Source organism: Aythya fuligula, chromosome 2 (genome assembly GCF_009819795.1).
Source record: "Aythya fuligula isolate bAytFul2 chromosome 2, bAytFul2.pri, whole genome shotgun sequence".
In the NCBI taxonomy this organism is placed as follows: Eukaryota; Metazoa; Chordata; class Aves; order Anseriformes; family Anatidae; genus Aythya; species Aythya fuligula.
In genome coordinates this window covers 126,387,018-126,459,106 of record NC_045560.1, presented here as the reverse complement: position 1 = coordinate 126,459,106, position 72,089 = coordinate 126,387,018, and the positions used below count along the sequence as shown (strand labels likewise).

General features: G+C 39.3%; 2 protein-coding genes across 2 annotated transcripts; one reads left to right on the top strand and one right to left on the bottom strand.

Moving 5' to 3' along the window:
* Positions 1–44,217: 44,217 nt before the first annotated feature.
* Positions 44,218–71,223, bottom strand: TERF1 (telomeric repeat binding factor 1). The gene is made up of 11 exons (XM_032181141.1): positions 71,058–71,223; positions 67,897–67,992; positions 66,266–66,396; positions 64,948–65,034; positions 62,696–62,845; positions 59,870–59,976; positions 58,157–58,216; positions 58,024–58,067; positions 56,855–56,919; positions 49,763–49,911; positions 44,218–47,118 (listed from the first exon to the last, which is right to left on the bottom strand). The coding sequence occupies exons 1-11, from the start codon at positions 71,221–71,223 to the stop codon at positions 47,070–47,072; spliced, it is 1,104 nt and encodes a 367-aa protein (XP_032037032.1). The 3' UTR covers positions 44,218–47,069.
* Positions 44,382–46,294, top strand: SBSPON (somatomedin B and thrombospondin type 1 domain containing). Its single transcript, XM_032180866.1, has 3 exons — positions 44,382–44,640; positions 45,178–45,268; positions 46,104–46,294. The coding sequence occupies exons 1-3, from the start codon at positions 44,397–44,399 to the stop codon at positions 46,282–46,284; spliced, it is 516 nt and encodes a 171-aa protein (XP_032036757.1). The 5' UTR covers positions 44,382–44,396; the 3' UTR covers positions 46,285–46,294.
* Positions 71,224–72,089: the final 866 nt, after the last annotated feature.

Sequence of the window (72,089 nt, the reverse complement as noted above, 5' to 3'; positions counted from 1 at the left end):
GTAAATAATTCAGCTGATAGGGTCCCACAATGCTTAATTGTGCTTTTCTGATCAGTTTAGCACCCTTATATTTTTGGCCCATGCCTATATGCTAGTGAATCCTTTCAGAAGGGTTGCTAGTGAACCTTATATGCCAGTGAACCTGTAAGAACTTTTCATTGTTCTGTTTCCTTAATGTATATTTTCAGTTCAATATTATGGGAGCAGTCCCATACTTTGGAAGAAAATTAGACAGGAGTATAATATCTGTGATCTAGTATTCTGTGCAGATCAGACATCTGTAATAAAAGCATTTATGACAGAACAACTGGTCGTTACTCAATGTGGCAGGAAAAGACACAAAGGACCAAACACCTCCTAACTCCACTGTGGTTGTCACAGTGGACTAGCACTGTTTGTGTTTGCTTAGCAAAAAGGCTCTTGACTATAAAATGCTCAGCTTACACCAAACTTTCATTTCCTCCATGACAGCAAAAACTTTGGCTGTGCATGACAGAGAGGAGCTAACATGCAGTATACCCCATCTGAGATGGAGCATTCATGTATCTTCTTTTACAGGAATTAAGATTGTTATCTCATCATTACTATTTTTATTATCACTTGGTAAATTTTAATTGTTTTGATGTGCTCCACCTTGGTTATCACTTTTTTTCTTTTCTTTAATTGGAGAGTTCTGGAAGAGTCCTGCAGGAAGCCAGAGTACCAGAAAGCACAGAGAGAGAAGAAAGACCCTCCTGGAACAGGAGGACTTACTTTTTCTACAGGTTTTCTCTGCATCCCCTGCACATGTTCCCTGGCATGTCTACTCTCTTGGTATTTTCAAGCCCCAAGGGTTCTTGGGTGGCAGGGGAGTGTGTTCTGGGGGCAGTGCAAGGTGATGGATGCACAGCACTCACAGGTTGGCCTGATTAAAGCATGGTTATGGTGAAACAGACTCTGTAGAAGAGTTTCTGAATGTAGAGAACAAGATGGGAAATGAGATCAAGAAGCAGGAAAATGGAAAACAAAGGTAGTATATATAGGGGATGAAATAAATGCATTAAATCCATAATAAGTTTTAAGCTTTCCCCTCCTCCAGCACCTACTTATCAGATGGGTTTACAACCACAATTAATCATCTCAGTTAAACTGCTGTATAAGCAGGAAATCCTACTGAAGTGGTACCATTCCCTACCAGATTTTTACAGAAACATTTCCTTGTGATTTTCTGCTTTATTAGGATGATACCACAGTCTTGTGGTGCACCCCCTGAAACCTAAATCCAGTAAGAAGCATAAGTGTTGCTAGAAATTTCCACAACAGTGACACTTGAAAAAATGTCTGAAATTCAGATGGAGCTGGACAGCAAATTTATTGAAAAGTATGCAAAAGGGGTTCTAGAGTACTGAACAACTGCAGGGTTTAAATTATGGCCTGTAAAGCATGGTCCCTATGTGTTGCCTCACTGTGGCAAGCAGGTAATGCTTTATTTGGAAATTATTAGGAAGGCATGCCTTCCCACTAAATGATCCTTACAAGCTCCTTTTGAACAATAATACATTTAGCATAAGAATTTGGACTCTGGAGTTACTGAACTTTATGAGGTTGGCTTTGTTTCACTGTGGAACTCTTAGCTTAGAGCGTTTCAGAGTTCTGGCTTTGTAAACACATATGTGAACAAACTTGCCAAAAATAGAAGTGAGATGCCACTCCATTTTTTTTTTCTTAAATTATTTTCTATCATTAAGTGTTTCAAGAATCTTTCTGCCATAGCAACAAAAAGAAAAAAGCTTGCTTATTAGATTTTATATGTCACAGAGGGGAAATAAAACCAAACAAATATTACGCTGCACATCAAACCATGCACATACCCAGCATATTAAATAGGGAAAAAAAATCTAATAAAGCTGGATTCTCTCTCATGAAACAGGGAAACAAAATTGTTAGAGATACTGCCCAGATATTCAGATTCAGCCATCCAAGGTTATCCCTGGGAGGCCTAAGCATTCAGGCAGGACGGTTATCCAGAACAGGAGTGTAGAAGATGAATGCTGAATGCATGACAGAAATAGGTGTTGTATGAAAGCCTCAAATAAAGACATTTTCATTCTCATTAAGAGAAGTGTTCTGAAAGTTCTGTTCAGTAAATAAGTGCTTTCGGTGGCACTGATGCCATTCTTCCTCGTAATTGCAGTCTCACTGTACAAACAGTCCTATATATGCAATATCAGTTACATTACATGCTTTAAAAATGTGGATAGACCCCCATGGTTTTGTCAGTCAGGCTTTTTGAGCAGGTTGCATAAGAATTGCAAGAAAATAATTTATTTCCAAAGGTATCCTAAAAAAAAAACACCACCACCACCACCAACAAAACACTTAGTAAATGTATTTAAAGTCAAGGAAATAACAGGCTTAGAAGATGTTAATGTTAGTTTATAGTTTGCAATGTGCCTTAACCCTGCAAGACTTTTAGATTTAGTTCTACCACTGTAATTGTCAAGATTAGTTTTCTCTAATTGCTAGGTTCTCTAGTCAGTCCAGTAGTCTTTCCACCAACATCACTGCAATCTTCTCCCTACAGCTCTTCATCTAGCAACTAATTTCAGTTAGAAAGAACTGAACCTTATACAGTCATCAGTAGGAAGCAGGAGATTACATGGAAAGGTTTATAAGAAGGAGGAACCTTTTCCCATTTGCCCACGGGTCACAAGATTTCTTTTATTAAAACTGGGGATAATAATACCTATCATCTACCTTTCAGGTGAATAGCTAATAAATAGTAGCTGACTGCTGGAATAAAGAATGTACTCAAAAGCTGTATGCTATTAGCATCCAGCTGAAAGAAAAAGAGTCTTCAGTGTAAGACATTAAAGGGTATAGAAACCTCATAGAAAAAAAACACAGGTCTATATTACCAGAGAATCAAATAGGGGACTAATGAACAAGGGCCTGATGTACTGAGAACTCAGAGTTCCCAATGAAGTCAGCATGAGCCTTAGTTGCTTAATATATTTTTAAAGCAAGTCCAATAGTTGTTATTTGTAGGAAACAGCAGCAATAGCATGTGGGAGGCAAAGAACAACATTTCCATTAGTAAAGAAAGATGTCTTTGTTACCAAAACTGTAAAAAAAAAAACAACATAGTTAAACCTTCGTTCATCTGAAATATACTGACAACCTGCTATCTCTCTCAATGACTTAAAGGAGGAGGTAGTATGTTTTTTCTCAACATTTAGAAAAGTGTTAAACAGCTTTCCACAAAAGACAAATGTTCAATACTTGGCAGAATTTCTAGATGCTTGAAAAATTTGAAATTTCTGGTGAACATGGAAGCATTACATACGATCAAGGTTCTAATATCAATGTCACATGAAGAATAGAATTCCTGTTTTATGTCCTGTGATAGTCCATCATCCATTTAAATGCTAATAAGACATATGTGTCTGGGTTTACAACTTGTTCATGTTAATCTTTTAACATCCAGCGGCTGAAATTAACATTTCAGTATCTGCTTATTACTGAAATCAGTGGGCAAAAACAGGGCAATGATTATATAAACAAGGATTGTTATATGCATGAGAAAATCAAGCACTAAGTTCTAGACATCACAAGAATTTTGCAGGCTGAAGCGGGTTGACAATTTGACCACAAGGCTGCCCTGGTTATTCTGTTCCACTGTACTTTTTTTTTTTTTCTTTTTTTTTTTCCCCAAAGGCAAGTATCATATTCAAGGCCCAACTGAGTCAGAGCCAATGCCAGAGTTTTCTTACAGTGTTATGGGTTTCCAGAGCAGAACTGGGAGCTGGTATGGTTGTGGGGAGTCAGTTATGGGTGAAGCCATTCACACCTATGGACAATACAAGGTACTACCAAAGTCAGTGTAGTATAGAAAATATGTAAGAAAAGGGTGAAAATAGAGCAATGGAATAGGTCAGCCTCTCTTCTGCTTCTCATTGCCTTGTTGCCTAGAGAAGCTGTGGTTCCCCCATCCCTGAGGGTGCTCAAGGCCAGGCTGGATGGGGCTTTGGGCAACCTGGTCTGGTGGGAGGTGTCCCTGACCATGGCAGGGGTTGGAACTGGGTGATCTTTAAGGTCCCTTCCAACCCAAACCATTCTGTGATTCTGTGGTCTACCAAGAGGGAGGGCACCCACAGTGTCTCCACTGCTGTTGCTTACAGAAGGAGATATTCACGTGTTCCTTTTCAGTTTTCTTTTATTTTTCAGTAGATCCGTTAATGCAAATTATCAACTAAAGAGCCAGATATACGAAATGAAACAAGCTGACTGTGGAAGAAATTCAACTTCTTATGCTAACTAAGGATGTAGCCAACATTATTCAGTGTCAGGATATGTAGGTTGTAACACATTAGGTCAGATTTCTGGCACAATTTTTATGCATGGGTGGTTTCAGACATCAAAGGGAATTGCAGTAGATTTATTTCCACAGAAAGCAGGGCAGTTTCTCTTGCCAGTTCCACATTGGCTTGAGTTATTGACATGTGCTACCCAATTGTTAGTCACATATGCTGTAGACATGCTGGAGCTACCCAACACCTGAGGAAAAAGTTGCGTATTCTTCCTAAAAAAAAACTAAAAAGGTAGTGTCTTGAATAAATGGCAGCAAGATTTGACATAAGAATCTGTAGTGTACACAAAGTATTGAAGAATCACAGACTCATTTTCATGTTTGTCAGCAGTTACACACCTTTCTTTGACTGCACTGAAAATGCTTTGATAAGTAGCAGCCTGGCAGTGGGAGTAAAGTGTTTGCAGTGTTGTGTACGTTAATTATTAATTGCAAATAAAGACTGAGCTAGCACTTTTTTGTTAACTCCTCTATAGTTGTCTGTCATGATGATATATTCCCAGGCTTAATTTGTTTAGATCTACATAGATCTTGATAAACAGTAGATAGATGCTGTCACATGAAAAAGATAAGACGCCCATGAGCAGCAAGCACTTAATAAACTTCAGGTGTTTTACAAACAATGTCTACAGATCAGAGTTCACGAATCAGAAGGAGCATAAATCCTGATGTACTTGAACTTCTCCTTCGAAGACTGCAGTGGAATTATCCACATGAACATTTAACTGAGAATGAAATAAGTGTAGCAGTCATGCTCCAGAGAGCATAAAGCATCAGTAATAACCCCACCAGTTTCAACACACCAGTCTGTCAATCTAATGGTAGTTTTTAAACTCTGGTGTATCTTTCAAGGGAAGGACAAACCTCGAAGGAAACTAAAATGTGTCACTTTGGAATGACATAGAGAAAAATTTGGTCTTAATTTTTGTTTTTGTTTACTATGATACAAAAAACATATCTCAAGTTACTTAGTGATCTCTGATGAACACTGAAAAAAATGTTACAGATCTCAGTCCAAGCCCTAGTTGCTTTAATGATTCCTGTAACCACACTGAACACAAAAAAGATGAGATTCCTTGCTTAGTATTTACATTTGGTTTGGATCAACCCTCTAGAATTCTTCAGAAAACTTATCAGTCTGATAACGTGCCCATCTTTCAACATGCTAGCAGAAAACAATGAGAAAAAACAGTAATTCTGCTTCTTTCTTGGGGAATAGTGGCAAGGAAAAAAAAAAAAAAAGCTACTTATTCCCTCCCAACCAAATCTTTTTTTTGCAAAGGCCAAGAAAGTATAAATAGAATGGTACAAAGATGCCAAATTTCCATTTAACAGTGCAGAAAGTATACATGTTGGTTGTTGGCTTCCCTATGATGAAGTTCCCCTGCTATTGCCATTATGTGGCCTGAAATTTCTGTAGGTATCCCATTTGCTTTGGTTCCTGCAAGAATTATCTCTGTGTCTTATTTATATTCTGAGCCTTTCTCACACTGGAGAGGCATAGTCTCTATGTTCATGCTGTGAGGTCTATTTAACTCTCAGTTTATTCACTGCACAGATGATGTGATACTGCTGCAGCTCCCTCATGTTTTTGGCACTTGCCTGGACTGATGCAGTGAATTCAGCTGCATTTTAAGGGTGAAATCGCACTTCATCAATACCCATTTTAAAGTTTGCTCATTTTACACACCATATGCAAAACCAGTGTGGTCCGACTGCCAGTGCACAAGTCAGGTCTGGGTAGCTGGATCTTTCCCTCTGGTGCACTGCCTCTTCCTCAGAGCACACAGAGAAGGGTTTTAAGTTCTCTGACACTAACAAGAAGATGCTTCTTGCCATGCTTGTGAGAAACCTGGTGCATACATGCCCAGCCACTTGTGCTGCATGAGTGAAGAAGGGGATTGGCTCCAAACTGCTCTTCCCGATGTATGTCTGCATGCGGAAATGGTTCTGGTTTCAGAGCCAGGAGCTACCAAGGTTGCACCAGAGGGGCTCAAAGAAGTGTCCTTGTCCCAGGATGTTCCCTACTTGACAGCAACACTGCTCTGTGTTCAGAGCTCTTAAGCCTAGAAACAATCTGCCACTTCAGGCACTGATTCAGGAAATTTTCTTTTATTTCTCCAAGACAAATGCTCTCCAGTCACTGATACAGAGACAAACAATCCCCTAAAATTTGACAAATCTGGATGATACTTGCTGTTATAATTGCAGTTTTCTGACAAAGGAGAATTTCATAACCTTTAGTCTCCATTTCAGTCAATCAATCAATCAATCAATCAGTTATTTTCTATCAACTGTACTGTTAACAGTTATGAATTGTATCTACCTCATAATAGAAATTGCTTAACTTCTGATCATACCGAGTTTCTACTGATCAAATTCTAGATAATGCCTAAAGAGCCAGATATTTTAAACCTTATTTTATCAAAATACATATTTTATCCAGTCATAGATTTTATTTTCCCACTTTTTTGTTTTTCTTTTTAATTCCATTTTTACTCAGCCTATTTCACAATTTGGAAGTTGATAGGTTCATAATTTCCCAAATTTAATATGTTATTTATGCTTTTATTTCCTCATACTTCCTAATAAATAAATAAACAGGGTATGAATTTGTGAATGTGATTTTACTTATTAAACACAATCCTAATCTTTTTTCCTCAGGGACAATTTCCTCTTTAGTCTATTTTACTAATTGTTGTTTCTTTTCCCCTTCCTAATTTCCTTCCAGGAGATCCTTCCTGCCAGTCTCCTAATTTGACTAAACGCTAGCTTTTGAAGTCCAAGGTCCTTAATGAATTTCACTGTTTGTGACCGTTTTCAGCAGTTGACCTTCCATCTTTAATTCTTTCACTTACTCAAAATCTGGTCCCCATTTAACATCTTCCATTTTACCAAAAAGGGTTTTCTCACCTGTCAGTCTGCCTGTAACCTACTCTATTTCCTTCTCCAAATGCATTTCCTTTCCTGGGTAGGACTAGATCCAGTGAACCTGATGTGAAGATCCCACACTTCCCATTGGGTGAGCTGAACACCACTGCTGCCTGCTCTGTCTGTTCAAAGACAGAAAGCCAAAGGATTTTCCGATTTTCCCCATCTTGCTCACAACCCTTTGTTATTACTACTGTTTCTTTTTTTTTTTTTTTTTTTTTTTTTCTTTCTTTTGCCTCTCAGCAAAGACAGTCGGTCAAATCTGACTCTTCCTTCTCCTTGAACATAAGTGTATGGAAAGTTCCAAAATTTAGTATGTGCATTCTGTCCATATAACAGATAACTTACTACCTTTTTTATCCCTTTCTTCTCCATCCTTCCATACTGGTATCCTAACCTTGTGCCTGGTGCTGGTATTTGTCAGAGACAGCTGAGCAGACTAGATTAATCATGGCTGATCCCTGGCTGAAGCAATTCCACCTTTCTTTTGAACTTTTTTTTTTTTTTTAATTTATGGGAGCCTATTTATTTATTTATTTATTCTATTTTTTCCTAGTGGAGGTGCTCCTATATAGTGAATTTGGATTTACTGAAAATAACTTTTCTATTCATAGCTATAGACAGCTTAGAAGAAGCTCCAGAATGAAAAAAGTTTGCAGAAAAGTTGAAAACAAAAAGCACAAAGAGTTTATTTGTTTCTGGGGTCCAATCCTAGAGAAAATTCCCATTAAACTCACCTGCACAAGGAATGGAAGATTATCCCCCATCAAGTTTTGTAGGAAATCTAACCCCACCCAGAAAAAGAAAGTGTTTCCAGTCTTTGTTTCATATAATTATTTCTATCTGTCCTCTAGAACATGTGTGTTTCTTATGACCACAGTATATTCAGTCTTAGTTTAAACAGTGATAAGTATATTTATAGATCTGTGTAAAACAAAATATTACTAGCATGTCAGCATTTGGTTGATCTTCACATTCTTGGCTTAAAAATGGTTTAAAATAAAACACACATACAAAGCAGGGTTGTTTTTTTGGCTCCAGTTTCCTCATTTTTGCCCACAACAGACCTGGCAGATGTGGGATAGTTGGAATGTGCATATCTAACAATTCTCTTCTGTGCCATCATTTGAAGCTGTAGGAGTGCAGCTATTTGGCTGTAGCACGGAACAGAGTGATGAATGTGATGAAATACAGATTTCATTTATGACCAGGGGATAAACGCTATTCAGGTCACGAAAACAGATTAGTGCATGGGGACAAAAAGTTCATGAAGAATTCATTTTTGGAGGTAGAGAGAAGGGTACTAAAGAACTGCAGCGATTAAACTGAAATGACTTGGTAGTTACTAGGAGTATATAAAAATAAATACGAACCAGGAACCACAAAAGGATGCAGGCTTCTTAATTGCTGTGGCCTTGGGATGGCCTTGCTGGAGAGTCACAGTCTGATTAATCATGATAACAGAGAAATTGGATTGCTTCATGGAAGATTTTACATTCATAGTGTTGTGGAAAAGTTTAAAATTGTTTCAGGGGCCTCATACCCAAGATAAACCCAAAACAAATGAAAAGAAATCAGATAGCTGTAAAAATGAGTTATGAACCAAGACCTTCTCAGATGACTATTAAGCCTTGATCAGTTTATAACAGATCAAAGAAAGTCCTTTCCAGCTTAGGCAAGACTGTTACAGCAGAAATTGTGTTCTTATCAGAGCCAAACCCTTATCCTGAATTCAGATGCAGATGCAAGCTTGATAAATGAATCTGTTTTTAAAGTTGTCCGCTCACAAACCTAAATGTGAGCAAAGGTGTTTTAAAGATGGATTCATGGCATATAATGCCCTGCATCTGTGTGCTGGATCAACTTAAAAATAAGGCTAAAAAGATATGGGTCTTTATAATGTTCAGAAAAAGAAAAGAAAAAAAAATCAAACTGGAAAAACAGTTGTTGCTATTTTAGGAATAGTGGTCCATTCTAAATTTTTCATGAGAGTTTGGGGAGAGTTTTTCTTAGGTAAGAATTTCAGTACTAAGTAGAGAGATATTGGGTATATCAGATAAAAACACTGCTAAGATCTTAATTTAAAATCAAACCTGTTTTCCAGTGTATGTATCAACTTTTTCACCAGCTTAAATGTTTCTTCCAGCAGGCTGTTTTCCATACAGCATTTTCCACAGACCAGGGCTCAGTGGCTGGCAAGGCAAAGAAATTACAACTTTCCAAGTCAGAAGCAGAGAAGAGGGAAATACTTTCTGAAAAAAACTCTATTGTAACCCACATAGTTCCAAAAGGGTGTGTTGTACTGGAAAATCTTTCATGTGAGAGAGCAACCTGATTGTGTGAGGTCCTTCTCACAGATGTCCAGGTGGGGAAAAGGCTTGGCAGCTAATACCGGAATGATATGACCCAGCAAAAGCCAGGAGATAGAGATTTTCCTTCCACACTGGAAAGTTTAAATATTGTTTTGCCTCTTGTCAAAAATGTAATGGATCTGGGAGTGAATGAGGGCAAGCCTTGACTCACTGTGGGAAGGTGGATGTGGGTGTGCAGAAGAGGGCAGAGGACAATGAGAAATAGAGGACTTCCAGCCTGTTCTGAATGTTGAAAAAAAAGCTCAATGTGAGCTGGCAGTACACACTTGCAGCCCAGAAGGCCAACTGCATCCTGGATTGAATCAACAGAGGGGTGGTCAGCAGGGTGAGGGAGGTGATTGTCCCCCTCTGCTCTGCCCTTGTGAGGCCTCACCTGGAGTGCTGCATCCAGGTCTGGGGCCCCCAGCACAAGAAGGATGTGGGGTTGTTAGAGTGGGTCCAGGGGAGGACCACGATCAGAGGGCTGGAGCACCTCTCCTATAAAATAAGGCTGAAAGAGCTGGGGCTAATCAGCCTGGAGAAGGCTCAGTGATCTCACTGCAGCTTTTAAACAGTTATAAGAAAGAGGGAGAGCAGATAATGATAGGACAAGGGGGAATGGTTTTAAACTAAAAGAGGAGATTTAGATGAGATGTTAGAAGGAAATTCTTCAGTCAGAGGTTGGTGAAGCACTGGCACAGGTTGCCCAGAGAAGCTGTGGATGCCCCATCCCTGAAGTTGTTCAAGGTTAGATGAAGTCCTGGGCAACCTGATCAGGGTGGCATACCTGCCCATGGCAGGGAGGTTTGAACTAGGTGGTCTTTAACGTGCCTTCCAAACCAAGCCATTCTACAGTTCTATGATTCTATGATGATTCTGTGACACCAGCCATTGGCCACCCTTCTGAGAGCCCTGAGATTCCCTGCCTTTTACACAGGGAATATTTTCCAGGGACAGGTTCCACTAGTTTTGAGGCACATATCCACATCTCCAGAGACTATCAGGGAGTTCACAAGTGACTCTGTTGTCATAAAGTTTTCCAAAATATCGAGGAATGGTATCTTGCTATGTCAATATAACATAAAGCACAGGAGGGACATGACTCTGGGCTGAAGGAACTCTGTTAGCTCCTAATTTCTCCACTGGCTTTGGTGGAGTTAGTCCATTTTTTTTACTGAGCAACATTCAGCATCTGGCAGAGTTTGCAGAACTTGTCTAATCAGATCCATTTTGATTTGCTGTTTTCAGCAGCTGAGACATTAAAACCATTTCACCACAGTGACTCGTTCTATAATGTCATGCATTCCCATGGGAAAATATACGCCTTTCTGTGTGTACATGTGTGTTCCCCCTCCTCCCCCCCTTGCACAATATTTCTTAAGCTATTCCTTGACCTGTGCTCTATAGTCGGGTAGTTCAACATGCATTTGTTGCATTACTTCTGAGCCTAATTTTTTTAATCATCTAATGATGATGGCTGTCCTCCTCCAAAAACACTTAAATACGATCAGATCCAATTGGTCGGCTTCATTAGAGTGCTGAGCCAGCACGTTGTTTGAGTGCCAAGAGTCAATGAAGCCAAAAATCAGGGTCAAAAGTTGCTATTAGTTGGCACATACCTCTGGCAGGCTTTATAGAATATCCTGATTAAAGCACTTGTTAAGCCTTGACTGAATTCTTTTTCCTCTTATAAATACAGTTTTGTCAGATTTCATTTTTTACTCTCCACACGCCTTTGTGAAGAGGCCTGTGATCAGGATGATGGAGTAGCAACCTGAAGCAAAAGGCAGGATTTCTGTCATACCAGAGGGATTTGTGTCACTCTAGATTATTAACTACTCTGGTGACAGGTGCTATCTTCTGCATTATCCCATGACCATTTCCATGGTATGCCTCGACCACCATGCTGCAATTGCAACATCAAGAGCGGCAACTTTGGGAACTGCTGTTGCACTTTGTCCAAAAAACCACCAGAGGGTGCAAAGAAATAAATCACCATCAGATGAAAATTTCACATCGGAGCCCATTCCAGCCTGAGCCACGGCTTAGTGAAGCTTCACCTGAATCCCAGCAGAGATAAAGTGAGCTCTGACTGAGAGAAACCAGATGTGATTTTGCAGGCTTTTACGGCAACCCAGGTAGACTGGTGGCTTAGTTTAGTTTTGCTTTCAAGTATTAGATGCAAAATTCAAAGACAATCAGACAGAAAGAAGAGCAATTATCTCAAATTTTTGCAGATCGTAACAGAGTTCAGTGTATGTTGAAATGTGGAAGGCAGGAAAAGGCAAGCACAATCCCGTCACACTCAGTTGTATTTCAAAGTTCAACTTCATGCAAATCTGGGATTAATTGATGGATGAAATTTCTGCCCCAGATGGTGAATATCCTGCTGGTTCTTTGGTTCTTATGCAATTTGTAGTCCTTGGGTTGGATCTGGAAAAAAAAAAAAAAGAAGTCAAATTCAGCTTTTCTGGTCTGTGCTTGGCCCAGGCTCAACAGTTTGAAGTCCAGATCCTTAGGTGTGAATCAAACCTCTCATCCAGGCATTTGGCTTTTGGGTGCTATTTGGACCCGTAACTGATCCAAATATGACACAGTACAGCTGAGCATGTGCTGTTCTGTCACAAAAGGAGGTAATCCAAAGGTATGTGGCTTCAGAGCTTTCCCACTGAACCGGAACACCATTAAAAGTATCATTGATAGAGCCTGTCTCTTCAAAATGAGTCTTACGTATTGTATTATTTGCCTGGTGTGTTTTACATTTGTATTTTTCACCCATACGACAAACAAGGGCTGCAGTTCATTATACCTCCTTTGCTTAACAATGTTTTCCTTGCTCAGAGGGATGCTGGAGTACCATATGCTTGTTACTGCAGGAGAGTGAAGTAAATGGAATACTCATTGCCTGTGATAAAATTTAAGCATTATAAGCTTATCATGCATCCTTTTATTTCTCAAAATTCTTAGCATTTGTAAGGTTCTACTGCATATCCCTTTGTATAAAGAAAGAAGAATTCCTGTACAGATTATGCTCATTATTTTATACAATTTGTGTAGTATTTGTCCTGCTGTGGGTGCTCTTTTATTCTGAATTATGGTGTAGTTTTAGTTATAATGCAACAGCAGCAGCATTAGAATTAATAATATTATGTTTCTGTATCACAGGATGCAGAAACCAGAAGTGTAGCCTGCCAGATCTGCCAAGGATCATATTTGCCCACCCCACCAAAACAAATATCTCAGGAATGGAACAGCAACACAACTAAACTGTAGTGAGGGTTAGACCAGCTATGTATTAGCCTAAAACAGGCTTTCATGGGGTAATGTCAAATGTGTAAATGACAATCACTCTTGAATAAATGAGCAGCCTAGGTAGCATGTGCCTACCAACCTTAGGCAGCAAATTACACTGCTTCTTCACACAGTGAACAAAGACAAGACTTACAGGGACAGAGTCTGCTTAAACTAGACCCTTGTGCAGGATGGCTCCCCACAGGGTCTGTACCTCTTCTTGTCTCTATTGGAAGTTAAAGATACCTAAACACCTCCCATGATGCATATTTTCTACTGATTACTTGAACTTTTCAATTTTAGGTGGGATTTAGTGAAAGGGAAGACTAGTTTGTTGTTGTTCTTCTTCTTTCTCTCTTTCTCTTTCTCTTTCTCTTTCTCTTTCTCTTTCTCTTTCTCATTCTCTTTCTCTTTCTCTTTCTCTCTTTCTTTTTCTTTTTCTCTTTCTCATTCTCTTTCTCTTTCTTTTTCTCTTTCTTTTTCTCTTTCTTTTTCTTTTTCCTTTTCTTTTTCTTTTTCTTTTTCTTTTTCTTTTTCTTTTTCTTTTTCTTTTTCTTTTTCTTTTTCTTTTTCTTTTTCTTTTTCTTTTTCTTTTCCTTTTCCTTTTCCTTTTCCTTTTCCTTTTCCTTTTCCTTTTTCTTTTCCTTTTCCTTTTTCTTTTTCTTTTTCTTTTTCTTTTTCTTTTTTTTTTTCTTTTTCTTTTTCTTTTTCTTTTTCTTTTTCTTTTTCTTTTTCTTTTTCTTTTTCTTTTTCTTTTCTTTTTCTTTTCTTTTTTCTTTTTCTTTTTTTTTCTTTTTCTTTTTCTTTTTCTTTTTCTTTTTCTTTTTCTTTTTCTTTTTCTTTTTCTTTTTCTTTTATTTTTCTTTTCTTTTTTCTTTTTCTTTTTCTTTTTCTTTTTCTTTTCTTTTCTTTTCTTTTTCTTTTCTTTTTCTTTTTCTTTTCTTTTTCTTTTCTTTTTCTTTTTCTTTTTCTTTTCTTTTTCTTTTTCTTTTTCTTTTTCTTTTTCTTTTTCTTTTCTTTTTCTTTTTCTTTTCTTTTTCTTTTTCTTTTTTTTTCTTTTTCTTTTTCTTTTTCTTTTTCTTTTTCTTTTTCTTTTCCTTTTCCTTTTCCTTTTTCTTTTTCTTTTTCTTTTTCCTTTTTCTCTCTTTTGGGGACAGCTTTCCTTAATAGCTTTTCTTTGATGACTTGTTCAAATACGAACTTCCCTGCCTCCTTTGGAAGAACCACAGGGCAAGCAGAAGCCATTACAGAACAGCCTTTGTTTTTTCCAGCAGAAGTTGCATTTTCCTGCTGATTTATACCTCCCAAGAATTAACCTTGCTTTCCATGAACATTGACTGCAGAAACAGTCTTAAAAACTACACTCACAAACAGAAGTCTCAGCAGTACCTGGGCATTTATCTAGCTAGTGACATTTAAAGTACACAATTCAAATGTCATCATTTCTATAGCAAATGATAGCTATAAAAATGCCTGTATAATTCACAGAATAAGAAAATTAGCTACTTGCTTATGCAAGCTTCACATTTAGAAAGAAGAGAATAAATCTGTGAAATAAATTATTTCTCTCAAAATAATCTCTTTAGCCCCAGTCTTCAGAAAGTTTCTCTCCATTTAGATCTCTGAGTAGAAAATTCAGCTATCCTGCATGTAAAACTTACCTTTGATTTATTTTCTGGAAATAATTATTTCTTCAGCAGTGCTGCTGAAAAGGAAAGAGCTGGATTCTGAATGTCATGAATCACAAAATCTTTACTGAATAATGTTTCAGTTCTCTCTAAACACATTTACCAAATAAGTTTTATTGTAGCAGGGAAAAGAGTAAGTAAGCACTTTGAATCAATAACATCTCTGAATGTTATTGAACCTGATTCTGAAATCCAGAGCAATAGCGATGCATACAAATAAGAATACTAAATATGTATGATGATAGGTGATGTCATTTTTGGCATAGTTGAATGATGTAAAATACAAATAGGTAGCATTCACTTAAATATGACTAAAGCATATGATGAAAGAGGAAGAGAGGATGCTTAAATTGTGTATGATGCTACTGTAGAGCAGTTATTCTCACAAATAACATTGACCTATTTCTGTCACTGATGTCAGGGTCAGGGAAGTTTATTCCTCAACAGAAGAGAACTTAAAAATAGTGCTTGGAGCTCAGGCTGAAAACTTGGAAACTTCTTCTGCATGTAAGTATTAGGAAGCAATGAAAATATTTCAGGACATATTATTAGAAGCTTACTATTTTTCATAGGAAAATGAAAGGAAAATATGTGATGGGGTCACTCAAATTTTCTTTCTAGGTTGAACAATTTTCCCAAAGGCTCTTTATTCCACCACACACCAGCCAGTTAAAGACTTGAAGTCCTAGTATTTGGCTTATGTCCACATGACAAAAAAACTCAGAAAGGAAGACTTCAATTTTTGCACCAGAACTATATTCAAAAGGAGATGAAAGGCTCTTGATTCTTTTTTTTTTTTAATACTTTTTCTCTTTCTTTCTCTCATTCTTTCTCTATTTCTTTCTTAAATGCAGACAGCATGTCTGAACTGAGGGAGTGCTCCAATAGAGTGCTGCATATCCTGCATGAATATGCATAAAATGATGAGCGACAAAGGATTAACCACTCTAAAATGCCAATGTCATCATTTATTTTTCACTGTCAAAGAGCAAATGCTCGCCTGCAAAAGAAAGGCCAAAGGAGCTGTATTATCATAAAGTAATCACTCTCTCAGAGACCAGAGCTTGTTGGCTGAAGTTCATGCCTCCCAGTGCTCAAGGGCTGTGATGATCTCATGTTATCTGAACTTTTGTGTTTACTGCTTCTTCTGCATTGGTTACTAAGTGGCAGAGATACATTAGGGTACAAGAAGATTTTTTTATATACTGAATTTATGCACATGATCTTGGAAACTGAAAGAAAGGTTCTCAGCTGGCATACTACCTCACAGACTGCTGTGGCACCATGTTGATTTACATTTCCTGACAATACAGACTGCTTACTGGAAATGCTTTGGAGGAAGAAGGCTTATTTTCCTAAGCTTTTCAAGAACTGGGGAACCACTGCCAGTATCTACCAAACCTGCAGATGATGTAATTGCAGAAAAAGAACTGGTGAAATTGTGAAGGGAATTGACTTCAAACTAACTGTTTGCAGAGAAATGTTTAAAATTGCGGATGCCTCTAGTACTGGCTTACAGCCCAGCCCAGATCCTTTGGTGAATGTAGCAAAACTCATGCAAAGATATCAGGATTGGGTTCATATATTTTTGGCTTTTAAATAATCTATTCCCTCTCTGCAGTGTATATAACATACATCTGAACACTTCATATAACATGATTTAATGAAGTTGTGACTACCCTTGTTTGTTAAGGAAAAACTCCAGACAGATTCTTGTTGGAGAGATAGCATGCCATCAAAGGATCTTCCCTGACTACTCAATTGTTATTTCTTGCCCATGTGATACTGCAACTCTCTATAAATTGTTTTGCTTTTTAGGACCACTGTATGGCTAAGAATGTATGTGTGCTGTGCTTGCAGAAGGTGTGGGAGATATTTGTGTATGGTATTAAAGAGTTACAATCTGTAGGATAGGGATGAAGAACAATGGTTTTATGAAGGTCCAGGTGGCCCAACTGCTAGCAAAAGGTAAGAGGAGGAGCTTCAGGAGACAGCTGGGCTCACACAGGATTGATGTTGTTAATAGGATTAAGAAAAAGTGATGTCATTGATAAGACCAAGAAAGAGTAATGCCACCGAATTAAAAGATGGGTCAAGATGGTCTTCAAAGACCACAGACTGTAATCTGAAAGATAAAGGACACTTGTGGTTGTTCCCCAGATGAATATCTAAGGAACATCCAAGTGCTCTGGGAAGAAACCTGGCTCCACTCCTCAGTGACTCAGTTAGACACCAGACAGAAAGGTGTGCAACCGAGATCAGTGAACTGCAGAGACTAAGTGAGCATATGTTTGCTCCTGCAAGCAGTTTTATCTAATAAGAATGTAAGAAGCTCTTCTTCTTGTAATAATATTGCTTATTTAAGATACAATGACTCTAATGTTAAGAACTGTTGGCACTCATTGTATTCAAAGGTAACTGAGTAACTTAACATTGTGCATACATCTCTCGTCTTGGCCAAATTCCTTTCATTACAGTTACTGTAAGACTTTTTGCCAAAGGGACTGTAAGAGTTAAAACCTGTTTTATGTTTGCTAAATGGTAACTACAATTTCACGGAAAGATTATGTGCATCAGTTGGCACATTTTCCAGTGCCTAAAATAATAATAATAACAAAATAACAACAATAATAACAATAATAACAATAATAAACACATATTAGGCTATAATAATGGAAGTGTGGTCTGGGGAAAGCACACCAAAACATGCCAACAACTACCAATGCTTATAGAGTTGTTTCTTTTTTTTTTCTTTTTTCTTTTTTTTTTTTTTTTCTGGATTCTCACTGGGTGTGAATCTCATGGCTAAGTTATTGTGGTTCTGAACCCCGGCTAACAGATGGTATTTTAGCACTAGCTTAGGGATGTGTTTAGCATAGACACATAGTTCTCGGTCAGTAGGCAGTATGAGCTCAGTCTTGTCCTCATATGATTTTGCAGACATGCTGTCTGTTGCATTTCTGTAAGACTGAAAAAAATATCACTAATTACCATATAAACAATCTCTGAGATCTTAAGGGCTAATTTCTTCCTTCCTGGTATCTTCAGCTTTCAGCCTAATCCTTTTTAAGGGCAACATTTGTTTATAGAGTATGCTAAACTTACAGGTTGCATATGACTTAGTCAAGTCATATGTTTTCTTTCCATCCTTTATATATTCAAAATATATATTTGTTTTAATGCATTCAAAAAAGTTTATGTGAGCAATACTAACATAAGTAAAAATCCAAACACATTTCAATACCTTCTGTATCTAACAGGTTTTGTTTTGGTTTGTTTTGTTTGTTTTTTCTTTCATATTTAGTCTTCAATTCAAATCAAACTGTTATGTCTCAACCACCTCTCAATAATTCTGTTTTTGGCCTATCAGTACTATTAGTTAGCTACTCTTTTTGAACACTAAACATTGTATTTCAGGATAACTTTCAAGCAATGCTGTACTGGATTATAGCTAAACCTTGGTCTTTGCTGACCCATCCTCCACCTGAAAACAACTGTGTGGTCTTTTTCACATAAGCATTTTGGCACTTAATGATGGATTGTGGTATTTTACTAGCACTGAATCCTTTAACACACTTCAACAAGAAAATTAAAAAGAAGACCTTAAACACATCTGTGCAATTAAACACCCTAAAATATTGCAAGAAATAATTATTTCATGAATAGCTAAGCAAATTAAATCTAGTTTCCTATGTACTTGTGTGCTACATTCCTTCTTGCACTCAGTATAACCAGCTCCTTCGATATCTGCTTTATGTTTGACTGAAAAAGAAGTGGAAGAGTACACTGGTCAAATGGATGCTGCATCACAGAGCAGAAACACAGCTGTGTTAATACGACCTTTTCTTCTTAGGGGAACTACTTCAGACTTTCTAAACACTTTCTAATTTTCCTAAAGCTTACAGGAATTAAACACTTTCAAGGTTTCTCTTTCTGTGTCAAAAATACTTAATTTCTCTCTTTTTTATTTTTCCCCCAAATAGATGTAAAATCTCCATGCCTTTGTCAAATGAATTAAATAAATAAAAGAGAGAGACAGGCAGGCAGGGTGTGTAAGTCTGGCTTCCTTGCAAAACCTGGTTAAAACATCCACTCTTTCAGCAGACTTCATGAATAAATCTCCTAAATCTGCATGCTACATTTTAAAACTGCCTTACCAAAATATATAATTGGAGGTGTCAGAAATGTTGTCCTCTGTTATTTGTGCTAACTGTATAATGCTGGTCAAACACATTGCAATATTTAATACTCCTATTTGAAACATTCAGGAGATTTAAGCCCACTTCTTATTTCCAAATCAAAACTGGCATAAATGTATGACTACTGTTCAATGTAAAAAATAATTAAAAAAAAAATCAGTGTCAATGAAAGATATTGAAGAATTTATGACAATGAAAATATTTGCTAACATCTTTGGCCATACTCTTGTAATTATGTCAGCTCCACCTGGCCAAAGTCCTGTAGGACTGCCCCTTGTCCAGAACTCCAGAGCTGCAGCTGGAAAACCCTCAGTGATTCCCTGTCACTTTCAAACATTACATTAAGAACTTTCTTCTGACAGTTTTCTAGCAAACTTTGAAAACTGATTTTCCAGATATTAGGGCAAACCTGCTGCTGCTGGCAGCACAAAATAGAAATCGACATATTTTGAAGAGAAAGAAGGTATCTGCCCCTATTTTTCTCTGGGAATCAGCAGACCTGTGGAAAACCTGACAGGCACCTGGTAAGAAAATGGGCTAATGCTACATCCTCATGGAGCTGGACTGAGTACTTTCCAAAGGTCTGCTGTGCTCCTTGAATCAAATGCAATGGGAATGTTTTGTCCATTTCTAATCCTTGCTGGAACCATTCACAGTTTCTGGAAGGTATTTGCCTCTGGGCTAATAGCATTCATGCATATCAGCTGGGTCCAGGACACTTTGGCACAAAATATATGCCAGAATAATGTTGAAGAAAGGTTATTAATTGCTATCACACAGAGAAAAAGCAACATTATTGGCATGGGAAAGCACACTCCAAGAGGTGGTCTGGCATTTCCTTTGCAGTCATTTGATTGCCATTTCTTTTTTTATGATCAGGTATCATGTTGGATGTTTTTCTTCTTATGAAGGGCATTGTTAAATACAACATGAACTCTCTGCTCCAAATTCCTATATAGTAATGGAAGCCTAGAGTTAACTCCACAGTTTTCTGAATCTGGTTTATAGAGCTTAATCAAAAGAGCTGCATAGCTCTTCTCATGTATTTAAGAGGATTGTAATATAAATGAAGCAAAGGAAAAAGTGGGTCACAACTTTGGCAACCCTTTTTTCTTCCCTCTATTTTTGGTCTCAGAGTTAAAGCTTTCAACATTTCCTTGTACGGACAAAACAATTAATAAAAAAACAAACCTTGCAGTGGAGGCAACCATACAACTAAAATTACTTTACTTTACCAGTGAGGAAAATACATTAAAATGGGCAACAGCCTGTAAAAGCCTCAATATCATACCACATATGGTGTGAACTGATAAAATTAGTGTAGGTGATCTGCAGATAATGTCTGGGAAATGTTAACAGTAAAACTGTATGTGCTGAAGGCCTCCAAAGTTTAAATAAATACTCCGAGTAAATGTTATGAAAACCTCTACTCCTTTCACGAGAACCTGTTCCAAGAAGGCGAAATGAGATATAGTTTATTTACATGAATCCCATTCTGATCTTCAATAAAAATAAAGTACAGGCTGTGTTGGACAGGATGGTATTGCACACTTGAGCAGGAGAGGGGACAAATCCTGTTCATCTCAGATATATGCCCAGCCTGGAAACTGAAGGTATTACCTTCCTAGAAAGGCAAGCAAAATTTTGTTCTATGTATGCTCCAGTTTTGCAGCTTCCAGAGTGCTTAAAAGTGCAGGTTCAATTGATCCTCCTGTTGGAGGGAATCCAGCTTAACATATTCCCTTTTTAAAATCTATAAAAAGTAAAAAGGAAGGGAACCTGTTCTGAAATGCTGTGTTCACAATGAGGGAGAGGGTTCCTCTGATCACGGCTCAGCAGGACACTGTTCTGTGCTCTGCAGACCTTATGTTTGCCATAGTCTGGCTAGGAAATAAAAGCAGAGAAGGTTTAGTGAGCTCATGTGAAGGAGCTGGGACATGGAAGCAGGTCTATGGTGTTTCTTGGGCTGGAGGACATAGCAAGTCTTTAGTTGGGGATAGAGACACGAAGGTTCAGATACGGCAAATGGATTTTTTTTTTTTTGAGCAACTACAGGAACAAGGTTTCATTTCTTGTCTCCCATCTTCCTAAGAACTCTTTCTCTCACAGAAAATGCCCAGCCACCCTCCTGCATCTCCCTGTTTGTGCAGCATGTGTGGCCAACAGAAGAGGAAGCAGGAAGGAAAAGGGCAGTGTCCATGGACGTTTTTCCATGGTGGACTGCAGTGCAAAACCAGCTGGAGGAGGGAGAGGCAGGGGAGGAGGCTTGTTGCCAGCCTGGGGTGGGTTGACCAGGGGCCAGGGTGGCAGGGCGTCAGGGAGCAGGGAGCCACCTCCAGCCTCGCCGCTTGAGGCCTCCCTATAGGACTTCAGCTCCTGGCCAGGAGAAGGTCCCAGTGGGATGAACACAAAGTCTGGCTCAAGCCAGCTTTCCTCTCCACCCCCTGCTTCTCCAGACCTCATTTACACTCGACTGAAAGTCCCACTGTTTTTTATTTACAAATGTACATGTTCCTTTCAGGTTCTGGATCAAAGTTTCCATAACCCCTGAATATCATTTAACATGGCAGGCCACCAACATGCACTGTAGGCTGTTCTTCGTGCTCATGGGGAATGGGATCAGGCCTTGATACTGTAATTGCAAGACATTTCAAGCTGGCATAGAGGTGGGGACAATGCAGAGAGAGAAGCAGATGCTGGGGCCATAGGGAGGGCAGAGCTGCCTCATTCAGGGCCAGTTGGTGCCATTTTCTGTCCGAGAGAACTAGGCCATTTGATTCACCCTATAATCATTTTTTAAGGATTCAAGCCATGACATGACCAAGCAGTTAAAATCATACCCGAATGATCCACGTTTTCAATTCTCGATTTTTAAAATCTGAAATCTCAACAGAGCCACATTTGTCAGTCTCTAATTTAAATGAACATCTTCAGTTTCATAAACAATTTTGCTTTTGGGCTGATGTCAGTGGTGTGTCAAGTCTCATATTTATGACAGAGTTGCAGAACCTGAATTAAATAAATAATTCTGAATCATGAACATGTTTCACTTTTGTAGTAGTTTTTACATAAATAAATATTTGCATTTGATTAGTTTTAGCTTGGTTACATGACTGTGACATTAGCTTTTCTTGATGTTCATTTAGTATGAAATAAACAACAAAGAAAAAACATGACACATGACAGCCATATAAAATGGAGCTGGATAAGCAAATTGCTCTTTGGATTTTTGTGCTATCTAACTTAGGCAGAATACCTAAAGACAGGAAATAGACTTTTGTTCTTTGCCAGGCAGTGTGCCTATCTATAAACAGGTCACACTGAGGGGGGAAATAACAGTGAAGAATGTTTGAAATACCAGTTTTTCCCTTCTGGCTTGTGTTCATGCCTGTTTTTTTTTGCACGATCCAGTTTTAAAAACCTCAATGCTAAAGACAATGTGAACTGTACATTGTGTCTACTATCATCAGAGTATGATAAAATCACTTTTGAGATTTTTTTTCTATATTAACAATTCTATTGCTATATTTTACATAAGTGAGGCACAATTTATTTTATTTTATTTTGTTCTGTTTTGTTTTATCTACATTGGCACACTTGATATTCCCAGAATATTCACCCAATATTGAAATTTTTCTATCAGGTGAAGTATCTGTGACAGATAAACTTCTGAAAAATTGACAGTTTCAAAACAGTCCTTTGTCCTCACAGACTGCCAACCTCAATGACCTAGAGTTAAAAAAATATTACTTTAAAATAAACTAAAAATATTAACTTGAGTATTACTTAAACATCATGCTTCCATTGACACAAAATTTGACCAATTTCAAATTTCAAAAATTTAAATATTTCAAAAAATTGACCAATTTCATTCACCTGCACCATTTCCTTTCATTTTTATTAGTTGTCCAAATCTTGGAGGCAGCTTTGCAAATTCCAGTCTTGCTTTTTTTTTTTTTTTTCAGTTTGATAGGTTACACTGAAAACAGATAATAGATGCTAGGTTTTTCCTGCTACATTTGCAGTGCTGCCAACCACAAACATAAGGAAAACAGGAATATAATATTCATAGCCTTGAAATGCTGTAAAAATCATGAAGAAGAAGAAAAAGTGGGTTATTCATATATGGCTTGGGATTTTTCAGCTCTGAGATTGTACTTGTCTCCCTCTTTTCCTTCTTTGTCCACAAGTACAAAGTTGAAGCTTTGCTTTTAATGCAAAGAGACAGTCTTGTGAAATAGTTTTAGCTTCCAGACAGAATTGTAAAGCTTTAAGAAAAAAAAAAACACATTAGAAGTAGTGAGGCCTGTGATGAAATTGTGAGAACTGGCAACACCTCAGACAGATTTGTTCTACATTTCTATTGAAGCTAAAATGAAAAATGCCAAAACTACGCTTCTGGTACAAAAAGTGATAAACCAGCATGAAACAGTCTTGCCCAGTCAGCTTTTTTCCAGAAATGAAGGACAAGTATCTTGTAAAAGATCTGCTCACAGTTCCAATGAAGTTTAATTACAAGATCAGCTCTCACTGACTCTGGCATTAAAATAGTGTGCTCACTTAAGGGGTTGTTCAAGGGAAGAGAGGGTACTCTAGTACCAAATTTAATTTTGGATATTCTTGGGCTTGAGAAGCCTGTATCTCTTTAGAAGCATGCTGACATAAATATTTTTCTTACTGCTTCCTTATCAAGATGAACTTCTGCTATTGGCTTTGTTGTGGAATATTCACAAGTTACGCTGAATATTGTGCTTTCATTTATGTTTAAGAGAAATTGATTTTAGCAAGTTAAATGATTAGCAATTGTTTAGCAAGACAAATTAAACATTTAAGAGAAGCTGAATTTAGCAAACTAAATTAATTTTTTGAAAATTGTTCAAGAAAGTGAGTTTGTTGGGCAAGGGGTCTTAAGCCAATGTAAGGTCATGCTGCCATCAAAAATGCCAGTGCTGTCATCTGCTCTAGTTTGTACATGCCCACCATGTCCTTCTTGTTAGCACTGGCAATTATGCAGTCTCAGAGCTGATGGATCTCCTTGTACAGCTGCCTGACAATCAAATCGGTCCTCAAAAAATAAATACATACATAAAATATTAGCATTTAGTTGACTAATTAAGCTGAGCCTAGTCTCTGTTTGTCTCAAATTCAGACTCGGTAGCAGAAATGTGCTTGCAGTGATTGTGGAAAGGAAGGACTACCCTCTCAGTATAAACTCAAACTAATCCTGAAATTTAAGTCAATCCTGCAACTGTACTCTGACACTATAAATTTGTCCAGGATAGGAAAGCCTGGGTGGTTCAAACTGTGCCGCCTTTCCACTGCTTTGACCTTTAGGAAACCCTTCCAACCTGTGCAAACTGGCCTTAAGAAACAGAACAGATGAACCATCAGTTCTCAACTGGTGGTGTTTTACTTCCTGCAGGCACAAATCACTCTACCAGGTGCTGGAATCATCTTTCTTCCTTAAGTCTGCATTGTACTACTGTAGTAAAAGTGAATGTGATCACAGTAAAGAATGGTTTAGAAGTCATGACAGCAACTAGCTCAGCATTAGCTTCTTCATTCTATCATAGTGAAAAACTTTAAAAATTTTATGGTGTTTGTTTGATCTTTACTGTATTTTATTTTCACCTGCCTAAAATACAATTTAGTTTAATATTAAAGACAGGGTTCCATTAACATTCAAATGAGCAAGCTGAGATTGCTACCAATACAAGGTTTGTAACTTACAGTAGCAGAGAGTTGTATGTACTTTAATGAAAAATGTAAGCCATTGATTAAAAAATTTCTATATCACAAAACAAATTCCTCACTACCTTCCTTGACAGCAAGTAAAAATGAGTGCTTGAAAATTTAAGAAAGAAAGTTTTCTATAATATAACCTGAAACTCTTCTGTGGAACAGAAGATGTATCTATTTGTGTGGCACTGATCAATTTTGGCAAATACCTGATGAATTCTTCTGTGTCTTTTACTTTGCTGCTAAATGGGGGCAGTGAAGCCAAAGTTATTGCATGTAAGTGATATGTAAGTCCAGATACACCAACAACCTTTTAATGTAAACAATTGACTACATAGCAGTTAGAACACTTTGACATGCTGTTGTCAAGAAAACACCTATTTTTTTTTCTCATCAGCACTAGTTATATACTTGATAAATATCGAGCAATTAAAATACATTCTAAGACAAATCCTTTGCTAACCTCAAACTTACAATATTTCCTTTCCACGTGCACTAGGCATCTGTAGTTTCTATCCTTTTTCATTGTGTAGCAGGCTCTTGTCACACTTTTTTGCCTGTTTTTCTTCATATAGTGCACAATCCAAAGAAACGATATGGACAGAGTTCATCATCTCCATTTACTCACTGTAAATAAGCTGTGCAGAGTGTTCAAGTCCAAGTAACATATAAACATCGATGTTTGACAGAGTGCCGGTGGCTCTAAAGCAGAGAATACTGTCAAGGTCACTAGATGTTTGACAAGCTGTGAAAGGAATTCTTTTCACTTCCTATCACTGCAGACATATTGCATTAGTTTGAATGTAAGGAGAGCTGCATTTAAAGTCATAAAGTAGTACTGGTCTAATGGGACCTCTGGTCATCATCTAGCCCAAGGCACAGACAAGTTTCAGTTTACATCTGGTTGCTTGAGGTCTTGTCCAGTCTAATTATGAGTATCTCAGAAGATGACAGTGGTCATTCAGATGAGACCATGAGCAGTAGGGTAAAGCAGTGCTTGGAGTTTTTGCTCCCGTCCTTTTGAAACTGAAGGTCTCTCTATTTCAGTTCACTTCATCTTGAGGATAAGATGGTAATCAAACACTTCTGTAGCTCAGTCTGTAGCACAGTGATGAGGGTTGTGCAAAAGGCTTGCGTAGCCATGTGCAACGATTTTAAAACACCTTGTTAACCTGGACTGTCTGACAGAAAAAGGCCATTTGTTTTGTCATCCCTATCCTGGGAGAGATTACTGGGAACTAGTGAACCTGCAGTGCCACCCAAAGTGTGATGTAGCTTGCCAGATTGCTCTGGTGAGCTGTATCATTTGCTTGTGGTCAGACTTCAAGCTCTCCAACACAGCACTAGTCCATACAGATGTCCATTTCTGAGACTGTGTTGCAGCATTGTTACAGGGATGTGTTTGTTAGCTTGCGGGTGGTTTGGTTACTACCGCCAATAACTCAGTCTGTTTACAAACATGCCACCTTTTGTCTTAGGATGCTACCAAAAACTGGGACTGCCTTACGCTGCGTTGTCTCTGTGTGTGTCATGAATCCATATGCTACTTGTTCAGGGATCGGTTTTAGTCCTACTGTTTTAAATGAGCTCTGTTGGGAAGTACTCATCTTCTACTTTTAAATCTGGTGATGTATAAAGCAGTAAGACTCCATTTATATATATATATATATATATATATATATAATCCAATATATTTATATAATATAATATAATATAATATAATATATATATATATATATATATATAAAATCCAATCCAAAAATAAAATATATATATTAAATCCAGTTCCTACCTGAAAGTCACAGAATCATAGAATATCCTGAGTTGGAAGGGACCCATAAGGATCATCAAGTCCAACTCCTGGCACCACACAGGTCTGCCCAAAAGTTTAGACCGTGTGACCAAGTGCACAGTCCAATCGTTTTTTAAATTCAGACAGGCTTGGTGAAGTGACTATGTCCCTGGGGAGCCTGTTCCAGTGTGCAACCACCCTCTCAGTGAAGAACCTCTTCCTGATGTCCATCCTAAATTTCCCCTGCCTCAGCTTAACACCATTCTTGTGGGTCCTATCACTGGTGTTTACAAAGTGTAGGTCACCTGCCCCTCCACTCCCCCTTGTTAGGAAGTTGTAGACCACGATGAGGTCCCCTTCATGGGGGAGAGGGCCTAATGTTTTTGCTGGAGTTGTACAAGTGATTGATCTGCTTTTTGTGAGCAGCAAATCCTGTTCTGCAGACAATGAAAACCTTTTAAAGTGAAGTGTCCATTTCCTTACCCATTTCCTTACCAAGACACTTCCAGAGGGGATGGGAGCTGATTTGTAAGGAGGCCAAGAAACTTAATAACATAGAAAGGAAACTTTTTTTTTCTTTTTTTCTTGTAAATATTTGCAGTAAAGAAGATGGAGGCTCTTTCAAGCATGGCAGCTTAATGGAAACTTCCATTTCAATAATTTTTTTATTTTTTATTTTTGGCATAAACTGTAGAAAAACCTGCTTAATTCATGTTTTATTGTGGTACCACTTCCAAACCTGTTTTCTTTTCCTCGTAGATAATGAAGTTCACTTTTTTTTTTAAATTATTTTACATCCTGTGCTATGGGCACTTGTTTTATGCACACATGTAAGTGTGTACACATGGGAGCACTCTGGGAGAACTTTTTCTCTGAGGACAAGACAAGGAAATGGTGGAGGCCAAGTCTGAAGTCTCCTGCTGTCAGTGATTGAGATTCAAATATTACTTGGGTAAGCTCTGAGCCTTTATGTGAACATCGTATATCAACTGTGGATATGTCAAGGCCTATAATATTACACAGAAGCTTCAATATCTCTATGCATTAGAAAAGCCATTCTCATGACTTTGCCCCTTGGGCAAACGCTGTCACCTCAAAATGGGATAACTTATGGGACATTGCAAGTCTAGAGGCTGTTGGCTATTTCTTTCTCACAGTGCAGTTTGGTCCCTGTGGGATATGAGATGATTATTTTGATTTCATCCCTAGATTTGCCCTCATCACTAGTCTTTTCAAAATAAGAAAACGTGATGAATCAGTTTTGTTATTCTTATCTGTTGATGCCCCTGTAATTCTAGAAGATAGAGTTATTCTTGGCAGAATAGATACCGTCTTCCAGCAATTGTACTCTAGAACAGAAATAAATGAGAAAAAAAAAATCTTTTTTTTTTTTTTTTTTTCTTCTCACCCAGTAGTTTGGAGCATGGGAGAAATAGAAATGGGAATGGATGATCCTGACATAATAATGACTGCAAACATATCCCAGCACTGGACTTCAGGTCAAGTAGAATTACAGAGATGAAGAAAAAACAAGTATGCTAAGAAATAGAACAAAATACATCAACTAAAATTATACCAAATTTGGAAAAATCTTTTGTGCATGAGCTTGTTTGTAAAACTGATGCACTACCCATCTCCGGCAAACTACTGAGTATTTTTTTTTCCAAATTCTATCACCACTTACCCTGGGAGAAAATGTTTGCTGGAACTTGCTGTATTTCTACCAGACTTTTAATTATCCTACTGGGATGCTATTTACAGCCAGCATTTTAAGGCGAGTCTTGGAGGTGCAGTTCCCATTAGCATTAATGATGTGTGCATACTGTGAAGATAACTATAATCCCTTTGCAGATTAAACACTTGGTGCTGTCAAAACTTTTCCTAATGTTGTAAATCTGAAGTCATTCCTTCAAAATGGGTGTATATATATTTTTCTTCTATATGAGTGATTGCAGTATTTTTGACTGCCTTGGGTGAACAGAAAGATCTCTCTAAGATTGATGTTGTCTGAAAGAAAACATAGTTATGAATGGGTGGCATGGTTAGTGTAGGTGTTCAGGATCTTTGAATGTCACAACAAAGAGTCTCTGCAATATGTTATTCTTGGAGATAATACAGTTAAAGTGTATTAAAAGATTTTTAAAAATATTCTTCATACTGATAGCTAGATTGCTAGAGAAAAGGGAAGGGAAGGGAAGGGAAGGGAAGGGAAGGGAAGGGAAGGGAAGGGAAGGGAAGGGAAGGGAAGGGAAGGGAAGGGAAGGGAAGGGAAGGGAAGGGAAGGGAAGGGAAGGGAAGGGAAGGGAAGGGAAGGGAAGGGAAGGGAAGGGAAGGGAAGGGAAGGGAAGGGAAGGGAAGGGAAGGGAAGGGAAGGGAAGGGAAGGGAAGGGAAGGGAAGGGAAGGGAAGGGAAGGGACTCCCATTTTGTGTGTTTATACATTCAGTGCATCAGGAGGACAGTTTTGTGAGTTTCATGAATTGTGGACAAACACAGAATATGATCCCAGAATATGATATGAAAAGTCATGTTCATGTGCAGATAATTGCATGTGGAATAAACATGATAAACGTATTTCAGACATCGAGACAAAACTGCGGGTATCCTCTACCCTAGAGACTTCTGCTTTCCTCCTAAACCAGAGAGAAAGAAATACAGCCAAAGTACTGACATCTTCAAGTTAGATAACAAAACAAGACATTTAAGAGAAAGAGATAAACAAATCAAGACACAATGAAGGCCTAAAATAATTTTTCTCTTTAATATTATGCAACTACATATATATAATACATACATTTAAACACAGAGATATTGAGATAAATTCATGCCCATGGATAAGTGGGTTTTGTGGGTGGGAAAAGCCTGCACTAGTATTGGCACTGACTGTTGAGATGTCTGTTCTGCTTCATCTGCTGCAGGCAAAGCTGAACTGTCTCCTGTCCAGTGTGGGGCTGTGTCTGCTTTTGAGATCCAACCCCTCCTCCCCAACAGGGTGTAAATCCTAGCCACATTATTACCTGTGTAAAACACTGCCTCTTCCTTCCAACCATGCAGTGACAGTAAATTATAAAATAGTTTTTAAGGGTCATACATATAAAGATTTAGCTTTTTCAAAGCATCTTCATAACCTCTGCTATTGTGTTATCAGGTTTTTGAAGTGTAGCTTCTTTCTTTTTTCCAAATCGTGTGGTTTCAACAGAAACTCAGTGCTTGTAGGATACGTACCTTCTTTCAAGTCCACCTTTTATCAGTTGGTTCTGACAAAAGTGGAAAGATCAATAAGTAAGCCTTAATTCAGCAGAACATGCAAACACACACTGAATTTGAAGGATATAATTGTTTGATTAAGATCAATGGGGTAGTTCACATTTACACATAAGTCGAGAGAAAGCTTTGTTTAAAAACTGAAATCCTGTTTTGATGTGACCAATCTGACAACAGGTACACACAGAAGGTGGAAGACGGCACCTCCAACCCTCTTTCATAATATTTGAAAATATCTTTTGAAAAAGAGAGAGGAAATACTGGTGTTACACACCAAGAAGGACACCAGGAAGAAACCCAAATTCATTCAGGGCCATTTTATGAAGCGCAAAGCATCCAGAGAATTTCTTAGTATATGAACCGGTCAAAACACTGGGTGGCAGATCTCAGTGCAAAATAGCATATTTCCATGGAAGTCACGAGGAGCCACGCCAACTGAGGCAGGGGATTGACCTCTTCTTTAAAGATCATATTATTTATCTTTAAACTATACTGAGGTTGTGTAAGTGGAACGGCAAAGCACTCAAAAATATTTATACTGCAGCAAGGGGGCCTTTTTGACTCCGTGATCACCACTTCTGCCCTCACTTTCAGTCAGTGCTTCAAATAAGGAAGTATCTGTTACAAGTAGCCCAAAAAAGGAAGCACAAAATAGTCCTGACAGTGGGGTGAGTGCTAGGAAAACATAAACTCTCTCCCAGGTCCCTCACGTGCACTCCTCTGCCAGTCTGTGAGGGGCCTCTTAACTCCCTAAGGAAAGCATTCAAAACTGGAGGTCGAGGTAGCTTGCCAGGCAATAAGTCATTCAAGGTCTTTGCTAAAACCTTCCTCAAATCCAGCTGGCTGCCTCCACCCACGTACCACAAACCCGGTACAAGGAGCGCACAGGGCTGTCAGGCAGTGCCTGGCCATGCCAGGGGCACAGGGAGCTGAGGAGGCTCCTGAGAGAGGCCTCGAAGGTTATGGTGTGAACAGATGGGTCATCCTAGGGTAGATCTCCATGACCAGCACATCCACTGAACTGGATCCATCACTAAAGTAAATCAGTAGCTAGCAAACTGGTTTCCCTGCTTTATAAGACAAGTTTCTGCCACATGTATGTATTATAGTTCTGTGGTGTCTTAGTGTATATTGCTGTCAAGATAGATTTGAACACAAAGAAGAAAGCAGTAGTGACTAGGCTAACCCCATACTTCTGAGCTTCTCTTGCCTACAGAAGTGCCTACACATCTCTTGTGGATCTCCAGGTCCTGGCTCTGGTACTTGCAGTTGGAAGACTCCACTCAGATCCTGTGGTGTTGAAAGGCCAGAGTGGGCCATGGTGCAAAGACTGAAGCAGAACCTCTAATCAAGCCAAGCATCAAGGCTCATCCCCACTGTATCTCTTCTCTTTGCTACCCAGCCCCATCCCTTTCCAGCTGGTGGTCACTGGTGCATTGCAGCGGGTTTGTAGTTATGCTGCTGACAGGATCCAGGGGTGAGAGACTGAAGCTACGTGTATCACAACATGTCTATTTGGATTGCTGTAGAATCAGATGACTTCTCCATTATTTCAAGCCAATGCCTGATTTCCACCTAAAAAGGTTTCCCTGCTTCAGTGGTTATGAGCTTGTGACCTCTCTTGTTTTTCTATGGACTACTTATAAGATGATTAAGAAAAGTACATTTTTGTATGCTAGATATAGTGGTAATTCTGCAGAAGCCTGTGCATCTATGGGAATATTTTAGGGACCTATAACTTGAGAAAGGTTGAAAATGTTTGCGACTTTAAATGTAAGTCATCTGCCTCTGCATGGGAATTATTTTGTGAAGTGTTAAAAGCCTGCATTGCACAGATGACAGATGACTGGAAGTAACCTTTTTTTTAAAACCTCTTTCTGAAACACTTGGGTTCTTCTACTGAAAAGAGTATCAGGAACCATTTTGTATATGCAGCTAGAATTGAGCCTACACTTGACATGTCTTGCTTTTCTGAACATCTGCTTCTGCTGTACTTGTCACCACATTATTAGATGAACTTCCACAGCTGTGTTTAACAACATGAATAATATTTGTTGTTTTTTTATTTTTTTTTATTTTTTTTTTTTTTAATAGGGAAGTGTGCATATTGAAAGGATGTTTTTTCATAAGTTTTTGGGGTCTCTTTTGGTAAACCTATATGCTTGTTTTTATTTAGGCAAGATCAAAGAATGAGGCAGTAGCTAGAGTATAGAAGGCACTTGGTTCTTTGGGACAGCCCTTCATTTCTGGTGGATTCCCCCCATTTTCAATATAACTTCCACACAGAGAAGCTCTCCCCTTGTAACAGAGCCCTCATCACCTCAGAGGAGTTGAATGGTTGACTAGAGCAGAGGCATGGCGTAGGACTGGCCTTTGGACAAACATGAAGAAAAGTATCAAGACTGTGAGCTTGTTTAAGCTCTGAGAGGTGCCTTATCAAACATCAGATCTGACCAAAACTCAAAAGCTTTGTTCATCATTCAGCTCTTCAGCAAGAAGTATTTGGATGGATGAAATAATTCAGAATATTCTAAATGCTGCGCAGGCAAGGTGTTTTTGGTTCAGAATAATTCTCTGCAGCTTGATGGCCAGTTGTCCCTTCTGCAACAACAGTGTTCCCCTGACCTAGGTGAAGTGCCATAGCTGTAACTAATTGGGCTGAGCATGCAAACTTTCACTGCACATAGCCAAAGAATAACTCTGGCTCCAAATGTTTTTCTCTGAGTACATTTTCATGGTACCTGGCCCCATTTTAGCTTGAACAATACATTTTTTGTCTAAAGACACTAAAAATAGTTCATGTACTAATTAAAAAAAAAGAAAAAAGAACTGTGACAGAAAACAATAAAGGCAAGGAAATGTGAAAGCATTTTAACATAGCCAGCAGCTTCCCTGGCACCACTTCTAGCTATGAAGAGGGTTATTAGCAAGCCCAGAATTATATAAACAACTTCCTCTGCCAGCCCCTGTACACCAGAATCATCATTTACTTTCAAATTATTCAAGTCAGCAAAATCCACCTTTTCATTAGACCAGTAGAAAGATTGGCAGAGGTTTCTAAAAGTAGGATTATGATCAGAAAAATGACTCTCTTTCTCAACAGTTCAGCGCCCTAATTTTATAAACTCATTGTTATTCCTACTTTCCTCGTTGACAGAAAAGGGTGTTTATCCCTGCTAGCACAGTGCGCTCATCAGTAGCAGGCCAGGCAGCTGCATTCTTCCCTGCAAAATGCACCATCATCAAAATCATCCACCATCTCCAAGATGCTGAATCTTTGCTACTGAATCTTTGCTACTGGAGGTGATAATGGAGAAAGAAATAAACAGATTGAGCTTTGGACTGTGCTAAGTGTGGTTAGAATTTAAACCAGCGAGCAGTGCAAATGTGATCTAGAGTTACTGAGAAATTTTGCATGATTTTAAATAATGAATCCCAGGAGAAGTTATGCATCTGTTCAGCTTTCTAACAGGAAAAGGAGCTGAAAGGGCTCCTACATCAAGGTTCCTATTTGCTGTAGGTGTGACGGAGCAGAGTGCACGGTCCCAGGCTGCGAGGGAAGGAGAGGCTGGGAGTGTGGTAAGCTGTGGCGCTGGGAGTCCTCAGGCAAAGCAGGAGGCCCAGGTTCAGTAAATTGTGTAAGTTGGAAGGAGTGTACAGTCCTACAGAGGGGTATTATGTGCCTTGGGTTATGCAAGTGCTTAAGTGTTTTGCTGGATACAGGCCCTAATCTCTCACTATCATTGTCTCCTATCTTTAAAATGGTAATAATGATACCTCCATCAAGGCAGGAAGCAATTGATTTAGTCACAGTTACAGAAAAGAAGAGGTCTATGACTATCCAAAATAACAAAATAGCAGGAGAAACAGGGGAGTATGTGGAATAATATCCTGCGATACCAATTTTTATAAGAAGCAGTTCTGTTTTAGAGAGTGATTAAGTTAAACTGCTACCTGCTTTTGCTCTAGCTGATCATGTGCATTTGAAAAAGAAAGCTACCTACTAAACTCTGCAGCTAAGAAATGGGAGCAAAGTGTATCTGTTCCTTGCACATTATGAATAGATGCCTTCACACCTGAGCAAAGCCTCTGAAAGCACAAGCGTCCTATTTGGCCTGAAGAACCAGGACAGGCTGTCTGAATAGCAGCCTGACTTTACAGGAGCAGGAGTTAGCAAAATCATTACTTTATGCATCACTGCTTTCACTGCAAACACTCTTTGTCAAGCACAGCCAGGTACTTACTGTGCTTTCTTGAGAGTGGTCCCTGGGGAATATTGTTCTCAAAATCACTGAGACAAACAATACCTGGAATGACATCATGATGGCATTTCTAGGTTATGGTTGCACCTAAAACAAAGATAAAATAAGAACTAATGTGGAAGGGTGCTTATGATTGTGATACTATTATTTCATAACCCATAATCTGTTTATTCAGACAAAAGATGTACTTGTAGCCTGGAAAACTAAGGGGGAATTTCCTCAAAGAGTGCTGGCTAAGCCAGTCTGACCGTGAACTGACTGGCTGCTGGTGGAGGCAGTCCTTCTTCCTGCTGCCTCACTGCCCTGGGCTACCTCCCCTTCCTCGTGCTGGCTCAGGTACTTCAGTTCAGTTCAGCTACACAAACCTGTAAAAAACAAACTCCAATAAAAGCCAGAAAAGGGATGTTTTTCAACCCTGATCTGCTTAGGCTGGGCATACAGAATTGCCTGACATTTTCTGCTCAACAGCAGCTCTGTGTTCATCCCAATATTTAGACATTTCTCCAGTAACTTGCAAGGAGGGTGGACGGCCTTTAGAAATCAGCTAAAAATATCCTGACAGATAGCTCTGCTCTGTTCCCACTATCCTCTAGAATTCAAGCAATTTCATGCATCGTTACCAACCCCAACCAAAATCAATGGTTGTAATTGAGACATAGCGAGCAAATGTAGCTCCCATGGCAGGGCTCCATCTGTCAGGGCTTCCAGGACAAAGTGGATGCAAGGTAAAGGCTGTTTTTACAGCAAATTACTTTCCTCTGATACAGCCAGGTACTTAGCATGCTCTCTTATGAGCAATTCAGTGTAGAACAGCTCAAGCTGGTCATTGAACGTGTAACAGTATGGCCTATATAGCTATAAAAAGCCCTCTTTCATGCATCATCTACAGTGTTCTTACAGTGACTGATTGTTAGTGAAGACAAATTGCTCCTCATTTTTCTCACATATGAAGTGTTGCTATTGCTTTAAGCCACACCAGCAAACACCATGGTTTGACTATTCACTTTAGTGGGGATTAATCCTTATCAGGAGAAGGTCTGCTTTTTGGGAACAATGGGAACAAAGGCTTCTGAAGACCAACGCAGGTTGTGGCTGACTTCGGTGCTCCTAGGAAGCACATCCTGTAGCAGAATGGAGACAGCCCGCAGCCTTTGTAGTCACATCATTTACTGCGTAGTCTCAATTTAAAATTTAAGCAAGTTGCTTTTGGAAGGGCATTTCTGTAAAATAAATAAAGAGCTGTGCGCAAACACAAGTCTAAAAGGAAAAGAAATGCCCTGCAGGATCTTTGAAGTCTTCTCATTTTGTTGCCATCAGATTAACCTCCCAGCAGCAAACAAAAATGAGCTCCATTTGTGCAAGTTAGGACCTTCCGGAGAGTTTGCTGCTGAGGTGTGGGCATGTGGAATGCTATGGGCTGACAGATAATATATCTGAAAAGGACTTTGAAGTTGAGCTGAATAGTCCTTATATCAGGCCTTCAAAGGCACGGTGGCTGTAAGTTAAACTTGAAAAATAAAAGAAAGGTATTTTACTATCAAACATATATTTTGTTCCCAGACTCAAACTTTTCCCAGTTGCAGGTGTTTTCAGTCTTCTGCCGGATGTCATGGGTAGAGGTGCTCCATGGGAATGGACAGAGAGTGAGGGAGTTTGGCTCTGCTTTATGTTCTTTACAGAGAGCATAAATAACCATAGTAAATAAGAGAGCTGGTAAGAATGGTAAATAATAGAGACTAGTTGTCTTTCTAATTTACTGTTGGAACATATTTGGCTCAGTTCTGTCTTTGTGGTATTAAAACCAAGGCAAACTCCATTTAAGGCAATAAGGATACTTTGGTTGGAAATAAAAAAATACAATGGAACAAGACTCATTGGAACCATCTACACGTTGGAGAAATTAGCTGAAAAACATATTTCACAGTTTTGGTTTCTTTTCCTTTCTTACCATACAATGCTGCTGTTATGTTATAGTTTGGGAACTTTGCTTTTGAGTACCAAATGCTAAAATAGGACAGAAGTCATAGGAAAATACATAAATGGCTGGCAACTAGAGCTAGACTGTGGTTTTTAAAATCCCATAGCTCGCAGCAACACCTTGTTTTAAGAGAATTACAGTACAGTCCCGAGATTCCTCCTCACCTCTGGGATTAAAAAGAATTATTTTGGCACCGAGGGCATGTGTGGAACAGATGACTGACTGCCTCCACTCCCTACAATGCTCCTCCGTGCTTTATGAGGAAGACAGAGCAATTTCATGCATTGCTTATCTTACCTACACATCCCTTTTTACACCAGCCTTGCCAGGAACTGCTTTTCCTTATAATTAAAGATATCTCCATGACAAAAAGGTAGCCAATAGCGGAGCATGGGCAACACCTACTTTCTGTGGACCATCTCATGTCAAACTAGAAAGCAATCTCTGTCTATTTTGCCCAAATTGCCTGTAAGGGTTTCAGTGCTCCTTCATTGCCCAAGAAAGCATTGCCATGGTTCTTTGTCCTTCATACTCACAAATGAGCCAGCACTACTAATAGTGAGGAACTAAACTGGAAAAGGGAAAAAGCAAGGTATTTGCTGGAACAAAGAGTGAGCTTGTTCTCTACTTTAATTAAGATTCTTCTTTCTGGTTACTTTGAAAAAATTGCTTTATTGCACTTAGTAGAAATTTTAACACTTTTCATTTATATTCTGTCTTGTTCAGCTAGGCTGAACTACAGATGTAGTTTCTTGGTGCTTTTTTTGCCTTTTTTTTTTTTTTTTTTTTTACTTTTGTAAACATATCCACTAAGAGAAAGTAGTTCTTTATTTTGTTCCAACCTCATCCAAATTTTAATAAATTATCCCTTTAGCATAAATCATCTGCACACAATTTATCTGCTCATAAAGTCAGTTCTCACATCAGTTGGTTAATATTCTGCCTTTCAGGTGAACCACAGGAATCCAATAATAGGAAGGAAAATATAAAGAGGCCTTCTTGATCACACATTGCCTAGTACGAAGGCAGGCTGCAAGTCTTGTTCTCCTCTCACCTACCGCAGGAACTCCCCCTGACTTACTCTGTTTGTTGGGTCAACGTTGGGCTGGCAAGGTTCCAGTGACTTCATTATTGGCACACTGGACCCAGTCCTCCAGGCTTTAAATAATGTTTTAATAACATCACTGTTGTGATGGGTAGAAGAAATTAAACTCTGGCTGTCCTGAGCTGTCTCAGGGTGTCCAAGTACCCACCACATGCAGCAGATAATATAACAGACTGTTACCACCTGTCTCTCTGTGGCTTTGGCAGATGTCTTTAGCCTTAGTAGCTGAGTATCTGCAAATGGAAGTGTGCAAAGCTAACATAATTTTGCAGTCACATCACCACTTGCTTTTGGGATTTGATTTTTGGCTAAAACTACCAGGTCCTGTTAATCCTGAAAAGCTCTTAGGGCTGGATATAACTGAAAGCCAGAATAAAAATCTTCATGTTTTAAGAGATTATTTGGGACCTACCCCACAGTCTTGTGCACCTGCCAGTAGAGGTTGTTTTGTTTGTTCCAGAAAAAGAGCTTTAAAAAAAAAAAAAAAAAAAAAAAAAAAAGGAGAAAGAGAAGAAGAAAGAGAAGGAGAAGGAGAAGGAGAAGGAGAAGGAGAAGGAGAAGGAGAAGGAGAAGGAGAAGGAGAAGGAGAAGGAGAAGGAGAAGGAGAAGGAGAAGGAGGAAGAAATAACAGACACAAATGCTTCTTTTTCTCCAGGCTATGTGAGATGTCCCCTGACATGTGTAAGTGCCTGTACCAATAAAGCACGTCTGTGGAGCTGTGGATGCCCCATCCCTGGAGGTGCTCAAGGCCAGGCTGGATGGGGCTTTGGGCAACCTGGTCTGGTGGGAGGTGTCCCTGCCCACGGCAGGGGGTTGGAACTGGGTGGTCCTTCACGTCCCTTCCAACCCAAGCCATTCTGCGATTCTCTGACTGTGTAGGGTTAGTGCTGTGCAGGGCACTGCTGTCTGTGCCACCTCAGCACGGGACACCAGTGCGTGGATCACCACCGCGCAGCTCCCGCGTGGGGTCATCTCCGTGGGGGCCACCACCGTGTGGGACACCCGCGGGGACACCCCCGGCCCTCTGCGCGCCTTCCCCGTCGGGGCAGGAGGGCCGTGCCTTGCCGGGTGGGGAAGCTCCAGGCAGGGCAAGGCAAGGCAGGGCAGGGCAGGGCAGGGCCGGGCCGGGCAGGGCCGTACCACCGCCCCCCGCCCCCGCTGCCCGCCCGTCGAGCCCGCCCCGCGCCGCCGGGAGCCGGGAGCCGGGGCGGGGGTGCCGGTGGCGGCCGTCGGGGCGGCGCGGCGATGGGCGGCGCGGCGCTGAGCGGGGCGCTGTGGCTGGGCCTGCTCTGGGCCGGGGCCGGGACCGGGGCCGGGGGGGGCTGCTCGGAGCGGTGCTGCGAGGGCCGGGACGCCGCCTGTGTCAGCAGCGGCTGGAGGGAGGACGGCGGCTACGGCAGCTGCTACTGCGACGGAGGCTGCCGGCGCGCCGGGGACTGCTGCCACGACCACGGCCAGGCGTGCCCCGGTAGGTGCGGTCCCCGTGGGGGCAGGCTCGGCTTCGGCCCGGGGCAGGAGCGGGGTGGCTTTGGGGAGCAGGCTCCGAGGGCTGCAGGGCTGCCGGCGGCGTGCTGGGATGTCAGGAGTCTCGTCAAGGGGCATGGACCTCGGGGCTGGCACCAGCAGCAGGCAGAGGGGCGAGGAGAGGGGCTTGTGGCAGGGTCTGACAGCTTTCGGGGTCTGCTGTGCCTGGGGTTTGCAGGTTGGAAGTTGTTTTCCCTCTAAAGCGCAGCGCTCCTTACTTTTTGCTCGCGCTCATCCTAAATACACATCTATTAGGTGGTCGCCGTCCAGCCCTGCACTGAGCAGCCCTGTAGGGTTTACACCCCTGGTGTCTCAGCCCTACAAGGTTTGTCCACCCTCCCTCTGCTTTACCGGTGCAGGGCAAGGAGTGGGGCAGCCCAGCGGCTCTTCCCAGCTGGCTGGGTGCACGGCAGCCCGCATCCCAAAAATCATCAGCCTGGGCTGTGCAGTCCTGCTAATTAGGGTGTCTTAGCGGGCTCGGCACTGTGCTGGCAGAGCTGGGGAGCAGTGGGGCCCACGTTTTGTGTCCCTCTGAGAGGTGGAGCAGGGCAGAGCTCGGAGTCAGGGCATGCAGGGGGAGCACGGTCCCGTCATCGACCCCTGTGCCATCCGTGTGCCAGAATAACAGGAAGGGAAGGAGAGCATCACGTCAAAGAGAAGGTGCCTGGTGGCATCTTGTAAAACTGGCAGTTTTTTACTCACTGATCTCTTGGTCAGGAAAAGCAATAGGGGGAGAACTGACAAGGTGCTTTCTTGTCCTGCAGTCATAGCATGCTGTGGCTTTTCAGTAAACCAAGTGACATTAATTGAAATTCAAATATGACAGGAGAAAGCTAATAAAGATGCACAGTGCTAGCGTTAAGATGGAGCTGTAATCTGATTAAAAAATCCACGCTCTTCAAAAAGAGGCTCAAGCTTGTGGGTGAAAAGTGCTAGTTCAGACAGTTTTCTTTCCATGACTTCAATCAGGTGCCTTGTTGTTACTGAGGCTGTATTTGTTGTCTCGGGCTCAATGGTGGTGGCCTTGAAACGCGTGATGTGTTTGCGTGGTCCTTCTGCTGTGCCCTGTGGGGGCGGCAGGTGCTCCGGGTCTGGGCAGGGACCTGCAGCCGTGGTTGTCTGTCTGTCCCTCTGACACCAGAGCTGGAATCACTGGCTAGCCCCTCTGGGGAGCTAAACCAGCAGGGAGCTGTTGCTGTTTTCTGTTTTGTCCATTTCTGGCTGGTTTGAACCCCTCCCTGCCCAGCCCTGTGAGCACCTGCATTAGTGCAAGCAAGGACAGCAGGACAGGATTTTGGCAGCCCAGACAGGTGGTCCTCTAACTCATACATCTCTAAACCACAAAACTGACCACAGGAAGGCACATAATCAGGTAGTTTTTATTGCAAACAGCCAGCAAGTTCTCTCTTGTATAACCAAAAATACTAAAGTGCAGTGGGATTCTTCATCAATGTGGACAAGGATGGTGTTCAGTTTTAAAGTAGTCTTTGTTCCTGCTGGGTTCTGAAATTTTACTGTGACGTGTTTCTAAGTGTTATGTTTGTGTATGGAATGAAACCAAGGGTGTTGATGGCATAGTTTGTTCTGTTTCAGATTCAGAGGTTAAAAAAAAAATATTAAAACAGGAATGTGCGGGAAGGCAACTGATAGCTCTTGTGCTACAGCTTTTTTTGTCATCCTATTCCCCACTCACGGGTTCAGCACAAGCAGAAATGACATCCTTTTGCAAATACTTGTACAGAACAAAGTATTTGGCGAAAGTGTCTACATCTTCAAATACATATCTGATCAAGAAGTGTTCTCGGAATCATACAAAAACAATGCTTCAAAATAATAGAAACCAACGTGAGTATTTAGGTATTCTAAACCTGCCAACACTATGGTGAAATTCTGTCATTCCTAAAAGTCATGGGATGCCTGGTACTTTATAAATAGATGGCTCGGCAGAAGTCTGTGGGCTGCCGAACCTGTGTCCAAGGGTTTTGAAGTAAATTTCCTTACAGTTCTTTAAAAATAACTTCCTTATAGCTCTAGCAATAAAGAATGGGTATTTTTGTGCATTGAGAGCATTTTAAACAGAAAGTACTGTACAATGAGAAAGCTTGGTAAAACAATGACCCCATCATTTGAGTGGAAATGGTTATTCCGAGAAAATCCACAGACCTTTACACATTACAACATATGTTGTGCAGTGATTCAGTGAAGATACTGTAATCCTTTTTGTTCCGGAGATGGGGAAAAAAAATAAATACGGTGTGACTCAGAAAAAAATTGATTCGCAGTGCTTTATATGAAATTAAAATAAAAGAAGTCCTGACCACTCAAGCTGTATTTTGTAGGGAAGCAATGCAAGTTTTCTGTGTGCTTTTGAAATTCCAAGTGTCTCATTAGCTTATGTGTTTTGGTAGGTCCCTGAGCACAAAGCCCATCCTTCAGGTTCTTTTGACTTGTATCCTTCTCTTCCAAATTAAGGCTCATTCTTTTAGCGGACGATCATCTACCAGCACTGTGTTAACTAAGCCAGATCGATGGAAACCTAGACAGAGACCATAGAGATGTAGATAGGGGGCCCTGACACTTTTTGAATGTTTGTGTTTGAGACGGCACCGTTACTTTTACGTCAGCTCTGGGACATAGTCATGTTGGAGAACTTGACATCTTTCCAGTGAGGCACAAAACGATGTACTGTCCCTTACTAATTGCTGGCTACTGAGTTCATGAGCAACATCACTGTCCCTCTGGCTGAATTCCATTCTAGCAACGCAATATTCTTATTATTCCACATGACTGAGGCAATTCATACGTCTTCTTCTCAATCTTTACGATCATAAAATTGCCATGTTTTGCTGCAGATGACCACTAGTTCACCGTCAGCTTGGTTTAGTTCCAGTAAAATGTGAAGTCATCCCTTTATCTGTTATGCAGCTGCTCAATCCCTTTGGGAGATTCCTGTGTAGAAAATGTGATGTAGACCTGGTATTATCAACAAATCAAGGTGCTACCATGCGATTAAAACGACATGGAAGTTCTTGCTTCTGCAGGTCATTCTTAGAGCCAGTGCGGAACAGAGGCAACAGATAAGGAAGCCAGGTTAGATGACAGTTATGTCCTGTGGGTGGAATTAAGCTGTGTGGTGAGACATTGACATCAATGCTTGTACAATTAAATAAAATGTGGCCAGACTGTTTTCTCGCCCTATGGCCAGGTGGAAAAAGTCTGTTACGTCTGTAATACATATAATATAATAATAGCACTTGTCCTGGGATCCCATGGGGAGGTCTAAGGCATTTTTACTATCACTGTTTTTTTTTTGTTTGTTTTTTGTTTTTTTTTCTTTCCTTTTTTAGTTCAAAGTGTCCTTGATTGCTTGTTTGCCTGTTGCTGTTGAGTCACCCAGAAAGCAGGCAGTTTGGTCAGAACAGGTGCAAAGTGAAAGGGAAGGAGGGGAGTTGCAACAGTGTGGTATGGACATCTGCCAGGTAGCCTCTGCGGGGGTTTTATCTGCTTTATGATGTCTCTAGAGCCCTAGGAAATTAGAGATTTAGTGACAGGGCAAACCCGGGATTTTCCGCGTCTTACGAAAACAGTCACGAACACCAACGAGGTTATCAGATTTTATTCTTTCTTCCCCACTTCTCATACTGGCAGAGTCCCAGAGGGCATGCAGTATTTTTCTGAATGACTAGCTTGGGCCCATCAGTTTCCTGCCACACTGATAAAAGAATGTAACTAGCGGTTAAGCTGTAAAGCTTCCTGAGGATTTATATTGTAATCAGGAAATATAGAAAAAAAAATACAATCCAAAACATGTGATATGTTCCAGTTGCAAGCTGATGGGAAACAGCGTGCATGGGAAAGGCAAAAGCTTCATTTAACTAGATAATGAGAGGTACAACTCAAAACAATTCAGAACCAATTGAAGATACCCCAACCATTGATTATAACATATTTCGTACCATTTCCTAAGTACCATGTTGAAAGACTGCCTTTAAAGGAGTGGGAGAGCACAGAAAAATGTGATTCATGCTGAACAGAAAATAATTTTAAGCCTATTTGCAATGTGCAATGAAAACAAATGTTTGAAGAACTAGGGAATTCCTATATCAATAAGAAACTGTAGTATTAGCACAGGCACATTTGTGTTTTTTTTTTTTTTTTTTTTAAGACCATCTGTGATAGTACTTAATTTACATGGCAATAATTAGAATTTTATTGAAAAATAAACCTACCAAAAAGGCATCTAATATTAGGGAAAGCTGCATGGACTTGTACACAGTGCTGCAATGTTTAGAGGGCTTGTTTTACTTCATGGTCGAGGTAAGCAGGAGACACAGCCTTACCTGCTCACTGAGTACCATAGTCTGCAGGCCCTGGACAGATACAGGCACAGCCCAGAGGAACACACCTGCTCAGCCTGGACCCCCTTACCAGATGGCCTCCCAGCAAAAGCGGCTGTTGGGAATGGGCTGCTGCTCAGATCGAATATCCTGGGAGGCCACAGGTTAAGTACTCATCATGTAGAGAAACAACTGCTTGTCCTTGGAGGATTTGTCTTCTTGATAGATGCCCCTGTGCAAGCCGTTTTTCTTACCTGTCCTTTCAGTGCTCTGCCTGCCCAGGCTGCACGGACTTGAAGTTCCTTCTTGGAGGGACTGTACATGTACCTGTTCCTTTGGTAAACACCCAAAGATTATCCTCACCCAGGTGTTGAAGAGCTGTAGTATTCTTTTTGACTACTAAAAACAAAATTGTTAGACCACAGAGCTTTCAAAACCTGGGACTTGGTGTTTTGTACTAAGGTTAATGGACAAATAAAGCGAAGACTTCAGTGTTACCTAGCTTCTTACTCAGGAATAACACATTCATCACCTCTTTTCTGGGAATTGGGCTGCAAAACCTTTTCTTCCAGGGAAGATTATTTGTATCTGCCTGGAAGACAGTTGACATGCTGCGCATGCTTACATTGGCTAGGCTAAGACAGAGCTACCATTTTGTCAGAATATAAATAGAAAATTCAAGGGAAGGAAGTCTAGACTGGAGAAATACTTATCATGCTTAATGTAAATTAGAGCTACAGGGAGCATGCCATTATTAGTAGATGCACTACAGAGAATAAAATAAGGAAGGAATTGGCTAGTGGGTAACAGCTAGGGTAGATCTGAGCATTTTTGAGATTCAAGACAGTATCAAAACTAGCAGATGCTTAGTCTGTCATTTATACCTATTGGAAAGGCTGTGAAAAGTAACAAATATGAAATAAGGGCTCATTCTCTACAAGGTGTGATGATTATTATTTTTTTTCTTAAGAACTTGAATGTTCATTAATCAAAAAAGGTGTCAAAATCTGTAAGTGGGCTAAAGGTTTCAATAGTTACAGGAGAAATACCACAGAATACAAAACAAAGCATTTCTCTTTTTTTTCCCCATCTGAAACCTGCAGTGAACTCACCTAATATATGCCAGTTTAACAGTTAAAGGAAGAAGTTGTCCATACCACTGATTATTAAGCAGGTTTAGGATAGACCAAGGATGCAAGTGTATGACACCTCTGCTCTCAATGCTCTGCAAGAGAGAAATGCGGTTTCTTATGATTCAAAGTTCACTTTGAAAATAATAGCAGTTTCCCCATAATGTTTTGGAAGACATTTGGGTTAAGTTCAGAGGAAGTTTGCGATCCATGTGAACTAAAATTCAAATATCCAGTGGACTATTCTATATTTGAGAACGAGCAAAAAAAGGCCTTGAGATTGCACTTTTAAACGCTTTATTTAGAACATTTAAACATCTATAACTGTATCAGTACAAACACAGAAATACAACCCTACACACATCCCCGCATTGCTTTGAGACTAAACAAAATCTAAATTGCAAGTAAGAAAGCAAAAAAACAGGCACGGTCGCATTACTTAAGCTTTTGAGAGCACTTATGATAAAACTGAAGTCTTTACTCGTGATATTTCAATATTGCTTTTCAGCTCTGCCATGCGTTGTTGGGGAGTGGAGTCACTGGAGTGGCTGTGCAGAGCAGTGCAAACCCAACCTACGACTACGCAGGCGCTACATACAACAGGAACCTAAAAACGGTGGGGAACCGTGTCCTGCTCTGGAGGAGAAGGCTGGCTGCCTGGAATACCTGACTCACCAGGGCCAGGACTGCGGACACGAACATGGTATTCTCTCTTTGCTTTATCTGGACACCTGTCCCCCTCAGAGCCTTCATTGTTTTCACTGAAGTAAACGTACAGAAAAAAACAAACAACCAACAGTCTGCAGCTATTTGGTTAAAAATAAAATTTTAAACCGTGTTTTCTACTGTCATTTGCTACTCAGTCTTGATTCATTTAAGTAAACAACTAAGCTGCAAACATTACTTCAGTTTCTTAAGCCCCGCAGTAAGTATCAATTTATCTCTGTGCAGTTAGAACACAAACTTGGTACAAAACAGGAAACAGAGTCATTGTAGGATTCCAGCCCATCCTATTTCCTCATCATGGACTAGATGGCAGTCATTGCTAGATATATTTCTTCTTAATATGGAGAGAATTTAGCAGTAGGGAAGGAGGTCGAAGCCTGATGTTGCTAACACTTTATCACTTTTCCAATAAAGCCAGACAGCATCACCATCCACAAGCTCTGATTCATTTACCTACTGTTACAGTAGTTGAAATATGACTCAGCTGTGTCTTGCTGCCTGTTTTCTTCCTCAGTCCCTGCTTTCATAACTACCTCTGAATATGGTAAAGAAAGAAAACGACGAGCAGCATCTTCTTCCTGGTCCTCAGACAAAGAAGAAGCTGGGTAATCTATTTATCATATATGCATGTGGGTCATCTTGTTCCATAGCCAACAGCTGGCTACAAAGAAAAATATAATTAAATTTGCTGTAATTCAACAAGCTGCAGCTTGTACTGTTTTTCTCTCCTGCAGTTCATTTGCATTTTCTAGATGTTCTTTGTTACTTGTTAATTGTCCGGAATCAAGTATTGGGGTTGTGGCAAATTTGAGGATAGAAGCTTTTGAAAGCAAACAGTAAATAAGGCTAAACCCAAACTCAGTAATATCCATAAAGTGTAAGCCTGAGAAATTAGACTTAGATCTCTGAACAAACAAAACAGGCTGGATGCAATTGGTCTCAAGAGCTTGTTTTTAACATTGACATGAAAAGCAATAAAAATCTCTTGTTTACCAGTAGAGAGGGTTGTCACTGGTTCTGTAATGCTCATAATGCTTTTCCCTATGCTGCTCTCCCCAGAACAGTAAAGCTGATAGGTATTCTTAAAGCTTCTCTCCCATTTTCTCTCTTAGTATTCATAGAAGAAAAAAATACAGGTTACTGAGGTCTGTTTTTCAACATAATTTAAGAATACAGAACACAACCAGAAAATGAGATAATACATAAAGCATTGGACTGTGGCATGGAATGTGGGAAACAATTTGCTTAATGTTTTAAAGATGTCATTGCTCAGGTTAGGGTCAGAAACAGACTTTTTTTTTTTTTTTTTTTTTAGCAACAAGGATGTCTAACCTGCACTTCACAAATAACCACCTGTGTGATATATAAGTACATTTAAAGTTTCTATCTAGCTTGTGCTTTAGCAATCACAGCTAATTTAATACTTTTCTTTCTGAGCAGTTACTGTGTGGAATTTAAAACTGAATCACTTTCACACTATTGTGCTTTGGAGAATCGGCCATATGCTCGATGGATGCAGTACCTACGAGAAGGTCATACTGTATGTGTGGCTTGCCAGCCTCCAGCTATGAACACTGACACTCATCGTTGTTCTGGAGATGGCCATAATGCAGATGGGTAAAGAGAACCTTTTTTTTTTTTTTGCATTCTTCTGTACCAAAACCCAATGCAGAACTTAAGGTCACATTAAAAGCTGTGCTTATTATACCTAAAAAATTAAAGATTTCAGTTTTCACAGAAACTGCTGTGTAAAATACTTTGCAAAATTTTCAAATACTGATGTATTTAACACCCTGATAAAATTGGTAATTGCAATATAAAGTTCAGTGTGAATGCTTTACTTACTATCATATGGGGAAACTGCAACTTCTGTAGTGCAAGAGGTCTTTTTACAGCTATGGGCACTCTTACTTAAAAAAGTCTGTTTTCTGCCATAATCCATAATCCTGTTTCCAGAACACTAGTATTGAATGAAGGCATTTAACATTTGTAACGTGTTTTTACTTAATCTATATATTTTATACTTATCTCCATGTATCTATCACTTAAGACGCATGCTATGTAATACCTATACAACTGTTTATGCAACCCATCATCCTGTATACTCTACATAGGAACTTAGTGCTTGCTCTAGAATGCCTACAAGTATAATGAACATCTTAGTCTTCAAAATGCTTTTGAACTAATTAATATATTACATTGTTAGGCAAATCTACTCCCAAACGACATTATAGAACATAACCTACTAACATGAAATAAACATTTTTTTGTGTGTGTTTGTAAACACATTAATTTGTAATTACTCACTTATTATCACATTTCAGAGGTAAAATCTTACGCTGGGAAGCAGTTGGCAACTCTCGCTGCCAAGGAACCTGGAAGAAGATTCGGCAACTGGAACAGTGTTCATGTCCCCTTGTGCATAGCTTTATTTTTACGTAAAAGTTTAGAAGACCTTTAAAATAGTAACAACAAAAAATAAGAAAATTAACACCAATGCAAAAAACCCTGCATCTTTCTGCTGTATTTTGTGGAGCCTAAATGAACTTTAAAGGAGTCAAACTTTTGGAAGAAGTATTTTGGGCAAAGCTCTTTGCCTGAATACAAAACGCTAAGACTGATCTTTGTACTAGAATGCTGTAAGCAAGTTCCTATGTTTCTGTTTGTAATTAAAGAGCTAATGTTTCTAACCATAGTAGCTTCTTTTTCTAAGATTCTCATTCTTTACAGGCTATAGTCCTGTTCACAGGCACCAATCCTACTCAGTAGTGAGCCAGTCAAATGTTCTCAGCTCTGGGAATGGTTACCATCATCATTAAATTGTAAGGGTGAATAAAAATGAAAGTTTGCGAGCTAAAACCAGGCTTCAGTTTAGATCCTTTGTTCCTTCCCAATATCATCTAGACAGTTGTTTATACTGCAAGTGGGTAAGTATTTTTTGTCTACATTGCTGTTTCCATGTTCAGCCACCCTCATAAAAATGTGAGAGTAGTCAGTGTCATTAAGGAAGTAGTCTCACTAAGGACTTCATATCACTAATATACAAAGTGAATTTTATGGCAGACAAACGTAAACAAGATTTCTGCAAAGAAGCAAACAGTCTTGAAAAGACCCATTTCCTTAATGAATGGTAATTTATTTAATCTGCCTTGACTAGAATTTTGCTACAGCAATTTGCTTGCTACAATTAAAAAAAAATAATAATTAATCTTGCATCTAGGAATAAGCAGTCATGACTAAAGCCTTGGCTAAAAGCCAAAAAATCACTTATTCGTAGTTAAACTTGCTCATGTACAATGATTAACACAGAAACCTACAATATTAGAGCATAGGCAAAGATGCTATGCATGTAGCTCAAATCCTTGTTTTAATACCTATTATTTGTGTTGAATTATTGTTACAGCCATTGAAGAGACTGCACACTGCAGGTCTCACTTGTCACACACCTGCTATGTTTGTTTTTGTTTTGAATTGTTGGCTTACAGCTGCTCTAACACTCCTTGCTGAAGTGCATAATCCGTATTTTATCAAGCTTCTGAAATTCACCATGTGTCCTAAAAAGAAACGATGCCTTAAGGTTGCGAAGTTTACTGTTAAGGCACGCAGTATCTCTGTGGAACCTAAAAGAAATTGCGTGCCACAGTTGCAAAAAGAAACCTGAGCATGTTGGCAAGAATTAGGAAGGTGATCCGTCTCAGGTCCTTTCCACATTTAAGAGTAGTACACAAACCTTTCTAATGATACTTAACCATTTAAACTCAATGCAAACAGGCTTACAAAACAGAAAGTGCAGAGATAATCTGAATACTTCATGAACATTTCTGCCCTGAAGAATGTATTTCTTCTTTTGTAACCACGAAGAACACCTCTGAGAATTTTATTTTATTATGACCAGTTCAGATGGATGCTTTTCCTTAATACGTTCTTGTAAAATCTCCAAGGACAACAACCCAGAAAACACCTGAAGAGATTCCACTTTTAAAAGAATGCTGTGATATTTAAGTTCTAGATTCAAACTAGTATGACAGTGGGAAGTGTGTGTTTCCTGAGGTCCTGGAATTCTTTTCCATACAATCCAAAGCAAGAGAGGCAGCATAGCACCACCACCCATCTCTTACAGTCTCTCGAACAGGACAGTTACAGTAACCAACTGACACCTTGATGCAGGCAGCTACCCATCAGAGGGTATCTGTGCTTGCTAGTGCTGCAGAGAGTGTAGGTAAGATAGAACCTGTTTCATGGGCTGTGCTATCAGTGCCAGAACAGAGTCCCGCTTTGGCTTTCTAAGAAAGGAGCTTCCCCTTCTCTGCTGGTCCAGAAGAATGCCACTTCTCAAGACAGGGTAGGTAGCACAAGATAGTCATGAGAAGTTAAGAGCTAGTATCATGCTGTTACTTCCGTATCTTTTCCATTCTCTTCTGCAAGATAGTAACTGCTATTATGCTAATAGAAATAATTTCAAAATAATCTTCCTTCTAGTACTTAAGCTTAACTCTAAAAAAAAAAAAAAAAAAAAAGTAATAAATAAAAATACCCCAGCATGTTTTCCCTCCGATTCATACAGAGAACCTTTAATATTTATAAACATAAACTTACATGGGGTACTATATTTTTAAACAGAAAAATTAGCAATAACAATACATACATATTTTTTGGTATGACTTACTGACAGAGATGACAAGTCTGACCGAAATTTCAAAGTGAGGTGAAAACAGATTGGAATGACTACAGTAGAAACTAAAACGATAAAGAGCTCCATCTGATTACAGATACAAGCCTTTAAAAACTACAGAACACTTGACTCTTTATTAAAAGCCTCTATTAAGCTAACACATTGCCAGTTACTTAAGACCCCTATGTATGATTAATTTCACAATCACTATAAGAATTTTCACATTTCGAAAATGAATCCGCCTCTCGCATATAGATAGAAGACCAGGCTTTATATTTAAGTCATCATTACGTCTGTTTCATGTTTTAGGGCAGCAACAGTGCTGGAGACTCTGAGACAAAAAGAAGTTACTCTGAAAAGCTGAACAAGATCCTTACGTAAGGAAAGCTCGAGAAGAGTTGATTCCTGTTACCCAAATTAGTCTTACTTGATCTTGCACAGTGTTCTCCAACGGTCTTTTAACATGACGCTAGTTCGGTTGTTGAAGTCACCATGGACCAGAATTTTAGCCCAATTGCCCACTCCAAACTTCCTTACTCCTGATTTCAGTTTCTTGTCTTCTTCAAGAGTCCATGGCTAGGGGAAGAACAGAGAAAATACAGGATACTGAAACAAAGATATTCATGTAAGAACAAAGCTTGTAGCAAATATGTAAGTATTTATATAGCTGTCTAGTTACTACACAACATAAGTTTTAACTGTCAGTAGGCTCATTTTGATTTCTTTTGAGCACCATAACTTGACACTAAATAGAACAAGAAAGGTTATGACTCAAGTGTTAAAACACAGTAGCAGGCATCACTTAGAACAAAAACTCATGCTTCAAATTTCACAAGTTACAGGAGGAAAAAAATCCTGAAAACCAGAAAGGCGGCATGCAAAGTCTGGCTTCAACTCAAACATGCTTTCCAAAATTTTACTTTGTAAGCTAATTGAGCCAAGACAGACTGATTGATCCTAGCATGTGTCACAAAAGAAGAACCATTTTGTGACAGATTAACTTGCAAACTACGAACTTTGACACCATTCACCAACAACAATGGAATTTTAGTGTGCTGAGAAAAAACAATTCCTAAAGCTAAAATGCCGATAGAAGCAAAATCATACATACAGATTTACAAGTGACATCAGCCATACCCTCTGATGACAGGTATCAACACCTATTTTAGCTTATTTATTAAGCCTACTAAAGTCTCACTGTCTTGACTCACGGGATTTTTAACCTCTAAGTGATGCCATTTCTCTCATAAAAGGAGAGAAAATTACTTGCAGTTACACATCTACAAGCACTTCCTTACATCTAAGTTCTCCAGTGTAGCAGTTCTTCCTTAGTTGTTTCTCAATACAACTATCTCAATACAATTTTAAAAGTACACACAGAAAAGAAAGCTGAAGTCTAATACTTGATAAAAAAAAAAAATATATTTTTTAAATATTGCAGCTTTGTAGGAAAATGTACATAGGTAATAAAAGATTAAAGATCTTATATATCTTATTTTTAACCAGCGCATTTTTAATATAGTCATACGTAGTCATTATTTCACTCTGGAATAGCAATTCACAACTTTAAAGAAACTATTTTAAAACAACTTATTGTACCAGACTATAATCTTTTTAATCTTTTACGTCTTCAAATCCTTCTTTGTTTAATACTGAAGCAATCATACCGATGCATCCTAAGTACACCTCCTCAGACAAACTGACTGCACATCTATACAAATAAAGAAGAAATTTGGAGCAAGAAGGAATTTGGAGCAACTGTTTAAGAAAAATATACCTAAAAAGTAAGGATCACTTTCTATTTCAAATTGGAGCTTGATAATGTGTTCTGTTCAGATATATTCCCCCAAATCTGAAGTGTAGACTCCACTTACAGAAAAAATGTTAGCTCAAAATTTTAATGAGATTGAGCTGAGAAGTACAGAAAATTGTGCTCTGTAGGTGTTCCATTTAACTTATCTGTGTTCGTTTCTGCATCTTGCACCGGAGAAAGCCTGCTGCTCCTGATGGTCTCACAGACCACAGTAAGTCATGACAGATATAAATGGTAAGTTTTCACTGGGCTCTTGCGGGCATTGAATACCAGCACCTTCAACACAAAAATCTAAATCTAATTCTAGTTGCTGGACTTCTACAAATACATGATGTGCACATGTATTTGTGTATGTCATGAGAACTTGACTGCCAGAACTATAGCCAAGAAGCTCTCTTTAGCATTTCACCAGTGCCTGTGCTTTACTCATTTTGGAATTGCAGTGCACCAGCAAAAAAAGTCAGTGTTTTTGTTCATAGCAGCAAATTTACACACGCAAGTGATCAAAAGCACTGCAATTATTTAGTTTTGTTCTATGTGACTGAACATGAAGCAAAATAGTTAAAGTATCATAGCCCTTTGCAGGTCTAACTAGTTAAGAAGCATTTGCAACTAATAATCTCACCAGTAAGCACAATTTAATTAACAAAGGAGCGAATTATTTCTAAAAGCGTGTCCTTTCTAGAGCCTCATTATGTGAAAAATTGAAATTGCTGTTCTTATTTAATGTATCTTGTTTATCCGACAATTTTGGTGAAGAATGGGTTGCATAACTGCACTGATTTTGACTGGGATAGAGTTAATTTTCTTCACAGTAGCTGGTATGGTGCTGTGTTTTGGATTTGTGACAAAAACTGTATTAATAACACCAATATTTTAGTAGTTGCTGAGTAGTGCTTACAGCACCAAGGGCTTTTCTGCTTCTCATGCTGCCCTCCAGTGAGCAGACTGGGGGAATGCGCAAGAAGATGGGAGGGGACCCAGCCAGGACAGGTGACTCGAAGCAACCAGAGGGATATTCCATACCTTATGACGTCGTGCTCAGGAATAAAGGCTGGGGGAAAGGAGGAAGAGGGATGGGGATGTTGTCTTCCCAAGTAACTGTTAGACATGATGGAGCCCTGCTTTCCTAGGAATAGCTAAACATCTAGCTGCTGACAGGAAGAAGTGCATGAATTCCTGATTTTGCTTTGCTTGTGTGCAGTCCTGAGGACCTAAGGCACACCATATTCAGTGGGATGTATTTTTTAATCTTCTACTACTTGAACCTTCAACTGGGAAAGCTGCAACCATGTCCCTCAGCCACGTGGTACAGACACTCCACAGCTCTAGGTGCACTGAGTTGGGCTCCTGGAGGTGGGCAGGAGCTGCTAGAGGAAGCAGCTGCTCCTAACATCCTTTAACAAATTGGAAACGAGCAGGATCTGGCCAAGTTGTGAGTATTCCCAACATCACACACCCATGCTCCTTATATGATAGGGGACTGATCCTTTGGTAATGTGCTTACAGCATTAAGTTTTTAAGCAAACTTACAAAGCATTATATGAGGGAGGATGTGCTAGTAAAATCCATGGGCGAATTCGAAAAAATTGAAGAAAAAAAGACATTTACACAACATAAGAACAGTAAGAGGTGTAGATGGCTCAAGCTGAAGGTCTAGTGGCTACAGTCTGTCATTGGGGTATGAAAAGAGAAGTATACTAAAATATGTACAAGACCTCCTCATTAGTAATATATCACTTTTAGCTATCAAATGGATAAGTGGTACTGCCTGTTAGGCAGGAAGACCCAAGATATTCAGGCTGAGCACTCTGCAATTTGAGCTTTCCCATCTATGAAGAATCAGATAGTAACAGAAATGCACAGCTATACATGTAAATGAACAGCCTCAGCTTACAGAGATTTGAGCTTGATAAAGCCAAATCCTAGAACTAATATAAAGGAAATCAGTGAATTTTGAGGGAACAAATCACTTCACTCAGCAAATATTACCTAGCAGAAATGTAAATCTCTTGTGACTCCTGACATCTGAGAAATGCATCCCCATCCTGCTTGTGAAAAAGAGGTGGCTGGACGGGGCAGCTCAGGGTAAGTCAGTACAACTGTCAGTGCCACAACAGGTCCAAGGATGCTCTGGTAAGTCACTGATCCAAGGAGATACTTTTTTTTCCCCTTCTCATTTTCTCCTTCCCTAAGGACCAAGAACCCATCTACAGATCCTTAAAAGATTCTGCTCTAAGAACAACAATTCATGCACAGGGGATGACCAGGTGACAGTTTCAGCTCTGTCATATACAGCTTTTTCTTTGGCTGCACCCTCACTCCCCTGAATTTATCCTGATGAAGGTGAAGCAACAGTGAGGGGGGGGGTCACTGCAGGGGAAGAGACATAACATTCAACCTGATCAAAGTTGTATTCTGGTTATTCCGCGACAAGTGAAAATTTGGAATCTACACACAGTTCAAGCTGAGGTACATGAATATCAACAAACTTTGTATCTCAAAGTTGTTCTAACTTAATGTAACTAACGGTGCCCTTTTCAAGAACCCATGATCCCTGATACATGCCTCACTGACTAGCCAGTGAAAGAATTGCGTGGTAGTAGTTTAGCTGTCTTTGTAAAAAGAAACCTAACACTTCCCTAAAATTGTCTACCCTTTATCAAAAATACCTCCTTTACCCAACACTTCGTGTTCCACAAATCTTTTGCAACATCAGCATTGACAGTATTGTGTTAAAAAACAAACAAACAACCCACAACTATTATTAAAAGACCAGAGAACCCATTGAAATCATCTAGATCATCTCCTTTCACAGCACGCCAGAAAACTTTCCTAAGTATAATCTTTATTCAAGTACCACAGTTACGCTTGACCTACTGCACCGGTTAATTCAAACACTTCCAGCACAGAGACAATCACAACTGTTGTTACTTGTTGTAGTGATTAATTACATTTGCTGTTAACATTTTTTTTTTGTTTTCTGCTTTTAAAATTGGTAACAGCAGGCTTTCTTTGCAGACAAGTTTCCGCACTTTAACATATAACTGTGCAGCCTGCTGTACAGGTAAATCAGAAACTGACCCATTTTTCCCTCTTCACCAAGCAGCTATATTGATCAGTAAGTTGTCTCCCCACACATGCCAACAAACTGACTGTGCTCTGGGATGGCAGTTGTGTGGACTCCGGCACTGCTGTTACAAGCTACCAAGACTGGTTGAGAGACCAGACATAAAGCAGCACTGTGCTTGAGCTAACATAATCACAGTGCCTGGCCCAGAGCAATCTGACCTTTGGCTAGCTCAGAACGCTGGCAGAGCAAACTTCAGTTTGCCAGACAGCCTGCGTAAATGCACCATCCCTTATCAAAAGATCTTGTTATGCCTCAGAGCCAGTTTTGTTCTAGCTATCTCCTTTCCCTTGTGCATGCTGGGACTCTTTGCTCTGAAACTTTCTTCAAGTTCAAATATGTGGATTTTTTCTATACACGTCTGACTAAATTCTGAAAACTCAGATTTTTCAGACATTTAAGCAAATTGTCAAACTGATTTTAGATAATTCCAAGGACTGACCATACACATATAGAGAATAGGTTGAGTACAAACAGCTCCCTGACGTCTTTGTGACACTTGCATCCCGTAAGAATTCAATTTAGGAATGAGAAAATAACGTACGTTTCCTTTCAATAGCACTCCAGACTGCTGTATGCCGTTAATTGAAAACGCAGCAATGAAAGGCTGTAAACGGGCACTGAACCACTGCAGTGAAATGCCATTTACAAAACAAGAGCAAACAATGCCAACATTGAAAGAGGGACTGGATGGAAAAGGAAGTTCTAGAAGTCAACAGCTCTGACATTCACAGCATTCTTTCATGCATGTGGACTATCTTATACAACCCAGATAATTAAGCAGAGGTGCAGATTTATTGTTTAAAAGGCCAATTATCATGGCTTTCTACGCAATATTTATGAGGTCTCACTAGTATGGCATAAATATCAGAGCAAATGCATAGTTTTCTAAATGTTCAGATTGAGTTTTAATTTCTTTCAAGCTTTTACATTTTTTTCAGAGTTTTCACTATCAGATACCCTTTTCTATTGGTTTCTATACATTCCATAAATTTACATTTCAAATAAGGTTGAATTTAGAATAACAGAATTAAGCATTGAGCATTTTTTTTCCAATGAGATCTGTGCACAAGCCCGAGGTCTCAACTCACTGTTTGTAGCCATCTCAGTAAATACTGCCTGAATAAATAAATACATGAATATAAAGCTGTCATTAATTCTGTGTCAATTGGGGTCCAACTAGTTTCAAACTTCATGTTGTAAACAAGACTGACAGAAGTGTGCATGCCTGTCAGCAACTGGCTGACAAGATACCTGTCCATGTATGAAATAGAAAAAAACATTTATTATGCTTTTGAATGCAACAGGCAAATCCTGTGAGCATTGATTTTTTATTTTTATTTTTTTAAGGTTTTTAGGGCACTGACTGTATTTGCAACTGCTAAAGAGACTCTCAGTGATGTAAAGATTCCTAAGATTTGTGAGAAAGTAAAGAACTACGTGTTTATACATGTATGTAGCTAGGGGCTCAACCTCCAATATATGGTGGTACTGTATCTTAACAGCATTAGAACTCTCATTAGGACCTCAACCAATTTGAAGAAAGAATACAAATGAAGATTTAACCAATTCTTCAACTTCACTAAAAATTCTTAAAAAGATAGGAATAATTACAACTCTCCTTGAGGACTGTCTGGAAAAGAAAACATAAGCCAGTTCATCCTTTGGTATTATATGAAAAGTTAAGTATCAAAATGAACACCAGAAGAATGAAACAGCCTGCACCAAAATGAACACATTTAGTTAATGGCACAAACTGTTAACAGAAAGACTCCATATTACTTCTGACGAGATTCTCTTAAGAGGAATACATTTATTTAATATTAATTTTGTTCAGAAGTGCTTTATCATTTTATCATAAATGAAGAAAATGAGCTATATACAAGCTCAGTTTGTAGCAGTTAATCCCTAAAATCAAATCAGCTTCAAATTCACTTCTATGAAGGAATACACGTCTGTACTTTTCACCTGTAGGGAATTACAGAATTGCTGAATATAATGGAGTAGGTTTAATCATGAAGAGAGTTCAAATGACTATTTGAAATGGAGCATTATAAAAATCTACTTTTTTTTTTTGCTTATAAAATCAAAACAGTTTAAGTAAATACCTCAGACAAACAAAGTTTGGATTTATTAAGTTATTAAATCTCTATTCAGCTTCCGAGTTGGAGAAAAACATCTTTGATGTCTTATGGGCAAATGACATACCAAATTCTTTAACACAAAGTTTTACTATTTTTTATTTTTAAATAAAAACTTGCACGTTTTCAACTTCACAAAAACATCTAAAAAGACTCAGACTAAGTTTTAGCGCTAATAATATTTGAACAAATTCAAATCTCATGAGCATTAGCAACAATACTTGAGATAGTATCAGAAATACTTTTTTTTTTTTTCCCCCTAAGACAGAAATTAGAAGTTAAACAGTCCCAGAAGCTATATAGCACAGCTTGAATAATGTAAAGAATCTTAAACCCAAGAATTTTGAATGCTGAGTCTAATACAGCTGGAAAAAAAAAATCTACTGCAGGGCAGACTCATTTTCTCACTACTTAGAATAGAAATCAAATACAAACCTGTCTTCTTCGGCCAGAACTCCGACTATCTACAACTTCTTCCACATTTTGCAAGCTGTTCAGACCTAGAAACAACATACATCCAGATAGATAAGGAGTCAACATTAAAGCAGTACATTCTAGCAATTCTACAGTTCTATTTCAAATGCTAACAATTATGTGAGACTACAATGTACTGTTTTGATATGCTTGGACAGAGTGGTAAAATTTCAGTGTTCATATATGAATATACTTTTATATATGTATACACATAATCTCGCCTTAGTCCAAAGACTAAGTACTCTATTCAAGAAAGTGACTATTTTGTATGAGACAGAGCTCACAGAAGAGTTATTTTACGCAATTAGGTAAAAAATGCTATGTACCAATGAAAAATTTTTATTTTACGCTTAAAAAAAAAATATTCCTACTATATGCATCTCTTTCAGTTTAGGTAGAGAGAATAGAAATTAACCAGTGGTCAGAAATATTATACTTTTTGCATAGGTTCTATCTTTTCCATAGAAGATATGTGAGGTTCTAAGGCAAGTAACCATGCTATCCTAACAGTTCACCCTTCCAAGCACAACAGAAGCAACAGATAACTGTGGGTAGACAAGTAGATATGTCAGAGAGCAGCTAGCCATGTGTGGCTATAACATCATCTCTTTGTGGTAATCAGGTACTAATGATTTTCAGAACCTTGTAGGTGTGACAAAATCCATGACTTAAGCTTTTAGGAAAACAGTACCAGGATGATGCATGAACAGCCTAACCCTGCATTTTACTCTACAACTTCTTTTTTTTTCTGCCAGACAGCCTCTTTCCTTCCGTCACCCCAATGTTATCTAGGTTGGGCGCCCAAAAGAGACAAGTCTTATTACTATGTCTACCTTCTTCTGTACAGAATACCATCTAGTAAAACAAAACAAAAAACACAGCATAACAGAAAACAGAGAATGATTTTGCAAAATTAATTGCCAGGGAACTTTAAAACATTTTGTAAATGCAGCAACACTCCACACATGCAGAAACCTGCAGACAGAAATCAGGAGTTTTCTTCTCACCGTAATCATGTTTGTAAGAATCCAATCATATTGGAGAGCAGTTATCAAACCACCAACCCATTTGGAAAAACAATGTCTGACATGGCTTTATCTTGAAAGTATAAAAAGTAAGATAACACTCACTCTGAAGAACGCTATGTGCTCTGAATTTCCCCATAGAACGACGCCTGCAAAGAATACAGAACTGAAGTAAAAATACAAAAAAAATAATCATGAAGCATGTATGACCAGAAGCCACACAAAAAATCATTTTTACCTTGATTTTGCTGCATCTTCAGGTAACTGATTTGTAGTACTTGGTTGCTCTTCTGTAAATCTTAAAATAAATAAAAATAATTTCCTAGACAACAACTTGCCATTGATGTGAATCAACAGTATTTACATTAAATAAAATCCCAAGATTTCTCTACAGAAACAGAGGCATACAAACGCTAACTACATCAATCTACTTACTTATAATGCTACTGCTAATACTGAAAGTCTCGAAAAACACAGAACTTGTTCATGTGAAATAATTCCTTCCAGAAATTTACAAAATTATGCAATTACAGAAGTAACTCCTTAAACTTTTCCATAACATGACATGCATTTATTTGAAGATATGATGCATTTCATTTATTTTACTTACCTTACTTTTTGTTTGTTTGTACATTCTACATCAATCAGTTTTCTTAACTAAATCATGCTAAGTATTGTAGGTATAAAACTGCAGAAACACAAACTCTATCCTGACCAAAAACCACAAAAACAAGTGGAAAAGCAAGTGGCAATAAACCTAGAATATCAGCATTACTTAAAGGACAGTCAAAGGGGTAAAAAGGTAAACATGTTTCAAGTTTCCTCAGCACTTCTTATAAAAGTATTTATTTTGACGTTTCACATTGCCAGAGTCATACCCTATGTTCTGTCTATGAAGCTACATATTTATTTATCATAATAGCAGAATCACTAAGCAAGTAGATCCTGCATTTAGCTGTAAGGAAAAAAGTAACACAATTTCCTTTCCTTGTTCTCTCTCTTCATCAGATGACCTATAGTCTGAAATTAAAGACTAAAACGAGCTCAATCAAGTGTAAAGGAAAACTTCTAAGAAGCATTCCAATGTTTTTATTGTTATACAAGACGGACAGCTGTTTAAACTGAAAATCATGCATCTTCAGCAAGTATTGAAACTCAGTGCCAAGCTATCTGATGTAAAATGCCAAGAATAACAACTACAGAAAGGCTAATACTTAAAAATAGAGAATAAATTAGTAGTTCACTTTCTGTTGGAGAGTGATTTGGAATATAATGTCCTTCCTTCTACTTACTCTTAATTCTACAGGTTTCAAGTTACTATCCAAACATGTTCCTGCCATGGTTTTGGCTGGGACAGAGTTAATTTTCTTTGCAGAGGCTCACATGATGTTGTTTTGTATTTTTGATGGAAACAATGGTGCTAACACACAAATGTTTTTAGTTGTTGCAGAGCAGCATTTAGAGACAAGGACTTTTTATTGTTTCTTATGCTGTCCTGCCAGCTGGAGGTGCACAAGATGCTGGGAGGGTACACAGCCAGGACAGTTGACCTAGACTGACCAAAGGGATGTCCCACACCATGTGGCACTGTGCTCAGCAACAAAAACTGGTGTAAAGAAGGAGGGGAGGGGGGGACATTGGGAGTGATGGTGTTTGTCTTCCCACAAAGCCGTTATATCTGTTGAGCCCAGCTCTCCTGGAAGTGGCTGAACACCTGCCTGCCAACGGGAAGCAGCGAATGGATTCCTTGGTTTGCTTTGCTTGTGTGTACAGCTTTTTCTTTGCTTACTGAACTATCCTTATCTCAACCCTTTGAGTTCTCACACTTCTACCTTTCTGATTCTCGCCCCCATCCCACCTGGGGTGAGTACGTGAGCAGCTGAGTGGCAATGAGCTGCCTGACAGGGTTATATCTCATCAGCCCCTCAACACTAAAATGCTAAATACATACCTTTGTGTTGTTTCCAAATCATTTTCTTCCTCTTCACTGGCTTTCACAGTTATATTCTGCAACACTACTGCTTCCAGTCCTTTAGACTCTACCTGTGCCATGGCTGCCTGTGAGAAATGGAATTGATGCTTCAAAATTATAGCAGCCAGTACATTAATTTTAATACAAGCTGCTATTTAGGTAAGTGTACTCTGCATTAGCTTTACTAACAGTACTTATTCCACAGACCCTTCAAAGGGTATTATCACTAAAGTAATTTGTTTCAGAACAATTGTAATGAGGTAGGTTGAAATCCATCAAAATCTTTACCAGCTAGTAATTCAGAGAAATTTTAGTCCAAGCCACAAGTAATATTTATATGAACTGAACATACTGATGATGTGTGAAATACATTGCAGAGATCAAGACTGCAAATACTACTGAAGTACTCTGAAGTCTTTTTTTTTTTTTTTTTTTTTTTTTTTTAAGACTAGAGTACAAATTGAAAACGGACAGTCCTCACACATTCATCTAGTTACACTGATGTTAGAGCATGGCAAGATCAAGAATACTTACAACACTTTCAAAGGTACGTCCAATCAAACTTTAAGCTTGCAAAACAACTTTTCCTGTATTCACAAAAAATATTTTAACATCCTATCCTGCCTAAATTATTTTAGCCACAAATTAAGATGATTCTTCCTCCTTTCTCAAGGAGAGAGGGATAGTCCATTATTTTATAAAATTTCTAGAGTATTATGAGATTAGTACTTTTCCCCAAAGTTCCTCTTATCTACTGGATATAACAACACCTTAAAAAAAAAGTCTATATGATGTCATTCATGCTACTTCGCCACTAATGTTCTTCTCTACTATCTTAAGGTCTACTTACCACTGAAGTGATATAAAAACTCTATCTGTGCACCATAATTACTAAGCAGAGCCAACCACTTTCTAACACTGTCTACACAACCCGAAAGGAGATCTGTTTAGCAGTGCTCAAAGATGACTAAAAATCATAACAGTTCAGTGTTGACAAGTTCACTGCAGGCCCAGAATGAATTCTCTTTCTGCTTAGCCAGTTGCTCCCATTTTTCATCCATTTATTCTTTTCAGGGCTTGATTTTGCCTCCTGTTAGTTTTCTGTCATCTGTCCAATTTTCAGTCTTCTTGAAATCTTAACTTGTCCTTCACAGTAACTTGCGTAATCTCTCAACTTTTGTAAAAAACAGATAATGTAAAAGCAGTCTCTATTTCATTAATTCAAACATGAAAATACTGAAAGTTTTTTCCTGGTTACAGAATACTTCCACTCCCAGAAATTCCATAACTGCTCAACTTACCACATCTTTCAGCTGTTAATTTTCAAAATTCTGTCTTTACAGTCGTTGATGGTACCAAAACACGAGTGTAAGAGAGAATATGCTTCCATATAAATAACTTGTAGAAAGGATTTAATTTAAAAAATTAACTAATAATGCATTTTAAAACGTAACAGTAACTTTCAAATTGTACTTCTCCCTAAAACTAGTTCTTTTTAAGGACTACTAAGTTATTACACAGAAAAAATTATAAGTATTCCCTGACTGATCCTATTTGGATGTTTTTTTTTTTTTGTTTTTTTTTTTTTTGCATTGAAGTATCTGCAGATTGTTCTTAGGGTAGTTTACCTCTAAGTTTCTTGAAGTGCAAGAATTTCATCAACAGTAGGAGCTGCAACCTTGTAGATTCCAGGCTTGATAGTAAGCTAGAAAAGGCAGTCTAGAGAACAACCTAGCAATACAGACCTTTTATATTTCCACATACGGCACAAGAAGAAAGAGTTAAAGCTAAGGTGTTTTTCTATAGAGAACAGTGTACACTGCTGGGAAGCAGTTATTTGTATTGTACAGAAAAGAGTGAACTCTTTACACCGTGCTATCCTCTACATCCTGGAGTAATTCAGGCTGAAGTAAAAATTTTTTAGAAGTAAGAATATTGCAACTTTGGTGCAGACTGTAAGAAGGATGTGCATACAGGCAGTAGGGAAGCAACACAGAGCCCCGGAATGGAGGTATGCAGGTATGGAGTTTGGGGCCTTCTCTGACATCTCCAAACCTCTCTCTCTTCTTAGATTCAAATAAATTGCTTTGAAAAATAAACTTGAGGACTGGTAGCTGAGTAAAAGCTACTAAAAAAAATATTTCTCATATTATACTCTGAATACATTTGAGAGTTTCTCTAGTCTCTCTGGTAATAAAATGAAAACCCCAAAGGAACTTCAAGTTTGTTTATTTAGAATTTACCTCTTATTACCTTTAGATGTCTGTGTTTTTGTAATTGAGTGACTCAATATTCTTTTATAGTGAGTAAACATATGGGAAATTCTTCACAATCCTCCTGAAGATGAACTGCAGGAGGAATGTTGTTCTTGCCAATTTTAAATCACTTTTGAGCAAGATGGGTTTTAAGGAGCTTTTTTTATTTGCAGGAAAAAGCAGTAAGAGTTTTCAATCTCTAACTCCTCTGACATTCCTAAAGCTTTTAAACACATTAACAGGTCTTGATCTTTCACTGTTAATTTAAGAAGTCTTATAGACTTAAAGAAGGCAAAATAAACATGAAATATAGTTACATTATCGTTCAAGGAGTTCTAAGATCAGAACTGGTCCTCTTCCTCTGGAGTCTTATTCCTACCAACTTTCTCCTAATCATAAATTCAACTTTTTTTTTTTCCAATTAATAAGATCAGCCATAGGAAGACAAAGCTTTCCTTTCATCTAAGGCAGTAACTGAACCTAGTGTAAACAGTTTCCTTGAAAGTATGCATCTCTTTTGAAATAAGTTTTTGAAAATAGTTTGACATACCTGTAGTAAGAAGTTTTTTTCATTTTCTTTCATGAAATGTTCGACGTAAGACTTGACTTTACTTATCAAAAGGTTGTAATTGAAGCTTTGGAGAAGGGGAATATATGGATCTTTGCTTTTGATTATGGTTGCCAGCTTCACTCTTAAAGGCTAAAAAAAAGCACATTTTCATGTGTCATATATATACATATATATATGTATCTTGCAGTAATCTTAACATCTATGATAAATAGGACCCACACAAAGCTAAAAAAGATCGTCATGTAGTTTTCTGAATAAATTCACACTACAGTTTGAAAGGGTTCTACTGCGAACTAGGCACAATGCCAGGAGTTTGCTTTGTTTACATGCTCACCAAATATTAGGTGTAACTTCCCAGAGATGCACACTTTCATTCCATTTATGAATAACCTTGAAAGCAGTGTGGTCAATGGAGCAAAACGTACACCCAGAAAGGGCCACTCATTACTGGGTTTCTTTTCTCATATACTGCCTCTGCAGACTGACACTGAAACAGGTCTACAGTGTTCAGGAAACGGACTACTTAGTACAGCAGCATTAAAAGCAAAAAAGTACTCATAATTAATCACTTTATGTTTGTCTACCAACCACTCTGAATCATGCAGAGAGCAACACAGCCAGCATCTAACTTGTGCACAGGCTGCACTCATGTTTACCAACTTGAATACTACTATTACCTCAGCCTACATCACTGCAAGGACATCGAGGCCCTGGAATGTGTCCAGAAAAGGGCTACAAAACTGATGAGGAGCTTGGAATCCAAGTCCTATGAGTGGCTGAGGGAATTGGGGTTGTTTAGTCTAGAGAAGAGGATGCTCAGGGAAGACCTTAGTACAGGCTACAACTACCTGAAAGGAAGGTGTGAGGAGCTGGGGGTCCACCTCTTCTCACACGTAACTATGACAGGACTAGATGGAAGGGCCTCAAGTTGCACCAGGTGAGAATAAGGTTATAAATTAGGAGACATTTCTTCTCAGAAAGAGCAGTCAGTTATAGGAACGGGTTGCCCAAGGAGATGGTGGCATCACCATCCCTGGGGGTGTTCAAGGAAAGGTTGGGCATGGTGCTTAGGGACGTGGGTTAGTGAATGACATTGGTAGTAGGGGGATGGTTGGACCAGATGGTCTTGGAGGTCTTTTCCAGCCTTAATGATTCTGTGATTTTCTGAACAGCTGAATCTTCTGAAAAATTTATCTCAATGTTATACACATACTACTATTTACGTAGAACACGTGTTCTAATATACCACTGGAACATACAGGCAGCATTTTTGTCTGTCTTCTTTTCACCTGCAGCCCTTGCCGTCCTTTGTTCTTTTTTTCATCCTGTTTTCCTCAATGGTGTAGCACACTGTGAGGCATCATGTTCTGCCTCCACAAAATGCAAGGGTGGGGAAAATGAGGGGATTGTCATTACTTCTATCTTTTAGCTGATAAATGAAGTACAAGTAAAGAAGGACTTATGCAAGCACTGTACACATTCAAAAGAGAGGTCAAAAGTCTATATACAATCTGCTTCTTTCTTCTATTTTTCAGCTTCCTATAAGCAGTCCCCATTACCGCAATGGTCTATAGGTTGCTGAAGTTATTACGATAAGTGGACTTAGGGTTTTCAGCAAATTCAGGCATGTGCATTAGCTATTATTTTAAACAGACATGCACTTAGACTTGCATCTTCATGAAGCAATGACCATCAAACCAGGAAGGGGCCTGGCCCTGATGTTATCTGGTCCAGAAAGAGGCATAACAACATCCACTCTGTAATGGACGCTAATGACCCTTCCTTCCTTCTGGTGATTCAGTCTGTAGAACACTAACCAATGGAGAAGACAAAGACCACGCTGCAAAGGCTCAGAAAAAGTCAACAGCCCAATTAGAGCAGTGGACCCACCATTTCTTTACCAGCGCGATTATACTGTGAAAACTGCAGCATCACCTTCCCAGAATTCCTCATCTCTCATTCAAAGTGGGAAAGGAGATTAAGTTTAGACCGCTGCTGCCCACAGTGAAGAACAAATGCTGCTAAAAGCAATCATTTTACTCCCCCAAATCATGCATTATTTCTATCATTTCCCTTTCTCCAAATATCCTTTTGCACTGAGAGCTGCCACAGGTATGAAAGTGATTGCGCCTAGTGGAATTAGGATAATGCTATGCAGGTAGCATTTGCCACCTTTGGGAAACTGTTCTCTTCTTCTCCCCTAAAATAAAAAAAAAAAAGCACGTTACTACCTTATCTGATTCCGAGTCCGTAAACATCCTTTCAAGAACTTCAGCAGCCTCCTTAAAATATCCTTTTTCCATATGGACTGCTACAACCTACAAGCAATATAGTTACACTTATAAAATAAGCTGAAATACATTTCGCCTGAAAAAGAACAACAAAAAAACACCACCACCACAAAAAAAATTGGAGGTCACACTTCTGTGATTTTGTGAGACTTCCAAAATCCTGAAATCTATGCATTTAGAAGCATGACCAACAATTATTGAGTTATTACAGTTAGTTCTGAAATAATATTAAACATCTTGTATAAAGAGCGGGGATTTAAAGACAAATCCGATGCACTGATGCAAGTTTTCCCTTACTTACCTTTTTCCTCTCCCTTACCATTACTTCCATCTTCCCCTGAAGGACATTTTCAGTCCTAACAGTTGTGAAATATCCCTCATGTGCAACTAAATAGAGTGCTCTCATTTGCAACAGTAATAAAAATATCAAGTGGTCACATTAAACGCAGTTAAAAAGAGGACACATCCAATTCAGCATTGCACTGAGGCACATTTGTGATTATGCATGTAATATTTCAGACAATGATTCAAAAAAAAACAAACAACAAAACAACTGGTAATTATTTCTTGTTAAGCACAGATATTTTGTGGCTATCTCCAAATAAATAAATAAAAAAAACACTTAGAAGAATGAATATAAATTGTTCTGTCTTAACTCCAGTTAAACAGCACGTCCACACTTAGTTCTATCACGTTAGGAAAGAACAGCAAAATGGAGTTGTTAAAGTGTTTCTGAACATATAACAATTTTATCACGGGAAAGTTTGAGTTTTAAGAAAATTCAGAGCAGGTCAAGATTTTTTTTTTCCCCGAGCACTTTTAATCTCAAAACACATTTCTCAAAAAAAGAAAAAAACAAACAACCACCACCATCATTACCAGGAACAGGTAAATTTATACATGTTTCTCACTGAAATTAGAAGTGTTATAATACAGAGAATTACTCATAAGCCAAGAAAACTCATCTGAAAGTAAAGCTATTCAAGCTATATTTTAAAGCTCGATATAAATGTTTTGAAATTGATATCTCAATTGATATAATTTTTTTTTCCAAATTATCCCAGTTTGAAATTCTTTCAAAACCTGCCAAACAGGAACCAATCTAGATAGGGAAAGGTTTCACATACAGCTTTGTTTATACTGTAATTGGAAACAGGACAAACTCGGAAAATTCAGTTTGGATTGTTCATAGCCCAAGCTCCGTTTTAGCAGAATGAATAGCTAGCATCCTGAAGTGTTTTGAATAAATAACACAGACCTGAATTTGAATCAAGCGACGAATATCTTCATGAAGCTTATCAAATTTACTTTCTTCCCTCTCAAGCAAAGTCCAATAAGACAGCGCAGATTCCAAAGGTGAAATTCTTGGATCCTCTTCAAAATTGCATTCTTAGGGGAAAAAACTAGAAATTGGTATTTGAAACAAAACTTAAAGGAGGAAGCTAAGCATATTTCATTATGTATACACAATGAAGTCCTATGTACTATAAATCATTACAAATCCTTTCTCCTCAAATAATTTTTAGTCTCCTTTTTCAGGTGTGTTTAAGAGACTTGAAGGAATCTTCTCCTTTTTAGAGCCTCTTTCTTCCTGTTGTTGCTAATAACAATATTGTTGCATTTTTAAGAAAGATTATGCATCTTCTACTTATCACTCAATTAAAATGCTACTTGAAATAGTGCTAAGTTTAGCGTTATGTATTGGGGATGGTATTAATAATACTTTTACAACAAGCTTGGCATCAATTTTCATAACATTTAGTATTGCTGCTTTGGATTTGTAACAAAGCACAATCCTGATCTCTCTGTATTACCATGTCTTAACTTTTTGTTGTATTTGAACAGGTTAAAGTGAGAGGGAAATTCAAACAACGTAACACAGGACTGTTGACTGAAAAAGCAGAAGCAGCCATGTCATTGTGCTAATACTAAGGTTTGGGAACATTCTCAGCAAGCAGGATCAGTGACCAGTTCCAGACAAAACACAGCCTATGCATGGTTTGGGTTGGAAGGTACGTTACAGATCATACACTTCCAACCCCCCCGCCATGGTCAGGGACACCTCCCACCAGACCAGCTTGCTCCAAGCCCCAGCTAAACTGGCCTTAAACACTTCCAAGCATGCAGCATTAAATTAAAGCAGAGTAGCTGCTTTTAATTTTATAAAAATAAGTCTTTGTGGCACTTCTAGGCTAGAACACACCTTTGTTCTTCAATGCTCATACTGGCAAGACTGCTTTTAAAAATCTTAAATCTCACTAAGTTTTATGAAGCAGCAAAGAAGTGAAGTCTTCCAAAAACTTGTGCATGGGCACAGAAGCTGCTCAGCCAAATTAGTGAGTTGTGGCTAACTTACAGCCAAACAAAAGACACTACAGTGAATAAAAATCCCAAAGACAAAATGCCAGTCTAAAGTCTTATGACCTTCTGTAAAAAGAAAGGCCATTAAGCTTTTCATCCGTATCTTGCTCCTACTGTCTGTCCCACTTTAATTTCTAGATTTATAATTGCAGAAAGAAACGCCCCCTCTGCACTTTACAGATATTGCTTACTAAGAGCCAGTCAATCTTCTCAAGTATATTTATTTTGTCGATGCTGCTGTGACAGAAAGACCCACAATTGGACCAGCATAAGCACATGCAGCATATAAGCATTCAAACTTTGTGCAATAAAATCATCACAGGGTAATGCCGGTCCTGCATATAGCTCAGGTGCATGTGGAACACTAGCAGTCTAAGTGCAGAGATTTCAGCCATTTTATATACATACATACACACACATTAGAAGCAATGTGAAAGCATATCTAATACACATCTGTGCAAGTTCATTCAGATCTACTTAAACAGCAAGTGGCCAAAAAAAAAAAAAAAAAAAAATCAGAGTATTTACCAAGTTTCTTTCCATTTGCAATTCTTATCAAGAGCTGACAGAGGTACACCATTTTTTTCTGATGTGTAGCTATTTTGGAGAAGCCATTAATAACAGCTGGAAAAGAAGGGAAAAAGTTAAGTCAGTCTTGCTCCAGCAGTGCCACAGTGTGGCTACAAATATACTAGACAATGCATTATCAGACTAAAGATGCTTCATCAGATCCCTAATTAATTAGAAATTTAGCAGATTATCAGTTAATGTTCTTCCCTGTTCTAAGAACACAAGTCATATTTAAGCACTTGACCATAAAAATGTATTCCTCTTGCAGTTCGCAACAGTAGTTTAGAAGTGGCAAGATGCATCACCTCTTTTTTTTTAAACAAACAAACAAACAAAGAAAAACAAACAACAAAAACTTAACACTACAGTATCTTACATAAACAAATAAAAGTTTGTTTTGCTCACTAGCTTAGCAGAAAAGACCGACAACTATCTGCTCCAGAGAACATTTCCATGGAGTGCCCACCCAGCAGAGCCCCAAGCAGACTGTTAACACTTACAGCGTTGCTGTGGCAACTGGCAGACCAAACGCAATAAAGCTACCAGAGCTTAGGCAGAAACCTAAACCCACAAGGGAAATCCTCCTCATGGGGTTGGAAGGTCACAAGGATTACTGTATATTTCAGACAGGGAGCTGCGGTGAGATTATTTCCATCGTGCTGATTACTGTGAACTTTACATTTTAACGTGCTGTATGCAGTAATTCATCTTCACAGCACAACATGGAAACATTCAAAACGAAAAGCAAAGAACCTGTCAAGCTGCTCACCTAAGACAGCTGCAGACTGAGCACCCTGTTTCAGGACGTTTCAGAGGCAGCCTAGCTAAAGCCATGATTGTGCAGCGGGGCATCCCCTGCATCACCCCCAGTTTTGCCCTGACACACCCAGAACACAACATGCATTGGTTTCCTTGGTCAGTAGCGTATGAGCATGCCCTCGGGAACAGTGGATAAGTATCCAATTACAAACTAATTAAGTAATCATGCAGGGTTTTCTTAATCTACCATCAAGCAGGATATTGTCATTTGGGCTTCGAAGAACACGTTTTCAATTCTGTTTCTGTGAGGACAGGTGATGCAAAAGCTCTAGCCAAAATCGGAAGTGAAAAAAAAAAAAAAAAAGCAATACTGCTTAGAATAGCAGTGAAGTGCCACTAATTTATGCATCTCCCATAGCAGGCAACACAGTTCAGCTTCAGTAAGTTTGGATGGTGAGTTTGTTGCTAGAGATCCCCATGCCCTGAAGATGGAGCCAGAGCTTGGGAGTTTCTGAAGCAGGAAGAAGGCTGCAGGTGAGCAATGCAACAGAAAAAGGAGCTCAACTTAGCAAGTGGCTTGAAATCATTCAGCTTTCTCTGCTCCTCCATTTGCTTTTATGGTGCATCTACACTAGTGTTAATTCAGGGCAGGGCTGCATTTTTAAACAAAATGTCCTGTGCTTTGGATTGTATCACAAAGCAGTCTTGATTACAGGCACTAAATTCCCTTACAGCTATTCCAAAGGAGAAGAAACCTTGATATGTTTACAGAGTGAAAAATAGGTCCAATTATTCACAAGTAAAATGACAAATATTAATCGACATGGACTTATTAAGCTTTTCTAGAATCTGTTTCTCTGTTAATTCATTTGTTAGAAGTGCCCTTGAATATAAATTGTTCCCCTCTCAATAGCCACTCAAACGTACTTAATTTCTTAGCTTTTCATTAGAAGATCTAGAAACTCTGTTCCAAGTAGATACCTAAACAAACTAGTTCTGGTGACAGACCCACCAAAGCAGGATAAAGGTAGGCAAGGCACATAATGCTGCCATGCTGTCTTTGAACCACAGACTACCTAGACAGGTAAACTATTTCTACTTGGTAGTGTACTGAGCTGCATGTAAGTATTATGCATCTCCTAACAAAATAGCTCCTTTTACAGTTTTGCATTTGCTTCAGTTTAAACTGACTTTCAGGCTGACTGCCAACCAGTATTTCAGTAGGGTCTCATTTTGATGTATACAAGAGTAACAGTTGTATTCCCAACAATAACAAAACAAGCTTTTTCTAATGCAGTCTTATGGGTGCACATAGCTTTTTCCATAGATTATTACACTCTTGACTTAATAACCTTACAGCACCACCTCTGTTAATGAACTCTCACGTTCCAGATTTTCTATTATTTCCCAGTTCCGTGTAACTTTGTATTCTGCACAAACATTCATTGTAAAAATTGTTTCTACTAACACAATCTCCTAAAGTCTTCCCATTCTCCTTGGGAGATATTCCAGTCTGCGCCTTGTCTCTGCTTCCCATCTGTCTTCATGAAATTTCATAGCAATTCTCCTACTGAGCTGCAGCCCCAAGGCTGAGAAGCACCATTAATAATTAAATCTAACAGCCCCCCACTTGGTGCATTTCATTATCTTTAGATTTCTTAATCTCACTATTTCTCATATTAATCTCTTTACTATTCATTCTGCATACCATGGTATTCAGTTCTTTGCAAAAATTTAAATAAATCATACCTATTGCTATTCTCTTGACCTTTTACTTTGGTTAAGAAAAAAAATCCTCCAAAGCTCTAACCTGGTACCTGATTTTTTTTTCTTCTCCAACAGAAAAAAAAAAAAAAACAAAACAAAAAACACTGTAAATCTATCAAGTCTGAGATCAAGACAATTTGTTCTATTAAAAATCCTCACTCTTAAGTGTTCCTCATTTCAAATACAAACTTTTCCATTCACAATCCAGCCATGAGGCTTTGTTCCACCTGCATCCGATGGATTCTAACTACTTCAAAACCTTTTAGCATTCTATCAGAAGCCAGGACGTAAACTCAGGAACCCGGTTTATTTAAGTTACCCTAACTTTTGCATCTCCTTACTAAAACCTCTTCAACCTTTCAGCAGCCCTGAGCCACCAGCAGCTGAGGCCTCAGGTTCTGTAACAGGACGGTACATACACCACGCATACTTCACAGCACCCTGGTGATGCAGCCAGGCCGAGCGGAGCCCTCCCTCAGCACCCAGCAGCTCGGCGGCTCCCCAAATCTCCTCAGCGCCGCCACCCGCCCCCGCTGAGGGGACGAACCGATAGCCCCGTCCTGACGGGGAAGGGACGGGAGGAGCCCCCTCACCCTGCGCCACGGCCCTCCACCGCCTGAACTCGGCGGCGCGGCCCTCCACGAAGTGCCGGCACAGGCAGCAGCAGCTCAGCTCCAGCACCCAGCCCGCCGCCACCGCCTCCACCGCCGCCGCCAGCGCCACACGGTCCCCTGAGGCGCAGTCGCCCTCGGCCGCCATCTTGGAGCTCGCCCGCCAACGCGCCCCTCGCCCCGCCCCCTCGCGCCCGGCAGCCTATCAGCGCGCCCGCCTCCGCCTCCAGCCCCGCCCCGTTGCTGGGCGGGCGGCGGGTGATGGGGGGGGGCGACCGTTAGGAACCGTTAAGAACCGTTGGGACCGTTGGCCCGGGCCCCTCCCGGCCTGCTCCATGAGGTCTCGGCCGCAGCGTCCAGGAGCGAAGCTCAGCGCTGTGTCGCTGGAGCAGCTCTGACCATCGCCTGCCAGACCCGGAGGGGGTGCTGCTGCAGGGCTGTGGGGTGCACGGGGCTTGGTGGGGGACTTGTGGGGCAGGAACAAAAGGCACACAAAGCAACAACAACAAAAGGATAAGGATATGGAGGAAGGGAAAAATGTGAAAAAAAAACCAACAGGAAATCTGATAAAATAGTTATGTGAAAATACTTGACTGGCTGCTACACTTGTCTGTGCCTGATCAGTGCAGTGACTCCTATCTTATTAAGTTTGTTTCTACCTGTCCTACAAGGGGCTCTCAGTGCTGTGTGCATGTCCGGGAATGGAGCTGTGAGTGCTGCAACTGCAACTTGCCAGCAGCTGGAGTGAGTGCAGGTGTTGCCCAGGGAGGTAGTGGTGTCACTGTCCCTGGGGGTGTTCAAGGAAAGGCTGGGTGTGGTGCTCAGGGACATGGTTCAGTGGGTGACATTGGCGGTAGGGGGATAGTTGGACCAGATGACCTTGAAGGTCTTTTCCAACCTTAATGATTCTGAGATTCTAAGTGAGGGTGTGATCACAGGCAAAGAGCAGCCCAGAGATGCTGGTGAAATGTCCTGGGAAAAAGGCAGGAAGGGGGGCTGTAAGGGACGGATCTG

Bases quoted from the DNA above. Each gene is read 5' to 3' on its own strand.
- TERF1 (XM_032181141.1), bottom strand. From the start codon at position 71,223: ATGGCGGCCGAGGGCGACTGCGCCTCAGGGGACCGTGTGGCGCTGGCG. The intron at 66,397-67,896 runs GTAAATACTCTG...TTTTCCCCTAAG, and splicing joins TGCAAATGGAAAGAAACTTG to AATGCAATTTTGAAGAGGAT. The intron at 47,119-49,762 runs GTAAGACTAATT...ACTATTTTAAAG, and splicing joins AGAACACTGTGCAAGATCAA to GTCTTCTAAACTTTTACGTA.
- SBSPON (XM_032180866.1), top strand. From the start codon at position 44,397: ATGATAAAACTGAAGTCTTTACTCGTGATATTTCAATATTGCTTTTCA. The intron at 44,641-45,177 runs GTATTCTCTCTT...TTTCTTCCTCAG, and splicing joins GGACTGCGGACACGAACATG to TCCCTGCTTTCATAACTACC. The intron at 45,269-46,103 runs GTAATCTATTTA...CTTTCTGAGCAG, and splicing joins TCAGACAAAGAAGAAGCTGG to TTACTGTGTGGAATTTAAAA.